The 70,431-nt window shown below is 41.8% G+C and overlaps 3 protein-coding genes across 6 annotated transcripts; 2 read left to right on the top strand and 1 right to left on the bottom strand.

The window, feature by feature from the left end:
• Window positions 1-15,133: 15,133 nt before the first annotated feature.
• On the top strand, window positions 15,134-19,613 carry SPP1 (secreted phosphoprotein 1). The gene is made up of 7 exons (XM_071431431.1): window positions 15,134-15,233; window positions 16,472-16,538; window positions 16,638-16,682; window positions 17,580-17,684; window positions 17,836-17,880; window positions 18,147-18,404; window positions 18,869-19,613. Exons 2-7 carry the CDS (start codon window positions 16,485-16,487, stop codon window positions 19,376-19,378), a joined length of 1,017 nt encoding a protein of 338 aa, XP_071287532.1. The 5' UTR covers window positions 15,134-15,233; window positions 16,472-16,484; the 3' UTR covers window positions 19,379-19,613.
• Window positions 19,614-19,883: 270 nt separating this feature from the next.
• On the top strand, window positions 19,884-41,825 carry PKD2 (polycystin 2, transient receptor potential cation channel). 4 transcript variants are annotated; one of them, XM_071431426.1, is made up of 16 exons: window positions 19,892-20,391; window positions 25,455-25,568; window positions 28,109-28,242; window positions 28,602-28,852; window positions 29,117-29,341; window positions 30,266-30,494; window positions 31,975-32,145; window positions 32,556-32,737; window positions 33,693-33,813; window positions 35,640-35,738; window positions 36,058-36,179; window positions 36,866-36,983; window positions 37,235-37,398; window positions 38,184-38,331; window positions 39,091-39,356; window positions 39,477-41,825. In XM_071431426.1, exons 1-15 carry the CDS (start codon window positions 19,998-20,000, stop codon window positions 39,322-39,324), a joined length of 2,706 nt encoding a protein of 901 aa, XP_071287527.1. In that variant the 5' UTR covers window positions 19,892-19,997; the 3' UTR covers window positions 39,325-39,356; window positions 39,477-41,825. The 4 variants fall into 4 exon arrangements, with proteins under 4 accessions (XP_071287528.1, XP_071287527.1, XP_071287526.1 ...); XM_071431427.1 differs by having other exon boundaries at window positions 19,884-20,391; window positions 37,238-37,398; window positions 39,091-41,825; XM_071431425.1 differs by having other exon boundaries at window positions 19,893-20,391; window positions 39,091-41,825.
• Window positions 41,826-48,922: 7,097 nt separating this feature from the next.
• On the bottom strand, window positions 48,923-67,848 carry ABCG2 (ATP binding cassette subfamily G member 2 (JR blood group)). Its single transcript, XM_071431430.1, has 16 exons — window positions 67,670-67,848; window positions 62,119-62,331; window positions 60,741-60,800; window positions 60,141-60,255; window positions 59,251-59,403; window positions 58,657-58,814; window positions 58,132-58,283; window positions 57,649-57,753; window positions 56,402-56,652; window positions 54,676-54,758; window positions 53,732-53,821; window positions 53,001-53,125; window positions 51,928-52,082; window positions 50,961-51,050; window positions 50,157-50,254; window positions 48,923-49,670 (listed from the first exon to the last, which is right to left on the bottom strand). The coding sequence occupies exons 2-16, from the start codon at window positions 62,322-62,324 to the stop codon at window positions 49,520-49,522; spliced, it is 1,992 nt and encodes a 663-aa protein (XP_071287531.1). The 5' UTR covers window positions 62,325-62,331; window positions 67,670-67,848; the 3' UTR covers window positions 48,923-49,519.
• Window positions 67,849-70,431: the final 2,583 nt, after the last annotated feature.

A 70,431-nucleotide genomic window follows, 5' to 3' on the forward strand; every position in this document is an offset into this window, starting at 1 on the left:
TGTGGACTCGTGTTTCTCCACACAGGCATGTGGAGGGAAAGTGCAGGGCGTCTGTGTCATCCGGAGGAGTTTTGTGGCGGGGGAGAAAATTTAACACTTTCTGCATTGGCTGTGGCATCTGCTTCTGAAGGGGAAAATCAAAGGGCTGATGCCCCAGGGACTGAGGTCTGTGGCCAGGCACTATCCTAGGTCATGCTGTCTGGGCAGGCTGCTCTGGCACACCTGATAGGAAGGGAAGGTGCTAGTGGGTTTGGCATAGCAAGTTCTGCACTACACTTAATCCCTGAAAGTCCTGCTTGTTTAAAGGCATGAATAGTCTGATAGTTCATGGCTAACTAGAAAATGAGATTTAGTTAACAAGGTATGCATTCGGACACCAGTGAGATTGAATCACTTGACTTTTAATGACAGCAATAAAATACTTTGGCCCCATGGTACAAAAGCCTCAGTAGCAGCTGGTGTCAGCCTTGGTTTCTCTCCATGGTTTCAAAGACCATGATGTCAGGGACAAACTGACCAGTTCACAGCTTCATGTCAGAGCCTTATCCAGGGCACTGTAGAGGGGAAGGGGAAAGGAAGTGGACCCCTTCCTAGGGCTGCTGGGCTCAGGAGGCAGAGCTGTGCAGGGCTTTGGCATGGACTTGCTGTGACTGTTTTCAAAACAGCTATTCTGCTTCTCAGGGTTTGCAGAAGAATTCCAATAGCCATGAGGACCATAGAAAGGTTTTTAAGGGCTCAGAGATATAAGAAATATGAGGGCACAGGTCAAAAGCTAACATTTTCAAGAGCAGATAAAGCCCCAAGGTTGTAAACAACTCAGTGTGGGACAGCTGACTGTGTATGGGTGATAGTCTAGAACTAGTGTGAACATCTACTGTGATGTGCTCTCCAGAAGATGAGAATCAGCTGGCAAAAAACATGTATTTATCTTGTTTGCTTTCTCTTTAATCCTCCACTTCCACTAACCAATCCCTTGGTGTGACTTGTATCAGAAGGGCAATGGTGGTGATGTTTCTTACTCTTTCTGCACTTAGGATTTGTATTTCCAGAGCCTGCTGCAAGGGCCACTGATGTGTCAGCATGCCAGGCACAAAGGAGAGGTTTTGTCAAGATATGTGGCATGGCTTGCTCTGTTTGCCTCCCCTTCTTGCAGAAACCATACAGGAATTAGTTTCCAGTATAGTTTCTAGCAAAATGCTGATATAATTCAATTCAGTTCATATAAAAGCACTTACTGATAGCTACTTGTGTTCTTCTGACACTGTTGGATATTCCATGTGTGTGTGCCTGAGAAATACTTTTACTTGGGGCTGTTCTGTCTTGCAATGTAAAGCTGTCACTAAAGGCCCCCAGAAAGGCAAAGCTTGAACTGGAGAGATGTCGTCTGGTGACTGGTGTAAGTTTCACCCCCTCTTTTTTACAAGTAGAGCACTGCTCAGGCTGGACCCTGCTCTCATTTCAGTGAGCAACAAAGAGCTCAGTCCCTTGCTGCAGGGATCACACCTTGCTGATGTGACAGGCAGAATGTGATTCATAAATCATTAGTCTGGCACTGGAGTGCTGCTGGAAAATTCCAGTTTAAAAGTTTTACATGGTACTGAAACAAAGCAGTCTGTCACACCTCTCAAGTTGCTCAGAATTCGTGTGCATTTCCTTCTGTTTGAAACAAGAGGAAATTCGAACCTCAGCTCCTTCTGAGAGTCAGGCTGATTCTCCAAAGCCTGCAGGTGTTTGGTCTGAGAGATGGGCATCTGCAAGAAGCTATAAGCCAACAGAGCCTGTGGATGGGGGTGCATGAGGAAGAACCATTGCACACAATGCACAGAATGCTTTGCTTAAACCACCTCCCCTCAGTGATTGGCCTGACAAATTTTCTGTGTCTTTTCCTGCTTGTTTTTCCTTAAGAAGCCTTTCTGTACCCCATGACAGGCTATGAGGAGAACTTTGTATGACTGTGAGCCTGTGGCAGTCCCAGTGACCACTGTCAGTATCAGATGAATGCTAAATCCAAGCTGTGCCTGGCATCGTCACCCTCCTTTGCACCTGCTTGCCTGCATTATCCACCCGCCCAGACAAGGACCACCCAGGCCACCATGGTCCTGGGTTTTAATAGATGAATCCTCTCATAGGTTTGACAGACAGAGCCAGAAGAGTAATTGGGCTCTAAAAGCTTGCTGGAAGGGTCAGAAGTCTGGGAAATCCTTGATGAGCTGTAGCTGTGAATGTTATGTTCATTATGTTCTCTGTATGTGACAGAGCAAGTCATCAGACTGAATAGGCCAAAATACTGTGAAACACTGGCGACAGTTTTTGGATTCCTGGTTTTTAGCAGGAATTTGATTCAAGAAGATCTTCAGGATTTGTGAAGTGGCCTTTGTGCAATTACCTGGGAATCAAAATATTTAGTCATCTTTCCAACTCCCCTTCTGAACCTTCTGGTAGATAACCAACTATCTTCTGATATCTAGAAAATTAATTTTAAAAGTATATGCTGTGTGTATATACCACTTGTGCTTAGTCATGTGTGCTCCTAAAGCCTTCTAACTCAGAATCACAGAATGGTTTGGGTGGAAAGGGACATGAAAGACCATCTTGTTCCAACCCTCTGCCAGGGGCAGGGACATTTCACTAGACCAGGTTGCTCAGAGCCTCATACAGCCTGGTCTTGTACAATTAGATGGGGATTCCAAAGTTTCTCTGATCAACCTGCTCCAGTGTCTCATTACCTTTACTGTAGACAATTTTTAACTAATATCTAATCTAAACCTGTCCTCTGTCAGTTTAAAGCCATTTCCCTCTTGTTCTTTATGTCCTCTAGTAAAATGTCTTTCTCCAGCTCTCCTGCAGCCCCCTTTAGATACTGGAAGGTGCTATAAGGTTTCTCTGGAGTCAAGTCTTCTCCATCCTAAACAACACCATCTCTCCCAGCCTGTCTTCACAGGAGAGGTGCTCCAGTACTCTGATCATCTTTGTGACCTCCTCTGGACTCCCTCCTAAAATTCCATGTCCATCTCATGTTGGGCATCCCAGGGCTGGATGGAACACTCCAGGTGGGATCTCAGCAGAGTGAAGTGGAGGGACAGAATCCCCTTTCCTGACCTGGCCACACTGCTATGGATGCAGACTTTGCACTTGGCCTTGTAGAGCTTAATAAGATTCCACATTTCAAGTCTGTCCAGGTCCCTCTGAATGGCATCCTTTCCCTCCAGTGTGCCTATTGCACCACACAGCTTTGTGGTGTCATCAATCTTGCTGACTCTGTACTCAATCCTATTGTCCATGTGTGCCACAAAAGTGTTAAACAATGCCTGTCCAAACTGACCCCTGAGGGACACCACTCATCACTGGTATCCAGGTGGACAATGAGCTGTTGATTGTAACTTTGCATGCTGCCATCCAGTCACTTCTTTATCCACTGGGTGATCTAGCCATCAAAACCACACCTCTCCAGTTTAGAAACAAGGACATTGTGCAGGACAGTGTCAAATGCTTTGAACAAGTCCAGATAGATGATTTCAGTCGCTCTTCCTTTATCCATCAACACTGTAATCCTGTTGTGGAAGGCCACCAAATCTGTCAGGCATGATTTGCCCTTAGTGAAGCCACATTTGCTGTCACTAATCACCTCCTTGTTTTCCATGTTCTTTAGCACAGTTTCTAGGAGGAGGTGCTCCAGGATCTTTCCAGGCACCGTGGCAGACTGACTGGTCTGCAGTTCCTCAGGGTGCAAATTTGTTGCCTGTTTTTCCCCAGTGATTTATTCAGCCAGGCCACTTGTGCTGCAGTATCTTGTCCTATGGATGGAGGACACTTGTATATTCCTGTAGTGACTAAAGAAGATAAGAGAGAAAGTGGCTGATGTTTTTTTAAGGTACACTGGCTCAAAAAAGATATATAGTAATGACTGTAGAGCCCACATCCAAACAAATTCACTACGCAAATGCCTACTTCTACTAGTGAGGGTTTGTGTTGATGGAATGTAATTTCTCACTTATGTTTAATGATTGACCTGGTGTGGAGAGCAGGGGAAAGTAAACCATTTGTTATTTCAGTCCCCTGTTTCCGTCTTGGATTACATGTTTTGCATGTGGGGACACGTTGCAGGGAATTGCCCATCTGGATAAAGTGACCTCCAGGCAGGAGGTGACTCACCACCGCTTCCCTAGGCTGCAGCCATCCAGTCCCACTGTGCCACACTCCATTGCTCTCAACAGCTCTTGGGGCTCAGCTGTGTACAAGTTTAAGTGCTTTGCCACCTGAAGAGCAAGTGCAAACACACAGTGAAATGTGAAGATGATCCCATGTTTGGTCAGGTTCTTAGGAAATGCTTTTTCAGTGGAAAGTCTGGCTCATTTCTTTGACTTTGAAAGGATATTCCACACCCTTGTGTGAGTTATGTGTGAGAAAGTATACAGAATCATAGAATAGTTTGGGTTGGAAGGCTCCTTGAAGGCAATCTAATTTCAATCCTCCTGCCATGTGCAGGGACACATTCCACTAAACCAGGTTTCTCAGAGCCCCCTTCAACCTGGCCTTAAACACTTGCAGGAATGGGGCTTCCGCAGTTTCTCTGGTCAATCTATGCCAGTGCCTCACCACCCTTACAGTAAAGAATTTCTTCCTAACAGCCTATTTAAATCTGCCCTCTGTCAGTTTAAAGCCATTCCCCCTTGCCCTATACCCTTGTAGAGTTGGTCTCCAGATTTCTTGTAGGCTCCCCTCAGGTATTGAAAGGCAGCAGGTTTGTCAGAACTAGGCATTTTTATGTAAGGTTTAACACAACTTGAAATCAGACCAGGGTTTGCCGTGTCACCACAGAATCACAAAGCATGTGCATATTCTGGCATATGTTCAGCCTTCAGAAAACTGCATTTATAGACTGAGGGAAGCAAGTTTCTTTGCATGAGCTGACCATCATTATAGGTTATGGCAGCCCTTCCCAGACCACTGGCTTAAACAGGAAAGGAAAGAGACATCTGCCCTGTCTTCTGTTTGACAAACCAAACTCGTCACAGTATTTTGCTGCACAAAACCATCACCCAAAATAACCTCATTCTTGTGTGTCAGTTTATATTTGCAATTATATTTTGCAACAGGAAGAAAACTATGTTAATTACATTTCGCAGAAGAAACATTCCTCTTGTGCTTTCCTAGAGCGCCTGCAGAGAGATTACTATGTCGAAATAAAAACCCAAACAAATAAACCAATAGCTGTTTTCATTGGAGAGCCCAATTTCCACCTTGCTGATTATTACAGTAGGGCCTGTGCCATCAACAAGATTTTCTGGAGAGTAAGAGCAGGAAAACCTGCACAAGAATTGCTCCTGCTGGGCACAGGCCCTGCATGAAGACAAGGCGCTCTTAGGAAGTCGAGAAAAGCTTTTGCAGAAGAAAGAGCAATGAGAGTACATTGTATTGCATTAAGAAAGATGTGGAGAAATATTGTAATTTCTAAATATTTTTAATACCCATGTGCTTCCAATTCATTTTGCATCAGTGCTTCAGGTAATTTGACATCCTGCTGTTTTTCAGAGTTGATCACTGGGAGAAGAAATATTATTTCCAAAAAGCCAGGAGATCTCAGGAGGTGTGCATGCAGCCTAAGGGAGCTGGGGAAGCTCCTGTTTCCCTATAAGTCACTGATAGGTTTGCCGTACAGTGAAACAGACTTCTTGGGCAGTAAAATCTGAAACTGGAGCAAGGTGAGAAGCCAGTGCTCTGGGGAGGCTTTCCCAGCTGTGAGAATAAGGATGCTGGCAAAACCTCACCAGCATTGCCATCAGGCTTATCTCCGTTAAAATCAGAATATAACTTGTGAATACCAGGGGCTGGAATAGAACTGATAATTGTGAGCCAATCTGCTGTGTTTATATGTGGCTGAATTGTGTAAATGGCCTGAATAATCTAATCTCTTCTCTGGCCACAAAAAACAAGGGGAAATCCGAAGGCCTGTGCATAATTTAATTCTTAGAGTTACAGCTGGGTGGTATAGCTAGTGCTCATCAGCATGAGTGTATGGAGAGTAGCTTTAACAACAGAACATCTCCAGTGCAGGAGGAATAACTACATTTGGGCAAATGCAAGCTGATAAGCTCAGTAGTATGCGAAGTTTGTCCTTCAGTCTGATGTGTGCAGGGGGGTCAGACTAAAAGATCACCTATTTAAGCTTTTAAAATCCACAGAGTCTCATCCTCTGGTTTGTATCACCTGTACACTGTGGTAGTTGATAGTTTTCTACTCTGTCTCTATTACCAGTTCAGGCCTGGGAGAGTTGTTGGCTTTCCAGGAAAGATCTCCTGGGTACTGACCTGGACACCTGGACAGTTCCTGCAGCTGTTTGAATATGGAACAAGGGAGACCATAGGCTTGCCTATGCCCCCTTTAATTGCTAAGCAGGGAAGGAGCTGACAGGCTAATTTGTCAGTAGGCCTTATCTTTGTGAAAGGGGAGCAGCCCTGCTGTCTAAAGGTTCAATTTGCAGCATCTGTGTAGCCCATGTAATTAAAAGAGCCTCTGTCTTTCTCTGCCTCCAACGTGTAGTCTGTGTATGTGCAAACAGAGCTGCTCTTCACTGGAGTCTATGGAGAAGACTTCCTGCTGGAGAAAGATATTTAAAACCTACAGCCAATGAATGCAATTACTTGGCTGGGTTTATTTTTTGTTTGCTTGTTTTCTATTTTGTCTCTGTATTTTTCCTTGATATCCATGGTTATAAAGATGGGAAATCAATGTGTTAAGAGAAATGCTAGTACAACTGGAGTTCAGAGTGGGCTTTTAGTATCTCTTAGGCATCTATGCCTCATCTCATTTGTTAACAGTAGCCAGCTAGGAGATGATAAAAAATGAGCAAATTATTTTTACATCAAGGTTTAGAGTGGCCTGGCTTTAAAAACAGTATATTTAATAGTCTACTCAATAACAGGACCTGATAACTATTTGATCTCTAACAGAGAGCTTGATCTCTAACAGAAAGCTTTGATCTCTAACAGAAAGCTTGTGTCCATACAGCAGCTTTGCAAGACCAGAGCCACACTTAATGTTATTTTTGCTGAAAATTATCAAAGTCGCATGCTATAACATCAGTGTGGGAAGGTCAGATATGGTAGACATGAAGATGAATGAAAGGCTACTTGCAAAAAACCAAATCTTGCTGTGGTAGTTTGCATTCCTAATTATTTAGATGCTACTGTTTTTTACTTATTATTGGAAAATCTACATTATTCCTACCATCTTAAGACCCCAAACAAGCCACTGAGGGTGCCTTGTAACTTGCCTGTGAAGCAGCAGTGTTACACCCCAGCAATGACACTGCTGGCACTGCCCAAAAGAGAGTAATGGATAATATTCCCTGGACAATCCATCTTCTATTGCTCTTGCTATGAGACTTGGTCCTGCCTTTCCTCTTGTAAAAATCTATGTCCAATGGGACTGTCACACTGCTCTCTCTCTCAGGAGAGCAGCTACGTAAAAAATAGGTAGAAAGAATGAATCTGCTGACCTGAAAGACTGGAAGGTATATCTACAAATTCCAGTAGGTATTGGGAGGTATATATACAAATTCAGTGTCTCAGCCTGGCTTCTTTGCCTGGAGGAGAGGAAAAGAGACCTCTATGACCATGAACATTTGTTGAAATTAAGCCTTCCTCTTCCTGTCTTTACTTAAGCCCGAATCAGAAGACTAGGAATAATCTCACTGGGAGTTTCTGTGATCCAGCACTCTCCTTTGCTGTTGATTTTTCAGTGGCAGGGTTTAGGGAGCCTGGATAATGTAGCTGTGTGATATGCCCTTGCCTGCACTTTTAGGGTAGAGCAGAGGTAGAATGTGTCAGGGATGTGGCAGACTCCTGTGGGATGTGATGCCAATGAAGGTACAGAGACCAGAGTTCCTATAGTGCTCCCTTCAGGAGCTGGGTGCATAAAAAATGCTTTTCAGCTCTGCAGAGGGCACAGAGTTGTCTACTGACAACCTGCACCCTGAGATCTGTGTTCTCCAGCCTGGCACAGCCCACGTGTCACTACCCTGTTGCTGCCCTGCTGTCTGAGGTGAGACCAACTCAGCTGCAACCAGCAGTTGAGCTTTCTCCTTTTGCCTAATCAATTGCTGAGATGAGATCTAGTCTGTGTTTCAACAGCAGTTATTCTGGGTGCAGCAGATCAAGTTTCTCCAGACAGAATGGATGTTGCTTCCCAAAATTGCCTGTCATCCACTGTGTTCACATTTTCCATGGGTGAGGAGAAGTCATTTGACTTCTTTGTGACAAACAACTCAGTGAAGAAAATAGCAGTGTTATTTATTGACTGGTAATGTTCTTCCTAATGCAAAGAGCTCTGATGCTGCATATCCTCCTGAAAAGTAACTTTCCCTGTCAGCTGCCCCTTCTTATTGTTTGATTCAGATCCTGCTGCTTAACTCAGTTTCTTAGACTTCTCTTTCCTCTAGTTAATGTATAGCTGTAGTTTGCATCCTGCTTTGCCTCCATACGCCAACCACAGTTTGCCATTTATTCTGCCAAATTTATAGCTACACACTCAACCAACAATCTGTCTAGGTAGCCAGTATGAATTATGTGCAAAATGTTATTTCCTAAATCTGGATGTGATTATCTCTCAACTGTGTATTTCCAAAATAGCAGCTCCCTTCCAAAGAGAGCTGGTAAGCAAGGAGGGAGAGCAGGGATTTGCCAAATGTATTTGTGCTTCTGTGCTTAATGAAAAGAAACCTCTTTCCCAGACATCTGAACTATTCAGTCTCAGACACTTGTATCTATTTAGTCTATCAATTTGTCCTATTTTCTTGAAAAATTACAGATTTAAGAAAGCATCTCCTTTGATTTGCTGATGGTAACACCTGTCAGGTATGAGTTATTACTTCAAATTTTATTAAAAACTCTTTCAAGTTTAAAAAAATGTAGTATGTAGAACATGAGGAGAAATTGCTGCGTCTGAGTGATTTCTCTATTGGCACTTCTATTGCTTATTGTACAAGAGGTGGTGGCCTCACCAATACTAATTCAAAGAAGAGTACTGACATGCAGAACATGTTCTGGCTTTCCAAGCCAGAGCCAAAATGATTCATTGCTGCAGTGGAGAAGATAGCTCCTGCAGAGCTCCTGCCTGCATAGGCTTTGTGGGAAAATAGCCTTATCACCTCCAGGCTCGAGCAAGCTGCGGGAATGTCTCCATGATTCAGTCGAGACGGGAGAGGCCTTGACCCCGGCCTGCTGATTTTTGGTTCCCCCACAAAAACAAATCAGCTTCTTGGCCAAACAACTTCCTCCCTAAGCCCAGTCCCCAACTCTTTAATTTCCCTTCACCAGGCCCACAGATGGGTTTTTCCTCCCACTCCACCACAGGGCCCCCACACCCTGGGGCGCAGTGCCTGGGACATGTTTGCTTTCACACTGACTCAGTTCTGCACCCGTCCCACCTCAGACCACAGTGGCCCTGGGCTGAGAGTTAAGAAAACTGCTCGCAGCAGAAGCTGAAGCCGTGTGAAATCTGACAGGTTTCTGATATGTAGCCAAGCCAGTATCTGAGGTCAGGTTTATTGACAGGGTCACAACATGCAAGCAGCACATGCTCCAGACCTTCTGCAGAAAAGATGCCTTGTGTACAGATAACCACAGATATGCAGGGTGGAATCCTGGGTTGTGCAACACCCGGCACCTCTCCAAATTATCTGTTTTGCACTGGCCTCTTCCAGGAGCCACTCAGAAAGTGTGTCTTGCGAAAGGTTGGTCTCTGGGATTGGTAGCAAGCTTTTTTGGACTCAGCTGCTTGTGCTGTGATCCTTGTGTGGCTGTGTATGGAAACATGATATGAGCTCAACATGGTAAATGTGGAATGCAAAATCAAGGCTGCCATGTGATAAGGATTCCCGGGATGCAGTCAGGACTCTGTCACGCTCATCTCAGTTATGCACAGAGCAGCATATGGAAGAGTTGGCCCATCATCTCCCTGTCTACCTCTTCTCTGTCCAGCTGTGCTGTGATCCACTCTGTTTCTTGCAGCAAAGGGTTCTCTCTGTTTTGCCAGCAGAGCTTCATGGAGCTACAACTGGAGGGGTGCGGTGTGCAGAATCTTTCCTGTTGTGACCTGCCAAAACTCCCAGCACTTGGGAGAACAGGCATCTTGTGACTTTCCAAGTTTCACAATGCAGAGTGAGAGGATGCTGTTCTTTCCATATCCACTCTGCATATTCAGCTTTTTCCATTAGGGTCCTTTCTCAGTAGGAGGAGAAAATTTTGCAGTAGGATCAGAAATAGGGAACTGAGCAAGGCAGAGAGAGGGAAACAACTTGTCACAAAGTTTTTCCAATATTTCTCTGAGAAGCAATCTTCTTTTTCCTACTGTTTCCTACTATCAAATTCCTCTCGGCACTCAAACTGTGAGCCCTGAGCTGGCAATCCGATGGTTGCTGTTTTATGAGCTTATATGGGATTTAAGCACACACACCTCACCTCACATGCTTTTCTTCATCCTGGAGCATTATCTCTGCAGCAGTGCTCAGGCTTCAGAGCTCAGCTCCTTCTCATCCTGAGATGAGAAGGTCTCATCCTCCTGTTCTCAAAAAATTGTTTTTTGAGGGTTACATACATTAAGAAATGTACAGTTATGAAAACATGGTGTACACATAAATTCTTTCATTGGTCATTCTTGATTCTATGAGTACTTCAGACTATTATTGTGTTTGTTATTTTCCAGTTGAAACAAATGCATTTCTTCTCCTGTCAATTCAGAGCTGAAGCACAGCCACAAACCCAGCACTGAAAAGCTGGTGTTTAGCTCTTCACACTGGTAACTCTGATGATCTGAAAATAACAAAATGTTTCTGTGCTGGTTTAATTTCTGCTGCTACAATGACTTGAGTATTAAAGTACATGAATTTCAATGGGGAAAAAAATCTGGAATTTTTTCCTAATTGGCTGTAAAAGTCAAGGGAGGGGCCATCAGTGGGGCTTCATTTTAGCAAGTTCTAGACAGCTTGACTGTATTTATGCTGTTTCAGGAGCATCCACTTGCCTCTCTGAAAGGTGGGATCTGACTGAGGTTGACTAACCTCCAGATTTGTGAGATACAGCTGCATGGCAGTTTCTCAAATATTAATTTTTTTCTTCACTTTCCAAAGCTGTTTCTAAAAAGCCATTTGAAAATAGGAATAGATAGTGACTAGCCCCAGAAGCCAGAGACAAATGAGTGGCCTCTCTTTGAGTAGAGGGAGATAAGGACAGACCAAAAAACTGCAATCTGTCAGACACTTGCACTTTCTAGTATGCTGTCAGCCTATTGTGGGGTTGTTTCCCAGAAAGTCTGTCCCAATTTATCACCTACTCTAGCTCTGGTTCGGTGTTGTGCCTAGTTCTGCAACTCCTCAAGGAACCGGTAGGGCTGACTCTGGGAAAGTGACTTCTTTAATTGCTCCAAGTGGTACAAAGGAAAAGAGATACAGCTGTGCTGCAAAGCATGTGTTATCGGGGTGCCCTGCTCACACATGTAAGGAGAAAATCTCTGTTGCAATTTCTTTATCAAATAGATCTGATATCCATATCTCTTCTGCATACCAAATATTCTCCTGGGCCCAGACACAAACACTGTGATGGTCTATGTAGTCTATTTAAGAGGCAGAAGGCTTTGTTTTAAGTCTACCCACTGCTATATGTAAGCTTTTCCTCATTTTTGAAGGTTTTAATAAGAAAATGTAATGGCTTTGGGAGGTATATTGGTTAATACACTGAGTTTCCAAAGAGCATTTTATGGTAGCAATATTGCTTTTCATCTGTCTTTCACAGAAACCTATCTTTACTAAGTCTGCTTTTCTTGGAGATATTCTAATTGCAAAACAGTACTTGATAGCATTCTTAATGTTACCAAAGAAAATAGCCTCTCTCTTCCAGCCTTAGTCTTTGCCATCTAGTCTTTGTTCATGTTCACCTCCAGACTTGTTTTTTGATGAACAAAATTCAACAAAAGCCAGTTGTCTTGAAAGCTGACTGATCACTACAGGTCACTGCAGGGAGGCTGGGATTTTCCAAGCCAGCCAGAGGTGATGCTGGGCATCACACTGATGTCCTAGTTCAGGATCTTAAGTAGGTGTTGGAGGTTGCACAAGGAGGCACTGATACAGCTTCTTGACAACACAAAATGACAGCCTAACCACATGTTACCAATATAGCCCAGGATGGAAGGAATTGTGGTCAAAAACTTTGTTCGACAGGACAGACAAGTAGAAAATGTCATGCACAAATTACAGCCAGAGTCATGCTCAGGTTCCGCAGACCCTGACAGATCTTGAAAGCCAGAATCACATACCCTCCCACCTGTACAAATTCAAGCAAGCTGCTTCTGCTGTGCCACCAGCAGACAAGAGTTCTCTCCAGAACTAAGGATTTTAATGTGGGAAGTGAAAATGGTGAAAGCTCCCTGCTTCCTTCCCTGCTTGTTCCTTATCTTTGAGACAAAAAGAAGCACAAATACTACCAAGGCAAAGGATTTCTCAGCTAGATGATTTACAGGAGGAATAACCACATAATGATAGGCATGAGACAAGTGCTAAATTTACTATAGCTCTGTACAGGCTAATCTTGCATAAAATGAAGACATTTAGTAATAGCCATGGCTTCTTATCCTGCTTCTGGATTACTGCAAAACATTCCTGCTGCTCCTTAGCTCTTACAAAATCTACCATGTAGTGGATTGTATAGTATGTTTGGCAACATACCCAAAAACGCTGTCATCTCCCAGCACACTGGAAATACCAGTTGTTTGCCAGAAACAGCTCCCTGGGGGTCACACAGAGACTCTGCTGGGAGACAAGGGTTCCAGGTTCTTGCAAAACATTTGCCTTGAGGTGCCACAGTAATAAATGACCTGTACAGGAATGTCTGTAACAAACTGCAGGAAGGCTCTGTTTCTAATGGCTCCATCAGCACAACTGATGAGTGCTGCTGAACTTGGTGAAACAGGTTGTTTACATAATATGTATTTTCCTGATGGTCTGATACACAGTAATACGCCATTACGCAGATTGCAAGTGTTGGTTTTGGCCAGACAGCAGCTCTAGAGGATCTTTGAGCATAATGTTGTTTTTCAGTTCTGTGTCTCTTGATGAAAGGCTTGTAGGGAAAGTGGGTTTTTCAGGCTTAAAATTTAATTCAGGGTGTGGACAGGAGAGCAGGACACAGTACATCCAGTCCCACATGCAGTGGTGTGAGCCACTGGCTTCACTCTGTCTCCATTTTTGCTCTGTCAGATCAAAGTAGGTTTTTGCTGATGGTCAGGACTGGTGTTTGGGATGAAATGTACTTGGCTACCTAAGGCCCTGGCTTGGGGTTCCCTGGAGTCAACAGCAGTGGCCTTTTGAAACTGTCTTAGTAACTAAGTATTGGTTACCACCTGATGCTTAAATCAACATTTCCAAAGAGCACCCGCTTCCAGCTGGAGTCCTGTATCTGCATTCAAGGCCTTCAGCAAACTAGTTTTCAGCAGCACTGAGCTGCAGATATAATGGGAGATGGTAGATCTGTCTAAATTTGCATAAGATCTTGATGCTGAAATCCTAGTTGCTGAAGGCTTTATTGGTTGAAAAGACTTTTCTGAGTTATGATATGACAATGGTCATATAGCTTCAAAAATAAAAGCTAGGATGGTCCTCGCTCAGGTGGATCCTTACAGTCAGAACAACTAATGATATACTATTACTATGTTTTTATCCAGTTCTCCCACTGGGATATTAGAACACTCTCTTAAGTATGCTAAGTTGAATTTCCAGCTGTTGCTGATCTCAACTCAAAAATATAATCAGCTAAGCCTGTGTGATGATGTAACTGGGAGGTGCTGAGCTAAGCATGGGTATGTCACTCCTGATGTCTTTAAGCATACCCCAGAAGTGTCAGCAAGCACAGGATAACTGGTAACAGGAGCTGCTACAAACAGGTCTTTCTTGCCTGCTTGGCTAAAGATGCAGCAAACATCAGTGGGGTGTCACAAATGAGAAGCAAAATAACCACCTTGAAACAGTTACAAATATTCTGCCTTCTAAGAGGGCTGTTTGGAACGTTTTTCTGTGTTTGAATGACTCCTCATTGTTCTTTTAAAGAAACACCACACGGAAGAGGGTCTGAGAGTCCTCCAGCACATCCCAGCTGATGCAGAATCAGTCCAAAGTTATGGACATCCAAGGGAGGCCACAAATTGATTTGTCACCCATCATCAGGGCTGATGCACTGCTCCATAGCAGGCATGGAATTTCATCCCATGATGTCCTTTGCTTCCCAATGCCAATCATGGTACTCCTCATGCTGGAGCTATATCTGTGCTTTTTTATCTTCCTTTTTTTTTTTAATTGAAAAATATCTGGTAAATGGTCCCTGAAAAGGGTTCTGAAATGGATTTGGTGCATGAGACAGCTGTAGCAGATGACTTGACCAAACCACCTGAGAAAGGAGCCAGAAGGAATACAAATGAACAGAAAAGGAGTAAGAATTCCTCATAATTCCTCATAAGGATGCACCAATCTTTAATAAGAGCTCTTGTACATCTTTACAAACTTTACAAAGTTGCTGGATGCAGAATGCCTACTGAGACAACTAGTAGTATTAATTTTTGAATTTTTTTTTTTTTATCCAGATAGACCAAAAAATGCAACAGGCCATATTCTGCAACATCTTTGCAATTCCTGTAGCACCATGCATGTCCTGGACAGAAAGTCTACAATTCTGTGGAAACATTAACACATCTTTGGTGAATTTTATGTTCAGATTTATTTCTTCCAGCACACATTAGATATTCCTACCCCCTACAGAACAGGGTAGAAAAGATTTCTGGAAAGCTGGGCTTTCTACAGAAGTAGAACAGGCATGCCCTGAAGCCCTCCTACACGATACCAAACAAACACTGTGCATTCAACAGACCTGCTGGTTAATGATCTCGCTCATAAGTAATGTTTCAACCTTAGAATGGTTTTTGTTTGCTTCAAAAGCCACAAAGCCAAGGAGGAAGTGTAGGAGAACGTGGGCAGGACAGTGGCCACAAGCCTCATGACCTCATCTTTTTCCGCCACACGGGGATTGGTGGCTGTGCTTGGGACAGAGTTTAAATTCCCAGAGCTCAGAGATGTCAGGCAGCAGGGGACGAGGGGAGAAAGGCAGAGCTGCTGGGAGCCAACTGTCTGGAGCTGCTGCTGGGATCCCTTGTGAGTGCTCTTGTTGTGGCTGACTCCTTCAGCACCAAAAAAGGTAATTTTTTATTTCTTTTTTACCTGACATGTCCCAGTCCATCTGCAGCTTTAGCCTAGGAAACACCGAGCAGATCTTTGAAAACTGCTTCACTGGGCAGGGATGTTTGATATTTCTCTGTGGAAAAAGGTGTGCTTTTATAGGAGCAAGGTTGTTTAGCAATGCCAGGTATTGCACATAATCACGATTTTAAATTTGTGTACTGATAGATGTTGGGAGAAGGTTACTGAAAACCCTGCCACTGAATCATGCACCAGAAACTCAGGGCTAGTGCTTGAACACAGAAAGCTTTCTCCCTCCTGTAATCACTGCCTGCCAGTGTCCTTGTCTCTCCTGACAGGCTCATGGTTTGTGCTGCACAATCCTGATTGATGGGACAGTGAATGGGATACACTTCTCTGTGAAACCTGAAATTGCAATACCTCTATTAGAGTGTCCTGTCTCAGGGCCAGCCTTACTAATGCATTTAAATGTCCCAAGCAGCTTTCTTTTCTGCTGTGATTTACCAAAATTCTGAATGACTCTTGTTCATCAGTAAATTGGTTTGAATTCTCAGCAATTTTCCTTATTCTTGGAACTGGTCAGTAAGCACTGAAGTTTACTGCAGCTCTCCTAATTTCAGCAGGAATCAGTTATTTATTAAATTGCTGTGGGAGCAGCTATTTCACCTAATCTCTTGTTTGGAAACACAGGTAATTTTGTTCTAACTTCTGGACGGGGAAATGTAGATCTATCCAAAAAGCAGTTTATGTTCATGTAAACTGACTTTACTCAGCAACTCAAGTTAATAACCCTAAAACCTAATTTCAAAATAGCTGACAAGACAATACAAATTGCTTGTCTTAACCTGCCTCTTTTTCAAAACAATTGTGTTAAATGAATGAAGATAAACCAAAGCTGGTATTTATAACAGTTTTTCACAGATCTTTTCCTTTGTCTATGCAAGTCAGTAGACAACAGGAGTCAGTTCACCTTTTCAGTGTGGTTTTTCTCACCACTGCTCAGCTCTTTTTAGCATTCAGTTTCAAAATTCTTGTGGCTTTTTGAGTTGCTAAATCATTACAAGGTGGGTGGGAGGTGGTGATGGAGGATAGAAGAAATAAAATTAGCATGGGCAAGTGGAATCCATAGCAGGGACCTGGTCTTAGCATAGTTAAGTATACAAAGATAAAGGAAAAGCCTATAGTGTTTTTGTGGTATTTTACTTTATTGACTTACTGTTCCAAAATATTTTCTAGGTAAAATATCACAATGAAGGTGGTAGTTCTGTGTTTATGCCTTATCAGCATCACAGCTGCATGGCCAGTGAGTAAATCACAAACACTATCCCCAGCACTTGCATTATTTCCTTTGCACATCAGCGAGAAACACTGATAAATGTTTTTTCTCTTTTCTCCCTTCAAGGTGATTCAATCCAAGCAGCATGCCATTTCTGCCAAGGAAAAATATGTAAGGTCATTTTATCTTTCTGTTAATTTTCTTTGATAAGTACTTTTTGATTTTTGTTTCTTTGTTTGTTTTCCTCCAAAACACATTTTCTGGTACTTGTTCTATGATTGTAGATGCTTGCAGAACATGTCCTTACCTGGCTGTTATGAGCTAGTTTTAAAGCAGAGAGCCACTGATGTCCACAGACTTTTTCCTGTATCATGTGTCTGTTGTGGACTTTCATTATTCTATCTCCAGACCAGCACTGGAAGTCTTTTTTCTTAATGAAAAATGTGTTAGCTGTTAATTAAAAAGAGAAAGGGACTGCAGTATGGCAAAATTACTATAACCCATATTCATTACTGTGGATCAGATGTCAATATTTGGTGTTGGAGGAGTACCTTAATCCAATATCCTATTTATTTTTTTGAGTGATGTAAGTGAACTGCATTTAGTCTTGTTATACAGCTCTTTGATCCATTCCCCATTGCTAGCTGTTACCCTTGTAAAATCAATTCTTGGCTCTGAGAGCCAACTACTGCATTTAGTTTAGAGTCTTCATGAGGTGGGAGATAAATCACCCTCCAGAGAGGGCCTAAGAATTAGAAGAAGCAATGATTGTTAGATATAACTCCAAATTCAACTCAATAAAAACAAGCTGGAGAAACTGATCTGAATTTACCCAGGCTCTGCCAGTGAGAGAGGCACGTCTCTCTATCTTATCTATCTATCAATGTTCATCTGGGATGATGGCTTGTTCTGAGTCCTCTTCCTACTGCAATGAACAGCTGAGGACACATCCCATACAGAAGGATTAGGTACTGCAGATGCCACATCTGCCTGAAAGAGCAGGTTGGGATGCAGCAGTTTTGCCTGCTCCTTTGAGGATTAACCCCTCCTTTTTATTTTTTCTTTAAGGACTCCAGGGGCCATCACTTGCATAAGTATCACAATGACTATGTGAATTCTCAGTCTCAGGAGAGTCAGCAGCACCCACAGAGTGACCTGGCATCATCTCAGCAGGTACAGACACCTAACTGGAAGAGAAAGCAGAGCATCATTCCATGCCAATATTTGCAAGTTATGATTAAGTGCTTAAAGAATAGTCAACATGCTGATCAGCTCTACTGTATCTGCCTTTGTGTACTAACATTTAGCTTTGTGTTGCTTTCAGACCCTTTACTCTTCAGAAGAAAGTGTGGATGTCCCAGAACAATTGGTAAGTGTTTTGAAGGACAGCATGTCTGTTGAATGCTGTAGGGCAGCCAGTGTTGAGCAGCTCTCATTTTCCTCACTCAAGTGTGGTTCTTGCAGTAACATCTCTCCTGAAATAAAACAAAGCTCCAGGCAGGGGGAGGTGAACTCAGTGCAGTGCCTGCACATAGCTCCTCAACAGTGCCTATGCCCTGGGCCAATAGGACAGGTACCAGTCTGCGCCTCTCACATCCATGTTCATTTGCCTGATGTGTAATAAATGTTTTCCAGCACTTTCCTGATGTGTCAAGCAAGAGCCATGAAGATGTGGATGATGATGATGATGATGATGACAATGATTCCAATGACACGGATGAATCTGAAGAGGTTGTCACGATTTTTCCCACAGACATCCCAGTAACCGAACCGTTCCCCACTTTTCCTTTCACCCGGGGAGACAATGCTGGCAGAGGTGACAGTGTGGCCTACAGGATGAGGGCAAAAGCTGCACTGTTGAAGTCTATCAAACTCCACAAAGCTACCAAAAAGGTGAATAGCATTGACCAGTGGTGCTCATGTTCTTGTAAATGGGGAGTGAACTTGGAAATGGACATGGCATTTTGTTTCATAGGGGTTGGTTTAGAAAACTGATATGGGGAAAGTAGGCATAAGTGAAGGAATGCATTTCCTTTCTCTGGATACCACAGATCAGGGGTCTTGATGACTGCCAATGCACTGGGGCAGGAGTGCAGCTTGCTGATGCAAGCTGTGCAAAACTGCAGTTTGCACTGTCATGATTTACTTGCACACATGAAATCTGAGGCCAGGAGCAAATGAGAGTTTCTCATGTGAAAGGTTCATGTAACTCCATAAAACACCAGAGTATCCCCAGGCAGAGGTTCATCATGCAGGCTTTGAGCATTCCTGCAGTCCAAGCAGACTGCATTAGTGCAGCACTTGATGAACCTCCTCCTCAGGAGTGACAACGGCTCTTATTCTGCTCTCTAACACAGCTCATCTATGATGCGACTGAGGAAGATGAGAGCGACATGGATGCAGACAGCCAGCGCTCTGTCTCCCGGGAGGATTCTGCTTCCCGCAGGTCCCTGAGGAAGCACGCCAGAGTCGTGGTATGGTCTGACCAGAGCCACGGGCGGGACAGCAGCGAGCACGACAGCGACCCGCATGACCGGAGCTTGGAAAACGACAGCAGACCCAAATCCGACAGCCACGAGGCAGAAAGAGACAGTAGCAAGTCTGGTACGAGAGGGGACAACCTCTCGAGTGTGGAAAGCAGGGAGAGAGGGGACAGCCACCCGAGTGTGGAAAGCAGGGAGAGAGGGGACAGCCACCCGAGTGTGGAGAGCAGGGAGAGAGGGGACAGCCACCCGAGTGTGGAAAGCAGGGAGAGCTGGGACCGCGTGTCAGCTGAGCTCTCTGACCATATCAGCCGCCAAACGCTGGAAAGTGCCGAGGATTCTCAAGATCGTCACAGCATCGAAAGTAACGAAGTCACCCTTTAAAAGGAGATAAAAATAGTATTTCCCTTCTTTTCCAATCTCTACCTAAGGGAAGCAGGGAGTAGCTTTATTTCGGGGAACTGTTTGTTAATGTAGTTCGCGTGGTGACTTTTGGGGTTCGGGGCGGTGCATGGCCCCTGGGCTGTGCCGGCGGAGGCGGTGGGACACGGCGGGCGAGCGTCGCCTCTCGGGCACGCTGCTCTCTGAGCTGCCGAGCGGTGTTTTGCTGTAAATGGAATTAAATAAAACCTCAAAACCCTGTACCTGCATTATTATTCACTGGGGCTTGGACCGAGCCGGGGGAGCTTTAATACTTCTTCTTAAAATGATGTGAAATGGCTGTTCCTCACAAATTTAACCAGTACAATCTCTTCGCGAGGCCTCCTCGTACTTTCGCCGAGGATGAGCGGGACTCCAAACACCCAGCGCCGGCCCCTGCACCGTTACCGCACGGGCGGTCCGGGCCTGCCCTGGAGAGTGGCGGGAGGCGTGGGAGGAGGCGAAGGACGGCGGGAAGGAGGTCCCGGCCGCCGCTCCCGCCGCGAGCCAGGGGGACTACATCTCCCTCTGTACCGCGGGCTTTCCGCCAGAGGGCGGGGAAGGGGCGGCAGCGGCGGGGCCGATGGCGGGCGGCGGCGGCTGCCGGCGCGGCCGGGAGCAGCTGGAGCTGGAGCGGCTGGGGCAGGCGGCGCGGGCCGGCTCCTGCCCGCCATCGCCGCCGCTCTCCGTCTGCTCGAGGCAGGCCTGGAGCCGGGACAACCCGGGCTTCGAGCCTGAGGAGGACGCGGCGGCGGCGGCGGCGGGGCCGGTGCTGGAGATGGACGTGGAGTGGGGCAGCGGAGCCGCGTCGTCGCTGGGCAGCGGCACGGGGGGCCCGGCGGGCGGCGGGCGGCGGGCGCGGCGGGGCCCCGCGGGGCGCGGCGGGGCCGAGGGGCCGGGCCGCCTCTCGGGGCCGCCCGACGGGGCCGCGCCCCGCAGAGCGGCCTGGGCCAAGCGCCTGGCGCGGAGACTGCGAGGTGAGAGGGCCCCGGCCGCGCACCCCGCACACTGACCCGGCTCCTCAGGCGCGGATGCCGCTTCCTGCGCGCTGTAGATTTGTTTGTAGTCTCTCCTCTGTAGTTGCTTGTAGTCCTCCTTTCCCTCTGCCCGTGTCCTTTTCCATCCTCTGTCTCTATGTCCCCATCTCTTCGTGCACATCTGTCTTCCGATCCCCGTCCCGGTTATGGCCCCCAGCACACGCAGATGCACCCCCATCTCGCTCCTTCCTTTCCCCACCTCTCTGCCTCCCAGGTGTTATTCCTGGCTGCTTTCCGTGCAAGACACTCCTGCACAGGGGAAGTTTAGGTTGGACATTAGGATGAATTTCTTCACAGAAAAGGTGGCATTGGAATGGAGGGCCCAGGGAGGTGGTGGAGTCATTGTCTCTGGAGGTGTTTAAGGAAAGACTAGATGTGGTACTCGATGCCACGGTCAAATTGACATGGTGATGTTGGGTCATAGGTTGGACGTGATGATCTCCAGAGGTCTTTTCCAACCTTGGCTTTCTGCCCCACCACCAGGTCTTTGGAAGGTTGGGGCAGAATGCTTGTGCTTCTTTTTCAGCAATACCCCATTCTACAGAAGTGGTTAGGATGGGGTGGGATACTTAGAGTGGGCTGCTGGGAGGGTGTTTGATTCACTTTTCTTTTTCTGCAGTATTGTGCAGTGCCTTGGTGCTGCCCTTTACAGTCAAGTGCTGTCTGCTGTCACACAGCTGGTGACCAGGGACAGAGTTGGAAGCAAAACTGAGCACATATCATTTGAACATTTGAAGTGTCATTAAAAGCTTACTGCAGTAACTTCCTGCTGATCTCACCTTGTACAAGGTTGATTTGACAGCAGCAGAGAGAATGCTGGATGGGGAGTCCTTTGGATTTAAGGTTGTGAGAACACATTGAAAACCCTCCTTTCTTTTCAGAGAAGCTTAAAATGTCAGCTTCAAACTACAAGGATTTTAAACAGAGCGTTGGTTTAAGTGTCAGGTAAAATCTTTACCGCACGGGCAGTCCGGGTGCCACCAAGGCACTGCACAAAGCTGCAGAAAAAGCAAACCATATTTAGAAAATAAAGATTCTTCTTCTGAAATGTGGATTTTCTGAAGATAGTAGATAGTACTACTGTTACTGGCTGCCACAGCATCAATGGAACTATGAAAACAAGCTTGACTTTAAGGAAGGATTTGTACCTTCTCTGATTTTCATGTGCATTCAAAGATTGTTTGCTGTAATGATTTCTCTAGCTTTGGCTGTATTGCACCAAAAGAAATCCCTCTTGTACATTGCAATATCTTAGTGGTATGCAAGTCAGACTTGCAGAGATTATGGAATAGAGCATGTTTTCTTTTTAGCAGATTTTATTGGGAACTTGTTCAATGACCCAAGTCACTTCATAACAAAAAACCAGAATAACCAGGAAAAACTACCAATAATAATTGTGTTGTGCATGAATTGGCACTGTGCTGTTTGGAGTCTCCAGTAGAGTGTTTGTTTTAGTCCATTGCTGAGATGTACAATTGCCTAGGAAAAGAGCTGCTTCACATGGAGAAAGTTAAGTCCTTTTATAAAAAGTTTTACAAAGTTTTTATACTTCAGATGCTCCCTTCATCTTAGTTGTTGCCAAGAAGGAGCCTCCTGTGCATATTTTCAACTGTGGTGAAAACCAGCAATGTTTGTACATGGGGCGAATGTGAGTGACCTGGTGATGACCTGGCAGGTGTTGCTCCTGTTCCATCTCTGTGGTGATTTGTGCAGTAGTACTGAAAACAGTTTCTGTTGATTCCTGACCTCCTTCTATAGGCAGTGTAGCTAAAGTTACTGTAGTTGACAGATCCTTTTCTGGCTCTTTGATGAGAATGTTGCCATAAATTCCTGGGCACAGTAAATGTCTGGGTGAGACTTCGGTACTGTGGAGGTGCTGCAGGGTGCTGTACTTCTGTGGAATAGGTAACCCCTTATCTGAAGATAGTGATCCCTGTGCTGCACAGTTTAAAGGGCTGATTGCAAGCCTGACATATTATTGGGCACTCCAAGGATAACTGCAGGTTTACTATGGTGAAGAATACTCCACGGTTCTTTAGATATTCCATGGATATCCATGAGTATCTTTTGAAGACTGGAAATGGTGCATTCAATTTTATTTCAAGGACTACAGGGAAGTTGGCATAGATTTATTTAATAGAATTGCATCTCACTAGACGGAATTCAACAAGAGCGAACAATCCTTTGGATATCACAAGTGATAGAGTCACCATGGCAAAAAAGATTCCACTTAGTATTGAAGGATGTTCAATGACAGATTGCACTTTACTTGCCATGAGTTATGAAAGAAAAATGCAGAGAGGATTTAAAGTATTGGGATTTTACTAATTGCTGTAACAGGAGTTACTAAGTGAATAGAACCAGCTATCAGTAGCTGAGGTTCTTTATGTGGATTCTGTTCAGATTCTAACATGAATGTTTGTGAAGTGCCTTTAGTTCCTCTAGTTTTACAAATCTCTTCAGCAAATATCCCAGATGCTGAGACAAGAGGGACTGATTATTCTACTCTGTTAAGGAGGAAGTTACCAGAAGTTTTGATGGGTAAAAACAAGGTGTATTTCCAGAGCCAGCCTGGAAAGGTAGTCTTGCCTTGTAGAGCTGTACTTGGTCACCCAGTGCTGCCATGTCCTCATGTCTGTCATCACTGATGTGTGTTGGGCATTTCTTGAAAGGTTTTCTTAGTTATTGTTATATAAAGGTACAAAATACCCGTCCCAGTCATTCATTAATTGATACTTTCATGAAGACTGCTACATACAGAATGAGTATGAGCAACTGCTAGTTGCAGATTTATTTGATAAAAATACACAGATTATGTCAAAAAGTTGATGAATATCAAATGTATATAAGAAAACAAAACAGTTTTGTTGTTTGCAGCAGATGTAAAATCCAGCACTGCTTACCTCTACTATGTTTGATGCATCTAAATCAATATTCTAACAAGGGAAAAAGGGGAATAATATATTTATATTGCAAAAATGTTACAGCTAATGAAAGCTCCAAGCTAGCTCATTAAGCACAAAAATCATTGTGTGATCCCTGGTGCTGTTTAGTTGGATTTTTTCTTTGCTGTAACTTTCTGTTCTTTGCTGACTTGATTCCTAATGCTAGTCTAATATGACAGAGTTTGAGTTTGGAAACTTTCTGCTTCTGCTCACCACATATCTTATTGGTGAGTAATTGCTGACAGCCGGGACTTGGCTTTCTTGCCAGCTTAGCTCACTGGCTTTTCCAGCCTTTTCTTCCTCTCTTCCATAATACCTTCCTGCCTTTATTATGAAGGTTGATAGTGCAACGTAGTGCTGTGCTAGAGGCTGAATTTATTGTTATTATTATTAGTGACTCAGTAAATGTTCTTGGATTTGTGTTTTTGTCCTCAAGAATGACGTAATGGGGAGGATTTGGCATTCAGTGTAGTAAAGTTGCAGTCTTTATCTGCACATTTTCAAACTTGGCCTTAAAGAACAGCTTTGGAAAAGCTCTCCTATTTGGGGGCTGACACTAGGGAAGGCCCTAAGTTACCAATTAAACCATGTGAACAGAGATTAATGCTTAAACTGTTAGTGCTTGCTGTGCCCATGCAAGAGAGGTTTCCAGGTTTATGTCACAGCTTAAAAATGTGGTAGCTGAAAGGCTTCAAGAAACATCTAAGACATTTTTTTTCTCATTTATGCAGGTAGAGGTAAGAGCTTCCTTATTCCCATCTCTGTTAGCAAACAAAGGTGTGCAGCAGGCAGCTTAGCCCATTGTCTTAGCCTTACTGCAGTGGTTGCAGATTGACTGAGCTCATACTTCATTGTCAGGTTTATGATGCGTTTTGGCTGTCCCTTGTTACTGTTCCATTTCAAATTACTGTGGTATGTTTGATGGACCCAGGATTTTTCCTAGGGAGTTTGAGGTTACTACATTTCAATCTACTGAGAAGGTAAAGGATGTTTTGAAAGGTTAGCTGTTTAAAACACCTGAAAAGGATTGAAGTTTACTGCAGTTCTGTAGGAGTGAATTTTTAGTTTTAAATGCTTTTTCACTGATCAGAAACTGAGGTCAAATTGCCTTGCTTTAGGTTTAAATGTAGAGAAGCTCCATGAAGGGAACAGTCTGAGCAACAGCAGCTGTTCCCAGCTTTTTTTCTATTCTGTACTAGGCATAGGAAATAAGGATGGTGATTGTTAACTGCATTTTGTTTCGAGGTGGTTGTTCCTCTTAAAAGACTCTATTTAAAAGATCCTTTTGCTTTTTTGTTGCCCACTTGGAAGAGATCACCAAAGTTGAATAGCTTCTCTCCCTGTCTTTTTGGGAATGTCAAGCATTATATGAAATGAGGACCAGGCAGAAACAGTTCAGCTGATGCAGTTGCTCAAGCTGACAGCTAGACTGTACAGCAATTGCTCATTTAGGCTGCTACTGATGTTTAATTGATAACTCTTTGTTGTGCAGGGAAAGAAACCATGCAGAAATGCTCACCAACATCCCTGCTGTGTCCCCTGCCTATCTGAGAGAGGAAGGTTATCATACGATGTTTTAAAAATAAATTTGACTCAAGTATCCTCCTTTCATGTAGAAAGTTAAGACTGCTTCTAAAGGCCCATGAATCATGAATGTGCATTTTCATTCATTGAACAATGATTTGCATGTTCAAAAGATAACATACCAAAGCACTGCATTTCCATTTCTTGAAGGATGGCTGTCTGTGCATGTCTCTGTATGCTTGTGTCTGTTTTTATACCGTGTGGTTCTAAGCAACAGTATTTCTGCAAATCTTATAAAGATTCTGTTAGAGTTCTGCTGAACTGTTCCTAAATTATTATGGTATCTCACTGATAGTTAATACTGCCTCAGGCCCCAATCTGTCTGCAAACAAAGCTTGTCTTTCTTAAACTTAAAATCCATAGAAGAACTTGCAGCAATGACAAGGTTAAGCTTTCAACACCACTTACTATGTCACTTGTGTATGTGTACCAGACATCTGTGCACATCATTATATATATCTTTTTCCTTTTAAGGTCTGTGGGGGACAAGACTCATGGAAGAGAGCAACACCAGCAGAGAGCAGTACTTGAAAAGTATTTTACGGGAGCTGATCACATACATGGTTTTCCTCGTGGTCCTTTGTGTCTGTAAGTACTATTCAGCACCAGTGCATCCAGTTCTGTACTACCTGCTTGTTGTGATTCCAGAAAGGAGGTTGTTTGATGTGGGAGAATAAATAGAGAGGTAGGCAAATACTTGGAATCAAATATTTCTCTTTTTTCTGCGCATGGGCTGTTGCTTGATACTGAAAATACAACAACTTTCTGCATCTTAACAAGCTTAGAATCTTCAGGTAGGATGATAATAGACTTATTCTTTGTTTTTAGAGAGCATTTTTTTATTGCAGTACCACATTGCAGTGTAATACTTCTGCTACACTTTTTGAAATCACTGAGAAGAAATGGTAAATGAAGAGGAGGAGTTAGCCATCCAGGACAAATAATTGAATCACCACATTTGAAGTTCATTAGCAAGGTTATATACAGATCACAGCTGGAGACTTCTGTGGTTTGTGCCATTTGTTGTCTTGATACCATATGAGGTATCATAACACTAAAGAACACAGAACATAGTAATATTAAATTTACAATGCAAGAAAGAACTTCTTGTGAAGTTACAAAATATCTGTTTTATTTGTTTGCTAGGGAGAAAACCAACAAAATTGCACATTAAGTTAGTGTATCTTTAGAAAGCCAGTATGTTTCAAGTCTCTAGTTTTTAGTGTGAGCAGTTCTGCCTTAAATGGCTGAAATGCTGGTGGTGACTCTTGAGTTTCCATTTATGATCAGTTTTAATACAACAAAGTGATGTTTTAAATTTTTGTGAGAGGGAATCTCAGAGTGGAAAAGCAAAGGCAAAACTACACTGGTAGACTGTCTCTGAGAGCAAGTCTGCTCTGCTTGAACGTAACAGAATTACTAAAAAGCCCAAATTTTATACTATTGACACAACTGTTTTGATGTTGTACTGCAGGCATGTTTATATATTAAATGTCATGGTTTTTTCCTTCCTGAGTAATTTAAGAGTGCTTAGAGAAGGTTTATGAACAAAGCAGTGCAAGGGTGCTTGTGGCTGGCACACTGTAGCACCAGAAGTGTTGCAGTGAGAGGTCTGCTTTAAAGTGAGATTTGTTTCAGCAGGAGAAGTTTGACTCTTAACAAGCTGTTAACTGTTTGTTTTGCTACAGAAAAAGATTTTTGCTAACAGAATAAAGGAAAAATGTAGTGTGTTAAATATCTGGAGATATTGCTAACTTATTAGTATTTTTTAGGTATCCTTTTTATTTTTCACATAAGCAATAACTGGAGGTCAGTCTGGTCTGTGGCTTGGCATGCCCTAGGAGAGTGCTTCCCACTGCAGGCTAAATGCTGTGAGCATTTCTTGTTCTCTTGTTGTTTGGAGAGTAATGTTTAGAGAGAATCCAGGTATTGCACAGTCACGTGATATATTCCATGTGCACAGCAAAACTCTATTAAAAATAGTTTTTGCTCTCTGGTTGTTAAGGGAAGCAAAAAATTTATAAATTTTATGCAATTACCAAAACTGACAGTGATTGTTCAGTGTAGGCCTAATGTTTCAGATTCCTCTGAGTTTTAGCCATAGAGTGGTTCAAGTATTTACAGGTGGTAACAATACCTATCGGCAGTGGAGAGACAGGGGCATCTGAGCTTGGATCAGAAGCCAATTTTATTGAGAATATAAGGCATTTATATATGGTTTTACTGGTATGGCACTTCATTAAGGTTCTATTTTTGGTAACAATTTCCCATTGGTTGCACATTCTTCATGACATCACATCACCTGGTAACATTATCTCATCACAAAAGTTTCACAACATGTCTCTTGCTCACTTCTTGCCCAGGGAGAATTTATCTGTGTTTGTCTCTCCCAAGGCTTCTGCTTGATCAGGCCTAGGATATCAGGCTCCTTTATCAGTTCCATTGTACTCTGTTTTATTCCACATAAATACCCATGCCAAAGACTATTTCCTCAACCCATCTTAGTTTTGTACATCATTTTATAATTTATGCTCTGTGGCCCTCAGCCATACCTTTGGCCCTGTGTGAGGAAAAGGAGTAATACAGTCATTTATTTTCTGTGGGGAGTTTCTCTTAAAGGCACTGCACATCTGTACTGGATGTTCATTGCTTAATCCATGTCATTCCCAGTGCCCTGCAGTATCCTGGTTGACTGTCATTATCTGCTCAAGCAGAGCATAGTTGTCCTGAGGTCTTTGTGCCATCTGTGCCAGTTCTCCATGCATGCCTTGGACAGCACAAGCCACCTAAAAAGGCCCCGCCTGCCTCTCTTCAGGCTGCTGAATTGTGCCTTTTTTTTCCTTGAGGTTTACTTTGGTAGAAGCATTAATAATAGAATGAGATGTGGAAAGGAGAAGAGAGTATTATAAATTGATTGATCAGTCTACCTTCACTGCTTTTTGTATTTTAATCACAGTTGACAGATAAATGCTGCTTGGTCTGGATTTTGTTTTGGAGCTTAATAGTTCCACTACAAAATCTGTACAAATTCAACCTGATGCATTCAAAACAAATAAAGGCTTTTGTTGTTTTTTTTTTCCTCTGTCTTTCATTCCTTTATCTCTCACTCCTTACCAAACCTTCTGCAGTGACTTATGGGACAGTGAGTTCCAGTATGTACTATTATACAAGGGTTATGTCACAGCTCTTCCTGGAAACACCTGTGTCAAAAACAGAGAAAACTGATTTCAAAACTTTGTCCACAATGGATGACTTCTGGAAGGTAATCTAAACCCAAGTTTTTATATCTCTGTTGCTGTGGTTCACTGGTATTGTCATGAACCTTAAATTTAACCTTTAGAATCTTTTTTCCTAACGTGGTCATGCTTGTGCATGAAAATCTATGTGCACAATGTCAAAGCTATGGAACAAAGTAGGCCTTTAATATGTGAAAAATTTAGAGCTCAAATAATGTTGGTGGGGCAGGGTAGGGCAAGTTTGTGGGATGTCTTTGGAGGGCAGGTAATAGTAAAGTCTTATGTCAGAGAAATTATTAACTGCAATTCTAACACTTCTGTGGAATGAAGATGTACAAAAACAGTGCTGGCAGCATGCAAACTGAAGTTCTGTCATCCTCCTCAGTTCACAGAAGGCCCTTTGTTGGATGGTCTTTATTGGGAAATGTGGTACAACAACAAAACCATGGCAGAAAACAAAAGCTTCATTTATTATGAGAACCTGCTCCTAGGAGTGCCTCGCATTCGGCAGCTGAAAGTCAGAAATGGTTCGTGCTCCATACCTGAAGATTTAAAGGAGGAAATCAAAGACTGCTATGATGTCTATTCTGTAGCTAATGAAGATACTGCTCCTTTTGGACTCCGGAATGGAACTGCGTACGTAGCATTCCTGTAGATACATACTCATTTTTTATATACTTGTCACCCATTTTTCTATCTTAATTTTACAGTGTTAGTCAAAGGAACTTTGTAACTTCTTTCTCAGAGGTTACATCAAAACTTTGTAGCAAGGACCCCCCCGAATTAAAGTATATTTAATAGCTAATGCATGTTTTTTGGTCAGGTTTTGTTGGTGTCTGTTTTATTAATTGTAAGTTGAAAGTGGAAAGACCAACGTGCTCTCTTTCACTTCTGAACTAGCTGGACATACACCAATGAGAAGGATTTGAATGGCAGCAGCCACTGGGGCTTGATTGCCACATACAGCGGGGCTGGTTATTACCAAGACCTCTCGAGGACCAGAGAAGTGACAGCTCTGCAGATTGCAAGCCTGAAGGAGAACCTGTGGCTGGACAGAGGGACCAGAGCAGCCTTCATTGATTTCTCTGTGTACAATGCAAACATCAACCTGTTCTGCGTGATCAGGTATGAACAGAACCACAACAGTGTTCAGTTGCACAGTGTGGGTTGTAGACCTGGGGTTTTCTTGTGATGGCTTTGTTTTGGGGACATAGGTGTATCGGTGACATTTTTGCCTGACGTCCCAGAGAAATGACGAGGATCCTCCATGGATATTAGAAGACTAATTAATTAATTTATTATACTATATTATTCTATATTATATTACACTATATTACATCGAAACTGAATCCGCACAAGCACCCAACTGCACAGAATTTTGTGACTGTCTGCTGACTGACAGTCTGCATGTTTGCTTGGCCCTGATAGGCCAAGGGAACAAAACACCATCACTTTGGGTAAACAATTTCCATATTGCATTCTACTTTGGCACAACACAGGAGCAGCGAATGAGATAAGAATTGTTTTGATCATTCTTTTCTCTGCTTCTCTCACTGCTTCTCTCAGGTTCAGAGAATGTGAATCCCACATAGGTGAGTGTATGTTTTGTGTAAAAGAGACAGACAACTGAAGTGCCATACCTCCCTGTCAAAGAAGTGACACTCCTCATGGAGTCTGTCCTGGGTTTCCTGGTGCCACAATTCCTTGGGTGCAGTTTGCAGGAGACCTTTCTAGAGAGTTGGCATATTCAAGTAAATACATGGGTATAGAGCATCAGGCTTTGGTTTAGACAGAATGAAACAGGCAGAGATGAAAACAAATCTTTCAGTCTCTGTTTCCTCACCGTTCCTGAAAGGCTTTGAGTTTTAGTCAAAAGTGAGTGTGGTTACGTTTACAACTTTTGTGTGGTGTGAAAAATCAGAATCATATGTGGGTTTGTTTCTATTATTTAGATAATTATACAAATAAACCCAAGTGTCCTTTAGTAGTGCTTTTCATCAGTTCTTGTTAAATTAAATTATTTTTTTCTTTGCCTTTTTTTAAATGCAGGTTGCTAATAGAGTTTCCAGCCACTGGAGGCCTGGTTACATCTTGGCACTTTCAGCCTGTGAGGCTGATTCATTACATCTCCACTTTTGATTTTTTCCTGGCAGCCTGTGAAATGTCCTTCTGTCTTTTTGTTCTGTATTATATGGTGGAAGAGGTCTTAGAAATTCGCATTCATAGACTGCGCTACTTCAGAAGTGTTTGGAATTGCCTTGATATCCTTATCATTGTGGTAAGCAACCTTTGTAATCAGGCTAAAATTGCTTTCTAAAGTGCACTTTGTGGGAGACATGAATTACTCAGTGTTCCTGTTGTGGTTTTAAAGTACAGGACCATCATTAGGAAGGATACTTCCAGACTATTAGGCTATTCAGTCTGAATATGACAATTTTAGTCTGTGTTGCAATGTTGGTATGTTTCACAAAGTTGGTTGTTCTGTCTTCAGTGCTTTCAGCCTGGTGCAAAGGTAGAGTATTTGTCCAGCATGCATTTTCAGTTTTTGTTTATACAGACTTTTACTGAAGGTGACAAACTTTCCCTCCCTTCTACATATCTGGTACAGACTATTGCACAGGCTTTCAAATAAGAAGATCATCTGCTTTAAAGAAGTGATTTACATTTCAAGGAATGGGACTTGGATTTGAATATGTTTGCAAAGAACCACAAGGAGATTTATCTTGGTATTAAATACTCACCAGCTAATACCAAGTTTGAAGAAGTGCCTCAGAATTGTAGAGTGCTAGCAGCTGTCTAGGTTAAGTGGACAGTGTTGCACATTAGTAATCCTAGTGTGCCAGAAAATATGAGCTTTGGATATAAAGCTGCATAATATAATTCTCTCTGGACTCAGATCAAGCTGTGCTTACCAAAAGCATACAAAGCCAGAAATGCTGAAACAGTTCCAGCCCCATACTTGTTTTGTATCTTCAGGCTTGGATTAATCAGAGGTTTCAAGTCTTGAAGCCAGTATTTGTAATCCAGGGAAATATTACTTGCATCACAGTGCTTTGTAAATGAAGGGCTGCTTAGGAGGATGTTTACATGAACTGTGTGCTGTTTTTTACACTTAAAGGTTGGGCAGAGAAAAAATGCTTTGCTGTTACAGTCAGTGAAGAGTATTCAAGTGTGAGTGTAAAATTCAGTTCACATAAGAGGTCAGAATTCTATGTTTATGCGTTGCCTGAGGGGCATTGTTTAAATGTAGGATTATGTACTTATGACTCTCTATACGTGGTGAAGTGTTCACATACAGTAATGAAGAGCACATTTGCAGAAGTGAAAGCAAGAAAACTGTGGTAAAACTGCAGCTTCTCTGCTGTTGCTTGTTCTGGGCAATACTGCTCAGTCTGTGCTCTAGAGAAACTGTAGTACCTTTTTGGCTACTGCTGTCTCTCTGTTCTGTGTTCTTTTTCACCTTTGTCTGTTTGAGTTGTCATATTCTCTTCCTTACATTTTCTTCTCTGCGACAACATCACTTCTGTAATCCTGCTAGGTGCCACTGTCATCTTGTTCTTCACAAACAGTGGCAAGGAAATGACTTTTAAATCTTCTTACTCCCAGACTTTTTGTCTGTTGTCCAGGACTATAATGGTTTTATTGTGAAATGCATGAAGTTCTGCATATCTTAACTTTATCTGACATAAATGTCTCAAACAATTTGTTTTAAAACCCTAATCACTTTTTGTAAATTTGTGTGTTTCTTTTGTCCTCAGCTGTCTGTGGTAGCTATAGGAATTAACATCTATAGGACATCAGCTGTCGATATGCTCCTGAAGAAGCTGCTGGAAGATCAGAACTCATTCCCCAATTTCGAACCCTTAGCATATTGGCAAATGCAGTTTAACAACATTGCTGCAGTCACTGTGTTTTTTGTCTGGATTAAGGTAATTCAAGACACACATCTTTATTCTACCATTAGAATGTAAGCAGTATTCTGAGTTTCATGAGACACATTATTTTAGGTTTACTCATGTTTCTCTCAAAGTCAATCATGTGAGAAAGTCAGAACAGTGATAACTTCTTGCAGATGAAAACCTAAGTTGTAATTTGCTACAGGTGTAGTCAGCTCTTGATTCGGTCTAGAAAAAGTAGTCAGTCCTTGTGTTTTGTCAACAGACATGTTAAGAAATGTTTTTATTATTCCTCAATTGATAAGTCAGTAATTCTTACTGGGTACTGCTTTGTCTCTAGCCATGTTCAAGACATCTCATGTAAAAGAGTGGAGAGCAATTATGTTAAGAAATTGTCTTCCTTCACTTTTCAGCTTTTTTCTTTGTTTTTTTTCTTTTAACAGCTTTTCAAATTTGTTAACTTCAACAGAACGATGAGTCAGTTATCCACCACAATGTCTCGCTGTGTCAAGGATGTAATTGGCTTTGCCATTATGTTTTTTATTATTTTCTTAGCATATGCTCAGTTGGCCTATCTTGTCTTTGGCACTCAAATTGATGACTTCAGCACTTTCCAAGATTGCATGTAAGTACAGGTATAAAACATGGAAAGAAGATTTTGGTGCATTGGTGAAGCAGTTACTTTATCAGAGGCAAATCCTGTGATGTCCATCTAAGCAGATAAGCTGCAGGCACACTGCTGTTGATATAACCTGATAGAAAACACATTTTTATAACATTTTTATCTCTGTGTTATTGCTGTCAGAGCAGTAAGCTAAAAATGGCAGGGCTGGGTTGGTGTGATATGATTTTTATAGGGGTTGGTTACATTCCTAGATAAAGCAATGACTCCATGTTCAGTGGTTAAATGCTTATTGAAATATTGGATGCATAATAAGGTTGTGTTCCTGATAGTGTTCATAGTTGCTTGACTCAGAGTCCATCTTAGACAACCACAAAATTTATAAGTATCAGGAATCCAGGAGAGAGAGAGAGGACTTAATATAAGATTGCTAATCAATTTTTCCTTGATTGATTTGGTGCAACACAACCTGATTGTAACTGAGGAAATTAATAGGTTGTTCAGTCACTGATTTCCCCTGCTCCCTTACACTGGGGCAGTGTTGCAAGGAGTTTCTTGCAGAGAAGTGAAGGAACTGGAAATATGCTGGTGGTACCATAAATTACCAAGCTTCTTCCAGCTTAGAGAGAGAGGGTTGGGGTTGTATGTGTGTGGGGAAGATGGGAGTGGGTCTAAGAGCTTCACAGTAGTAATTGTTAGTTTGCTCTGCTTCCTGTTGTGACCAAAAAGGAGAAATAACCCCCATGGTTTTGTTCTGTGTGTGGCACCTGACTGTGAGTTGGGTTATGCCTATAAGATGTGCTTGATGAATTGTTTTTGAAGACCCTGAGAAAGTGTTACAAGAGTGCAGATCTCTCTGCAGCCTATCAGTCACACTGCTAGAATAAAATAGTTTGAAAATCATCACACAGCTCCAGTAATATTTTCTTCAACTCCTGGATGTGTTTTGTTTTTTAAGATTTACTCAATTCCGCATAATTTTGGGAGACTTCAACTTCACAGAGGTTGAAGAAGCTAATCGAATTTTGGGACCTGTTTATTTCACTACATTTGTGTTCTTTATGTTCTTCATTCTTTTGGTATGTACACTTTGTTTATATGGAGTGTGTCAGTGGCTGTTTTTGCATTACTTGTCCTTTGATTCCTCCTGCTACTTTTGGGGCTTTTTCTGATAATGATGAGTGTACGGTCCATGAAGGGGCCTGATTGCTGCATGGCTGGTCACTACGCTCTTTCCTGTTTTTCCTCATTTAAAATTGATTTGCATAGTATATTTTTTGTCATTCTCATGTAGTGATACACATTTTTTATTTATTATTATTATTAATTTTATTTCTAAAATCTGAATAGTGCCTGGTTGTCAGATACAGCAAGGCTGTCTCTTTTGGTGAAAAGTAGCTGTACTGTTCCATGCAGTCTCTTGATTCATAAAGTGCTCTAATGTGTGGCTGGCTGGGTTTACAACAGCTTTGTTCTTGCATGCCACACACAGCTTTGCCTGCTGCAAGAGCATGGTTCTTCAGCAGTTCTGTATCATCATAATTTTTAGTGTTATTTAGTGACCCTCATACTTAGTGCAGCTTTTTGTTACTGTTTGAGATGAGGAGGAATGGCATTCAGATTTTATTTGTGGGAAAATACTTCGTCTTGGATGAAGTTCACTGATAAGGATGCAGAGAATTTTAAATCTTTTGTGAGGAATTTAAGTGCTTGGTGAGATGGACCAGGATTCAATGGGAAAATAACAAATGTGTCACTATGTGCCAAAGGTTCATATAAAGCAGGTTTCCTATTTGCTTTGTAGCACCTAAAGTGTTCCAGAGGAACAGTCTAGTGTCCAGCAAGGGAAAGAAATCTCTTTTTTCTAAGGGGCAACAGAAAAGCACTGAAAGATGAAGTCAGAGCAGGTTATCCAAAATACTCACTATAATTTGTGTGTTTTTTAATACCATTTTGTCTGAATGAAATGTTGATGCAAGTCCCTTGAGACCAGTCTGAGACCTGGAAATTCAGTTAGGGAAGATGGGCAGAAAGCACCCACTCTTAAAGCTGGGCAAAATAGCAGCAGAAAATAGCACAACAGTGAATTGTCAAGTTACCTCTTACTTCTCTGGTGTTGGGCATGAATGCATAAAGATACGGCACTGAAATATTGTTCCAAAGCATGTTTTTTTAAGTCAATGAGGAAACAGAGGATAACATTGCCTTTCTACATTGAGCATGCCAGTAAATTGAGTAACTCTTCTTGAATATGCAATTTGTAATTCAGTCATTCAAATTCAGTTTACTCCATGTCTAGCAGGAGCCTTTCAGCAATGACAGCATGGTTTGATTAAGTTACATGCTTGGCACAGAGTTAGCGAGACCAATATTTTCTCCTTTCTCTGTACAAGAAAGAGCTCTTTCCAGAGCTGGTGCCATAAATGCCAAGGGCCTGATTTTAAGCTTTTTGATTTTATCTTTAGTTTGAAATGCAAGCAGAGCTGTAACTAGATAAGAACGTTTGTTTTGTGCTGATTATTACAGGATGAGTAGTTAACTTGATTCTTCAGGCCTTTTTTTTGCCAGCCGTTTTGCCTGGATTAATTCACAGCTGTTACCTGTGTAAGTTTTGCTTTGCGGGGTTTACTGCCACTGCTGTGTGTAGCTGTGAACTGTCTCTGGAAAGGAATTCTTCAGTTATGTTAATAACCAGTGATGTTGATTAAAATTTGTTATATTGCAGCGCATCATATTTCAATATCAAGCTCTGGATGTTAGTTTCATTTTAAACAGATCACCATTTTCTTCTGGCCTTTTGAAACAAAATCCATGTTAAGGTCTGCAGCACAAGGTCATAGGAGTAGTAGGGCTCAGTCCTGTTGAAATTTGAAATTTCAACATTTTTGTTTTCTCTTATGAACAGAACATGTTTTTGGCCATTATCAATGATACCTACTCTGAAGTCAAATCAGATATGGCACAGCAGAAGGCAGAAATGGAATTGTCTGACCTTATCAGGAAGGTAAAGGCTTTGTTTGTTTGACATCTTATTTGTCACATCTGAACTTATTTCATAAAATACTATATAAACTGTACAAAGTAAAGCTGGCAGCAGCTGGTGAGAGTACACATCTCAGTTAAAATAAATTAATCTGAGCTGAGTGTAGATTAAATGAGTGAAAACTTCCCATCACAATGTATTTCAGTCATCTGAGCCTTTGCCTTGAATGATCACACTGAACACACTGAATGAGATTATACAGTAGCTGATTTCTGTAGTCAATAAACTTACTAGAAATCTCGTTTCATGAGAAACAACAGAATTTTACTTTCTCTTTTAGGGCTACAACAAAGCCATGATCAAACTTAAATTGAAGAAAACTACTGTTGATGACATTTCAGAAAGTCTGAGACAAGGTGGAGGAAAACTCAATTTTGATGAACTCCGGCAGGATCTCAAAGGGTAAGGAAGTTGTTACTTCTTATCTTGAATAGTATACCCAGGGACTTGTGATGTTAACTTTTTGGTGTGATTTTGCTCTAGCAGAAGCACACTAATGTGGATAAAGACACACACCGGAGTGTTTTTCTCGCATTATGGCTGGTGTTGGCATCGCATACCAGAGAAAGGTTTTTGGGGCTCTGGGGCCCAACCTCCTTGAATTTCTGTGTTTTGGGGAGAAAAACACAGAAATCTCTGAAGAAGAGATTTCTCCTCAGAAATCTCCTCAGAAATGACAGAAACATTACCATTTCCTCAGAAACATTACCATTTCTCCTCAGAAATGACAGAAACATTACCATTTCCTCAAAGGTCTCCTCAGAGACCTTTGAGGAAATGGTAATGTTTCTGTCAGACTACTGCAGGAGTTTGTGGACAGTCGGGAGTCCAAGGCAAGGGTACAAATCAAGGACATATAGAAGGGAGTTGTGAAGGAGAAGTGTTCAATGTCGGGAAGACTGATGCTTTAACTAATGAAGAATAAGGACTGAGGGGTTTTTATCAGTGTTGTGAATCTGTAGGCAACACTGGGATGTCTTTGTCTTGAGGATGAAAGTCTATTTGAAGTGAAATGTTTTCTAATACACAGAGTTATTTCAGCATCTGAAAAATGGAAAGTGAAGGAACTGCTTTTACTGCCTTTTCAGGAAGGGGCACACGGATGCAGAGATTGAAGCAATATTTACCAAATATGATCAGGATGGGGACCAGGAATTGACAGAGCATGAACATCAGCAGATGAGAGATGACCTGGAGAAAGAGAGGGTGAGCTCAGCATTGGGAGTGGGATGCTGCCAGCATTGTCTGCCAGTCTGCTCCCTATGCTGGTTTCCTGCCTCAGAAAAATCCTCTTGTCTCCCTTCACTTTTGCTGTCATTCCTGGCTGGCTGAGCAGAACTGTAAAAAGGCACAGGGGAACTGATAGAGCTCTTTGACCTTGACACCACCATCCCCCATGTACAGGTGAAGGTTTTTTACGTCTTCTCTCTCTCTCTCTGGCTTGTGTTTTCACAAAGGAGGATCTGGACCTGGATAGGAGCTCTCTACCACGTCCTCTGAGCAGCCGCAGCTTCCCCCGGAGCTTGGATGACTCTGAGGAGGATGAGGATGAAGACAGTGGACACAGCTCCAGGAGGAGGGGCAGCAGCTCTAGTGGGGTTTCCTATGAAGAGTTCCAAGTGTAAGTTTATCCTTCTGAGGGGGACAAATCTGCATGTTGAGTTTTGGTTTGTTGTTTTTTTTTTTTATTGTGGGTTTTCTTCTTTGTGTTATATAGTACTCTCTCCTTGATATTAATCAAATTATTTTTAAAAGCAAGTGTTAGGATTTTGTTGTGCATAAGTCACTCCTTTTAGTAGCTTTCAAATAATATCTGAACTGGAAGTGCCTTAGAGAGCCTCATGGGAGTTGGTTAGAGTATAGAAAATCAGAATAAACAAAAAAAAACAGCAACAAAACCCCTGCCCTTAAAACCATGTCACTGAAAAGTCAGAGAAAAGGGTCATGTTACAATAATGCCAGAAAATACTTTTGTGGTTTTTTAAGTAGTAAACCCTTGAGTTTATTTTAAGTTCAGTGAGAGCTTTAATGGTTGTTTCTGATAAGATTTAAGTTACTCATGAGTGTGTATTTTGTCTGAAGTGATAAAACTCCATATTAATTAATTACAGCAACACTGGCTGAATAAGGAATTACATAACTGGAACCAACAAATTTCCATGATGATGGCCTAAGAGCAGTGAAAGCAGAGTGCAAGATGTACTTTTTTCCCCCATGTGCTTTGCCCCTATTTTACTTGCTTGCTCTGGTATACCTTATCCCTCCTGGATGGTAGGTTTGTGGGAAGTCAGAGGCGTGCTTGGATAACAGTGATGTCTCATCCTTGTCTGCTCTGGTGCTGACATGCTAGAACGGTGCTGACTGGGCAATGTCCGAGTCACTGAAGCTCCCACTTGTTGCCCCCAGACTCATGAGGAGGGTGGATCGCATGGAGCATTCCATTGGCAGTATCGTCTCCAAGATCGATGCTGTTATTGTGAAGCTGGAAGCCATGGAGAGGGCCAAGCTAAAAAGGAGAGATGTGTTGGGAAGGCTGTTAGATGGAGTGACAGAGGTAAGAAACTCTCTGTGATCTGGTCACAACCTGAATGTCTTCCTTTCTGTTGGCAGTTCTTCCTACTGCCTGGCTTGGCAGGATTGAAGGAGTGGTGGTAAAGAGGAGGTGGTTGCTTTGGCAGTAGGTGAATGATTTCAGTTAGGTGTTAGGAAAACATGAAATTTAAAACATGAAATTTTGGGAACATGATTCAAGATTCAGATATGACAACATATCTTACAGCAGCCCTGTGTCACCATTTAAACCTGTGATCTGGAGAGCAGTGGTGTTCAGTAGTTGCTGAAGCAGCCCCTCCATCCTTTGGTGTCTGTTGGAATTAATACAGTATTTTTTGTGGACTAGTCTGTTAGAGTCTATGGGATCCAGCCCAGTCTGCTCTTACTCTCCTTTGTTGCTTCTGGGACTGTGTGTGGCAGGTGGGGGAGGTCATTTCTGTCACGAAGGTTACCTGACTTCTGCTGCTTCCCCTTTCACTCTCTCTTTCCTTGAGGGCCCTTTGAAAATGGCCAGTAGGAGAAATGTATTATTTCTGTAGATGCTAATATCTGCCAAGTGGAATATAAGTTGTGCAACTAGGTGGCAACCTGGGCATTTAATTTCATCCCTGGAAATAAAACAGTTTGCTGTGGGAGCCGTATCCCCGTTAGCCTATGGAAGTACTCAAGTGGTATAAGAATTTCTTGTGGTTGTATAGGGTTTTGCCTAGACTTCAGTTTGGAAGCTGCACTTCCAGCTTGTGTCTTTTAATGTGTTTAGGATGAAAGGCTGGGCCGGAACAGTGAAATCCACAGGGAACAAATGGAGCAGCTGGTGCGAGAGGAGCTGGAGCGCTGGGAGTCGGACGACACGGCCTCTCAAATGAGCCATCGGCTGGGAACGCCGCTGGGACTGAACGGCCAGCCGCGCTCCAGGAACTCGCGGCCGTCTTCTTCCCAGTCAGATGGTGTTGATGCAGGAGCAGGAAACGGGGGGAACAACATCCATGTGTAGCTTGAGCTTTGTAGGTGATTCCCAGGTTTCAGGTCAGTATTCAGTCAGCAAATTCCCCAGCATGAGGGGATCGTTCTGATCAGACCCCTGAGGCCATCTTTCACTTTCCCCTGAGGGAAAAAGTAAATATTCACTCCATAAATCATTTTCAGGCCTGCGTAAGCCATGTGTAATGCCAGCAGTGAGAGCGTGTCACCCTTGGAAACAAAAATGCTGGAAACTGAATGGATAGCAAGTGGGAAAACATCTACCAGGACAGAAATCTGATTCCATAAAAATATTATTGGGAACACTTGCACAAGGGCAGCAAGCTTCAGACGAAATAATGTGCAGTGGCTGACATACTAAGAGGCTATTAATTTTCTGCTTCCTCTTGGAAACTACAATTTTTAAAGGCTTTCAAAAGCAAATTTTAAAATAATATGGCATCAGTTTGTCTTATTCATTATAACAGCTGACAGATGAAACAGCACTTTTTAAAAAACATATGAGTTTCTACTTGTCTTTCTGAGTTATTCTTGGTACACTTAGTATTTTACTTAATTTAAAATATTTTTTCCTGTTTTGAGAGGTACATTTCTTTAAGCAGAAGAAAGTGCACTTAGTTTGTACAATTGTAAATTGCATCATTCTGTGGTAGAAACTGAATGCATTATAAGTAGCATTTAGCAAGAAATATTTGAGAACTTCCTCTTCACACCCAACTAACATAATAATTTTCAGCTAAGTTGCAAAGTGCCCGTTTTTTAAAGCTATCTTTTAATGATTTAAGTGTTTCTAGGATAAACATTCCAGAGGTTCTTAGATAAGTACAGCTACTTTGCAGAAAATACATTATTTAAAAGCACACAAAATTGAAAACCACTGAGTTTTCCTAGGGTGTGACAGGGAAAGGGGCAGAGAAGTTTCTGACAGTTGGGAAAATCTGATCTTGTGCCATGTGAAGTTCTAATCACATCTCAACTATGTGGTCTGTATTTACATTTAACTAAACTGCTTGTGAAATGGTTAGCTACATTTCTACATAGACTTTTCTGCCGAGGTGCAACACAGGATTCCTTTGGGAAGGTGTTTATATTACAATCACTGATTTTTAGTATTTTTAGTATTCCCTCTGCTCTGTGTCATGGAAGCTTTATTTTTGAAAGGACATGCAACGCTGAAATTCTGTTGGTTTCCTATAGAGAGCGCTGAGGCAGCGTTTGCAGTTTTGCCTAGGAATGTATCTCCTTATGTGGCATGCTGGTTTAGGAGGAAGGCTGTCAGTTGTGCTTTTTTCCTGAAGATGGCAGTGTTCTGGTGTTTAAAGACTGAGAGCTGGTGAAAAAGAGAATGGAAAGCTACATAATCAACCACATCTTAGCTATTAGTAGCGTATGCAGAGGAGAAAAGGCCAGTTTAACAAAGTATAAGTGGCACGTGTTATGTTGGTGCCTTCTGTTTCAACAAGCAGTTAGTACCTCTTCATTCTTGTGGGAGTGCTGCTTAGGCAAAGCTTCCATGTTCCATACCTTCTTGCAATGGCATTGCCTGGATGTGTGGAGTGCCTTTCCTCTAACCAGGGAACTTGCTAAAACTAAATAGAATTCACACCTTTCCATTTTTGATTTTATGAGAAACCATATGCACAGAAACCTAATTAATGTAAGCTGGTAGAGGACAAAATTCAGTACTGGAATTTCTTAGTAGCTGTGTCTTGGGAACAGAATTATGTAGGAGAACAGGTTGTGGTCCTTGTATTAGTTATTTGGTCCTGTATTGGGAAGAAATTCATACCCTTTCACAAGAGTCCTCATGAACTTGCGAAAACAGTGCAGAGCATAGTGGGGGTAGGGCATTTGTGTAGGGTGAGGGCATTCAGATTAAACTCTCACTTGCCTTGATTGAAGGGTTTTACACCTCAGAAGCCTTTCTGAGGGAAGCTTTTCAGTGTTGAACTGCATTTCTGACTGTAAACAGACCAAAGAGAAACACCAGCTGTACTCATGGCCATCAGGTGTGCAAGGAAAATAGAAAATACTATACCAAAGCAATTTAAATATAAAGAGCCTTGTCTTTATATTAATATCCAAAACGTGTCTTTCAAAATGTAAATTCAGTCACTCAGTTCACCTTTCATTTGTACTATATGTTTATTATGAAAATGTTTGCATTAATATCTGTATTTGTTGGGGTATATTTCTGTAACATGTCGTTACTTGATAACAAACTTCATCTTGAAGTGCAGTAAGTTTCCATGGGGTACCCATGTGCGTGGACAGTGGGCCTTGCAGTAAGTGCATTGCCACTTGATAAATGTTACAAACATTTTATATATTGATGCATTTTTCAGTTTTAGATTATAATATCATTTGTCACTTACTAAAAAGGTACAGTTTTTTGCATAGTAATGTACAGTGTTTGGTCTTATTAGGAAGCTGTTAATTATGCAAGTCTTCTACAATGATCAAGAATGAGCACTTTATTTCCTAATAAACATTTTATATAACCTACAAAGCAAATATTGTGCCTACACTTGGTTTGTTTATAATGGAACATGAAGAATCCTGCATTTTATTTGTGTTACTTTTAGCTCCTATCCTATTCTCAGATTACGTAATAAAGGGAGTAGAGGGTGTAAATGAACGCAGTGGACTGGGCTGATCCTACTGATTCATTGCCAAGCAGTCCTTTTTTAACACTTTATTTCAGATCTGTGTTTCTGCAAATGCACAGGTCTGCTCTCTGCTACTTCAGGCAGCAGCTCCCACTGCTAGTAACTGTCTCTTCATTAATTGATGGGTAATTTAAGTGGTTTTTTTTCTCTATTCCCCCTTCCCTCCCCCCCTTCTTTCAGGAGAGAATACTACAGCATCTGGAGGGTTTGAACAGAGCCTGGAAAACCCAGGCTGTCATGTAAAACCCATGGTTCTCCCTGGACAGCTTTATTAATGAAACTGTATTAATGAAAATTGAATTATTAATGTAAATACATCTCAATCTTTAGTGAAATACGTACATACTGAATTTATTAAGTATATTAAGCCTTTAGTAAGTGCACTATAAAAGTCACAGTGTGTGGGGAGTGGGAACTTTATTTATTTATCTATTTATTTATTTAATATTGTGTGAATGCTGTAATATTGCTGATTTTGGAAGATTTCTTCAGGAAGTGCAGTTTGAGGTGCATATTTGGAATAAGAGCTTTTTGGAGTAATTCTTCCATGTCCACAGGCATTACTTGGATGTCTTGTATAGTCCAAGTAAATCCAAACAAGAAGAAAAATTTGGTCAAAAAACTGAGGAAAAGGGGACCTTTATGAGTAAAGGTCTGCAAGAAATTGTCACTTGTATAACAAGGACTTCCAGGTTTTAAGCACTGATCATGCAAAATAGGTACAGAAACGTGGAGTGACAGCTTAATGGTTCAGGTGACAGACTGGCATTCAAAGAGTTGTGTTTTATTTGTGCCACCTCACACTGATGCCTTAACACACACTCAGCTGCTTCCAGCTTGGATTAAAGGGCTGCTACAAACATGCTGCCTAATCACCAGTAATGCTAAAACCCTAGATTTTCCTTGGATTGGGGATTCTGGCAGCTCTTCTGATTTGTTTCTACTCCAAGGAATAGTCAGGGAGACTGAAACTGCAACCCAGGATGCAAAGAGCAGCAAACTTGTGCCTTCTGTAACAGGCCTGAATTTGGATGAAATGTGAGAGCAGATCCTACAGCCAGATATTCAGGTATTTTGGAGCAGGCCTACCAGCAGTGGGGTACCAGGAAGGGAGCAAGAAGGGTTTTGAGATGTGGAGAGTGTACTGGGTTTGTGTGGTTTTCAAAAAGTCATCAGTAGTCAATGCAGTAAGATTGCCAAAGGACCAATCATGACAGTTTGCATCAGCCACAGTTTTGCTGGTGACATTTTGATAAAAAGTTGAGACCAGTAATTTCATTCATTTGCAAAGTCATGGAAAGAGTTAAAGATTAGCAGAGACTCACAGGGGACAAAGTGCTCATTAAGGAATTATTCATTAAAAACAAATCAACAATATTCATCTCTTTCAGAGTTAGAATTTGTTTTAAGTCCTCTTCAGGTTTTAAGGCTTCTAGTTTTGAAAAAAAAAAAAAATTCCAGTGAGAAGAGTTAGGCTTTGTTTTCTGGGAAGTCACAGTAGAGGTGTTTTCTAAATAAAAACACTGTTAAAAATGCCTGTGTGTGCTGCTCAGGCTGCTGCTTTTCACTGTTGCATGGAGAATGGTGGGATGTAGACTCTGAGAAACACTCAAAGGAAAAGAATGCTCCTTTCAGGCTAAATCTGAAATTACCAATTCATTCCAAAGTCTGAGGTAACAACACTTCTGTACTGCCACTAGCTTTTCCTGGAGCTGAGGTGGATGCTGTCAGACTGAGTTCCCCAACTCCTCAGTTTCAGATGTCTGTGTGCAGAAGATGCAACCACAAGAAACCTTGTGCTGCAGAAAGGCAGAGCTGGCAAGCACTGGAAAGAAATTTCCATCTCTCTCAGTATTCCTGTGATGCCACAGCTGTGTAATAAAGGCCAGCTGTGTTTCCTGGCTTAGTTATTTGAAACAGGTTTGACAAGGGCTTTAACTGTCTTAACTGGTTGTAATTTCATGCCCAGCAAGAAGAAGAGGGAGATGTTGACTGGGAGAGGAAAAGCATTTATGTTCAGGATACTTCTCCCTTTTTTATGGCACAGGAAGATGAAAATAAGATCTATCTGACAGGAGAACTAATTTTTTTTAAAAGAAGAAGGGAAATATTTGGGTTGAAAGAAGTTGTTCATGTCTGTAAGAACCATAATTACAGATTATTTAGCAAATAGTAGTGTGTCACATGGAAGATCCAGGGGAGCAGCTCCAGGAGTCTTGGCTGGCATTGCTGCTATTTACACTATCAGATTATACTCTCTCCTCCTGCTATGTAGCTTTTGTGTAAAAAAACACAGCTGAACACGAAGTGAGCACTTGCACTTCCCTGAATGTTCAAGAGACAGCAAGTTGATGCTTATAAAAATGGCATTTACCAGTTAGTATGAGAAAGCTATTCATCTTTTTTAAAATTTTCTAAATTATGGTGTTCTCTTTTAGAGGAACATTTGTATAAAGTGTTCAGAAAACCTGGCATTGTAGCAAGGAATACTGAAAATTTTCATCCAGGAAATGAAAGTTTGAATACTTGTAGTGTATATCAGCATCCCAGAGAAAATTTGCAAACTGAACTACAAATCCATAGCAAGGATCATTTGAGTACATTTTACTTACCTTGTACTGATGCTGGTGTGTGTCCAGAAACAGTGTCCATCATGTTCCCTGCAGTGCCTGTCTGCAGCCCTACAGAGCAGGGTGTTTCATCCTCAGAACTTGACTCTGAGCCCACTGGAACAGTGGAAAAGTAATCAGAAGGCAGCTGGCTATTTCATAATACTGGGGAGTGAGGGAGTAATTGCAGTGTTGTATTCTTAAAGAAACAGGGTGACTAAGATTTTGGCAAGGCAGCTTTCTTGAGAATGAACCAGATATGACCCAAAACCTTATGGAGGCAAAGATTATTTCTCTTGAAATAGGAAGGAAATATATGAAACTGGAGAAGCTGAGTTTACTTATTTTAGTAGGCTGGGCTGCCCTTGAGTTTCCACATGTAAAAAAATTGCTGTTTTGAGCTCTTAATCTATAACTATTTCGTCTCTGAAGACAAGAGATGGACAAACATAATTTAAATTTTTTTCTGATGTTGCTATCCTAATTGTTTTCTTTCTTCCTTTTCAGTGGATATATTCATTATCATTATTGTTTGACAGCTTCCAGTGTCCACCTGACATAAATTCTTTCTGTCCTTTATGGTGTTTTTTTCCAATTCTTGCTCTCTACTGGAAAAACACAGAACTGCGAACCTTTTTATTGATTGATTCTCTGTTTTAGTGGAGTGCTAACCTACAAGTACGTTTCTCAATGCCTCTGGAAAACCCAAATGAAACAAATGTTTTTTCTCACAGGTGGTTAGTATGCAGCCTACAAGGCTCTTATTTTATCCACCAGCACAGAAGTCAAGATGATGACATTTTTTTATGCAGCCCAAAGCATCCAGACAGTGGTAGTGTCTTCATCAGTAAAACATGTAGGCCCATGCTGAGAGCTAGAGGGTCAGCAAGCACTCAGACACTTGTTAAATCTTTGCTTTTGAACAAATACAATTTATAAACCCTTGGTACACTGTGAAAAATAAGTAACAATCCCCAAGTGAGTGTCATGGGCCTTTTACATGTGTCATTGAAAAGTCAGCAGCCTATATCATGCAGTTGTCCAAGTATGTGTATTTTCCATACTGTCTAACCTTCTGCCTCCTCATCAAAAGCCATTCCTACTGCTCTGCCACCAAGCTTACTAACCTGCTTCACAATTCACTGAAATAATTCTTTATTCCAGAAGAATTGTTCCAACAATTGTAACTATTGATAATTAAATATTTTTAGCACAAAGAAGAAGCTAAAAGAGTAGAATTGAATACCAGTGATATCAGTTTTGCCAGTGCCCTTCTGCATATTAAAAGCTCTCAATTAATACGGGTTTACTCCTTAGGCTGCTCTTAGCATCAGGCTGCAGTTTACTTTTTTCTTCTTCTTAATAAATAAATATAGAGCTCTGAACTATTGCATTCCAAACCTGTGTAAGTTTTAAATGTTCTTCCTAGGACATGACCATTTCAACTGGGTGATATAGTAGCTGTATCTAGCCTGTTTGCTGTCTATTCTTGCCTTCATGAACATGCACTACAAGAAAAAGCAATTACTTTCAGTTACTGGCACAGAAAATATCAAAACCTTAGTTTCTGTACTGAAAGCAATAAAATTTAAAAGTGTTATCTTTTAAGATTATTATCATAAAGTTTCATTTAAAGGAATTGAATTAAATGAGTTTAATAGCTCTTTAGAAAGTATCAACCTTCAGCTTGTGATTTATTTTAAGTTGTTCAGACAGAGGATGTAAAGAAAAGTCTTCAACTAGATTGAGTACTCTAAAACCTAAATAAAAGTAAGTCTTTTACTTTCCAAGAGTACAGATTAAATCACTTGCTGTCAAAATGCAAGCAAGCTAAAGAGGAATTTTCATACATGAAAACACATTTTCAGTTGAGTTAGTGATATAATCAGAATCATTAAGTTCTGTACATCACACTTTTTAAATGCTAAATGCAAATGACAAAAAATCTCAGGAAAACAATGGTATCAGGCAGTTCTGTCACTTTTAAGCCTGAGCAATGCATGAGTCTTAACACCATAAACTACTCGATCCTTGGTACCTTCTCTTGCTAAGATCCTGCCAAAAGGAGCAAATGTCAGGGATAATTCAGCTCCTGAGCCAGTTGCAGTGGAAAGCAGGGATCATTTCAAGACCAATTTGGAGCAGATTAATGAAAAAAAGGCTTAATGAGCCATGGACCCCTCAAAGAATGCTGGACAAATCCACCCCTGATGAGGGTGGGGAGATAAAAAAGATTGTGAGAAACAAGTCAGGACCATTAACCTTGGGCTATGAAGGAGGTTCTTGAGAGTCTAATTCTTGTCACAAGGTCAAGCTTTTACAAAGCAATTAAGGATCTCCATAGTATCAAGCTACAGGCACACACACATACTCAAAGCCTTCTAACCTCGGGGACTCTGGACTCATTTCCGTTCTCTTAATTGTCCTTCCCCCCCTGCTTGCACTGCTTGCAAAATACACGTTCGAGTAATTGTAGGAATGATGTGTCTCCTGGCTTGTGCAAGAAATCGTAGTTGTAGTTGTACTAATCTGTAATTGTACTTGCACTAATCTGCCCCAAACTAAAGGGGAGAACCAGATATATTATAGAATAATAGAATTTTGGGATTAGGAGGGACTTCAAAGATTGCCTATTGCCAACCCCCTGTCATGGGCAGGGGCACCTTTCACTAAAACATGTCATGTGTGGTGCTGGACAAAAAGAGAAAAATAAAATCTTAATTTAAAGCCTAGAGTGTGACAGAGAAGTCTGATATTACTACTACTGTAATTTCTGCCCATGCAACTGAGGTATAGAATTTTACAAGTTTACAGAATAAAGTATTGGAAAGTACTGGAAGAAACATTTCTGTTATGTAAATATGTTCTTATAGATGACCAGCTGCTGAAATAAGTAGTAGAAAGAAAGAAAAGTATATGACTTTTGTGGTAAATATTATCTGTGCAATAAGGTGTCAAAGCCTGTTCAAAATGTGAGTAATTCAACTTAGTTTGATTATTTCCTTTCTCAGAAACCACTGCTATATACAGAAATTATTTTCTTTTATGACTGGAACACAGTCTGTGTGATCATGTTTATAACTTGTTGAAACTACAAGGACCAGCTGCAATTCAATCAACTGTAGATTTCTACATTTTAAAATCTGGGATGATTTTCTTTTTTCCAAAGGCAAAAATTCCACTTTCATTTCTTTGTAGTACCAAGACCTGGTACTCCAGGACAGGAGTTCCTGTATTTTTTTTTTAATAACAACATAACTCTTATCTCCTCACTGCTTCCTTTGGCTTAGAAAGGGCTAAACTAAAGGTACAGAACACACTCTGCCAATTTTTTGTGCTCTGAAGCTTTTACTTTCCCCAGCAGCATGACATCTTACCAACAAAGCAATACAATAATTAGTGAATCCTAATGTCCTATGTATGAAGATGTTAAATTTACAACATATATAAGCTGCCCATTCTCAAGGAGTGGTGTAATTGAAGGTAGAGAGGCCTTGAGAGTGTGGAGGATCTGGAGGGGAAGCATGTGAGGAGTAGCTGAGGTCATTCGGTCTGCTCAGCCTGGAAAAGAAGAGACTTGAGGGGATGTCCCAACTCAGTCCACAACATCTGCATGAGAGGAAGAGGAGGGGCAGGCCCTGATCTCTTCTCTGGGGCGACAATGACAGAACCCAGAGGGAATGGCCTGAAGCTGTGTCAGGGAGGTTTTAGACTGAATAGTAGGAAAAGGTTCTTCACCCACAGGGTGTTTGGGCACTGGAACAGGCTCCCCAGGGAAGTGGTCACAGCACCAAGCCCAGCAGAGTCCAAGAAGCCTTTGGACAATGCTCTCAGGCACAGGGCGTGACTCTTGGGGATGTCCTGTGCAGGACCAGGAGTTGGACTCAATGATCCTTGTGGTCCCTTCTCGTTTGGAGTATTCTATGTTTCTAAGTCTCTTACAGAAATAAGGTCCTGTAAGATTTTTTTTGTGGCCTACGCAAGCTGGGGCAAACACTGCAGGAGCAACAAGATGAACAGTAACAACCCAAGAAAGAGCTGTAAAGTTGTCTTCTATGCATTTTTATGCATTTACTATGCATGACTCTGCAGATAAAAAAGAGATGATCTAGCATTGCTGCACATGGCCAGGGAAAAGCTGACCTGCCAGGAAGAGATTGCTCCAATCTATGGACTTTTACAAAGGTGCTACCATCCTGTTTAGTCATGCACTTGAAATTGGTCCCCATAAAAATTTCTAAGAACTACTCTTGGTAGCAGCACTAATGAGACAGTGAAGATAACTTGCAGTTATGCAGAGGAAATACAAATCTCAGGAAAGTACTATGGGAACTGGCCCTGTAAGAACAACACCTTTATTTAAAAACACAGTGCTTCTACCACTTGACTGAGGTAAGAAAGGCTTGATGGCATCAATAAGTACATTCTAGAGCAGTAATGATTCCCAAATAGAAAAAGGCACTGGGATTAAAGGAATTTTGTCCCTGTCTCACATATCCTGTGACCACATAAGCAGCTGAGATTGTGTTGGTGTCCTGATAAGCATCATTTTAGACTTAATTTCTTCCTGGTGAAGGTAGGTGCTAATTAAAGTATGGAACTATTTATTTCAGGTTAAGCCACTAAATATTAGATATAGTGTTTGACAAGATCATAGCTAGAACATACAGAAAGAGTGATTCAGTCTCTTGAAGAAATGAACAGCTGTACACTTTTTCTTTTCCTCTGTGGCACAGAGGAGTGAGCCATGCCAGACATTTTGGCAGAGTAAATTAACAGCAAATATTTAATATACAAGAATGGCATTCATGTTATTGACTTGGGTAATAATAAAAGTACAAAGAAATTTCTCCTTAAAAATAAGCAAGTCAGTTGCACGATCAGTTCAGCAAACTGCTGAACAGTGGGAATTGCACCTTTCCCTCTGGTTTTAAGAGAACTTCTTCATGAAGTGCAGTTTGAGGTAGGCGATGGTAAGGAAGATCAGTGTCATGCAGGCCAGAGCCAGGTGGTTCTGCCACAGGCCCCAGGTGCTCGCATCGATGCCTTGACTCTCCAGATACTCCTCTCCAGTACATGCCCTACAGATAAATGCACACACATTGGTAAGCTTAGTCACTCAATAAACCACTCAGCAGCATCTAGGAAGATCTCTAGAAGTTCTAATGTGGTTGTGTGTGTGTAGTAGGCCAGGCAAACACCAGCTATATGTCAGTGGTTAATTTTCCATTGTAAATTTGCTTTTCTTGTAGCTCCAGTTTCACATAGGAAGCTGAAATGGATTTTGTGAGGCTGTACAATTGTGTGTGTGTGCATAGCTCTCACTAAATACAGTCTGAAGAAAGGTAAGAAGCATAATGCTTCATTATAAAGCATAATTTATTTCTAGTGTTATAAATACTAAATATACCAACAAGCAGAATCTTCCATGCAGTAGAATGCAAAAACCCAGTCAAAGGTTCCTTTTCCATGTAAAAACTCACAGATTCTCTGATACTCAGACTGATGTTCTAGGACTTCTAAAGCTGCTGATAGTGGGATTCATTTCAGTGTACCAAAATACTTACATCTGACCTGTCTGTCGATAGCTACTGTCACTGTTTAAAACTGTGTTGTTACTGCTGCCACAGAAGTTCAGACCAGTCAACTCATTGATCTGTAAAGCCTTTTAAAATAAAAGAAACAATGACAACAGAAATTAGTAGGTAAAGGAGTGATACCATTAACAAGATGAGATATAATGCAATTAAAGTAATTCTAAAAATGTGCTGGTATCACTATTATATTTGCCAAATCCCCATTTTTTAGCAAAGTAGCAGAGTTCTTTTTTTCTTTTAAGAGAGGAATGTATATAGCCTGTACACACCTGGTAAAGCATGCACCACAACAGGCTTTACCACTTCTCCCAGGCCAGACTATTTCTGCACAGGCACAGTAAAGCCCAAATTTTTCTGCGAAACATCACTCTCACTTAACTTTTGCTAATTAGGAGAAAAGCTTTAGCCTGACAAGTTTTTGTTTGATTGATGGAAAAGACAAATAGGAGATTTTTACTTTTTTGGGTGAGGATAATATTGTTCTTTACTTTGAAACATTTCTGTCCAGCTGAAGTCCAGTGAATGTAGTAGTTGTGTCTCTCATAGGAGGTATTTCCAAATTACGGAAATGAGCTCTTCTAAACAGCAGTTGGTGCTAGCTGATGAGAAGCCCTTCTTGTTTCAAGATACCGCACAATACTCCACGGTTGTTGTACCTAATTAGCTTTCCTTTTGCTCCTTAGGCCAAGTGTGAAGATTTCATTATCATGATTCAAGACATTCCTTTCCAGCAAACCATTTCCAGGTTTGTACGCAGGAAATCAGAGCACTTACTGTCATTCCATATCGAGGGATGCTAAAGTATTTGAGCCAAGAGAGCCAGGACATGACGCTTGTGAGATTGACCAGCAACCCAGAGAAAATCTAGAGGCAAAAAACAAACAAACAAACAAACAAAACAAACAAAAAAAACAACAAAAAACCAACAACAGATTATAAATTACATGCTTTTATCATGTGTCCTTCTCTAGCTCTTGACTTTTCTTCTTCAGAGAAAAAGGAATGGGAAAGTATTCCTAGAGGAAGAAACTCTTCCAGCAGAAGAACAAAAGGGAAGGATTTATATGTTATCAAGCTTTGGGCCATAACCTCAGGTCCTTCCCCCAAAACAACTAACAAGGAATGCTTTCCCCTGTGCAGTAAACCCACAGGCTTCCTGTCTAGGGGTCCCACATAGGTTCATTTAAACTCTCTGCTGCTCCTCAGTGTGGAACTGCTCTGGGTTTTGCCTGTGTGCCCTGAGTCTGAGGCAATGTAGATTTTGGCTGTAGGTTCAGCTCTGCCTCATCTTCAGTGCCGGTCTCCTGACTGTGGCTGTGTGTTGCCTGGTTTAACATGCCCAAGGTGGGCCCTGCAGCTGAGGAGGACAGCTGGGCTAGTGGTCTCAGAGAACAGGGGGCTGCAGGTCATGCTCTCAGCCAGACACATTTGCCTTTCACAAAGTTAAGGGAGAGAGAAGGAAATGTAGCCCAAAGTGGCTTTCCTACTTTCCAGGCAGTTTTCTGTCTGCTAGAGCCACAGAGAAGAAGTCAGAGGAACCACTCTCCTCCTCACACCCAACCCTCCAGCCCCTCACTTGTGCTTTCAAAGGACAAATATTCCACCCCACAGTGTCAGGATACTCAAACCAGAACAAATCAGGATATGTTAACCCCAACAGACTTTTTGCAGAAGGATTTCTGGATTTCAGCATTTCTGGGATTTCATGATCCAGACGAGAGAACTGAAAAGTGCTACTCACAATCATAAAAACAAATGCAACAGTCGTGAGTAGGTTTGCTATAGCGACCACGCTCTGTCCTGCTGCAATGGCAAGTGCCATGGAAGTGGCTGTGTAGGACACCATCATAAGAGTGAACATCATTATAAAGAAGGCTTCTACTGTTGGTTTCAAACCTTAAAGATCAGAACAAGAAGGGTTTCAGAATGATCCTGCTGAAAGCTCTGCCATAACCTGAACACTATCGTGATTTTCCTAGTGTGTCCTGCTTACAAATTACATCTTGTCTGCCAGCACAGGCTGTGTCACTGAGACCCAAGACTGCTGTGGTGCTTGTGACAGCCCGTATGTGTCTGTCTTGACCGTGGAAGAGAGGATGAATAAGTAGTATGCCCAAAACTGCAGTAAGACTGAAGGTAGTAGAATGTGTAGAAGTACTGTACTTCACACATCCAAAGTGGCTGCAAATTGTCCATCAAAGGAGAAACTTCTAGTGCACTTGCATGAGAAGCAGCTGTACATCATTTCACTAGATTCCAGCAGAGAGCTCTCCTAAAAAACCTAGCAGCTTTGAGGTGGTTATGGATTCAGTAGCAAGGTCTGTTTCTCTCCAGTTTCACAGTTTGAGAGCCTCTTGCTGATGTGGCCTTGTTTCCTGTTCCTTAGGGTAAAAACTCAGACCAAAGCCAACAAACTGGTATTAATTCACACAGTATTAAGATCTTAAAACAAAACCTTTTCTTTTAGGTGTTCTTGCAAGGATCAGGAAAGTATCTTGTAAGAGTCATCAGAAGCCAAGAAGGCCATAGATGAAAAGGAATAAATCAAAAAAAACAATGTTGTAAAGGTTATGGCTTCCTTCTAAGGACAGTGAAGATGAGACATGTCACAGATTCTCTGATGAATGTTTTAATTTTTGTGTCTTTTCTGTAGAAAACAACATGGTGTGCTAAAAGTAAGCTCAGTAGCTAAACCCCCACGCCAGTGTAGGGATTTAGCTTATATAAATATCCATGTATGCATACACATCTATAAGATGCACATGCCATGATTTATTGCAGGGTTGGAATGAGGCTGTTGGAGACCATACTTGCCTAGCATGAAGTAAACTATGCAGGTGAAGATGATGCTGGGCATAGTCCTTATGGGTATTAAATCAGCCATTAGCTTTGCTATGAAGTATACAGATATTCTGTAGTACCCACTGATATATTCATGCCTGGAACACAGAGATAGGTACAGTACATTACAAATTTAACCACTAAAAACCAGTTTGATTTTCACCCCTTGACAAATGTATTCTAGCTCAAACTGGAAGAAAATCTTTTATACTTGGGCTATAATGCAGCTGTCCAGTAAGCCTATACAGTATAGAACTGATGACATTTTCATATGCAAGCGAACATGGGTATTTGTGCACATAATTTTTAGTAAATTTATGTGTCATGCCATTGAGACAGAGAGTGTAATGTTTGAATAATTTTCATATTTTATACAGGATAGCTTTAAAGAATCCAGTTACATGACATTTATTGCCCTCACTAGCAAGTCACACATTATCAGTCAATGCCAACGCTGAGTATTCAAGGGGTTTTTACCAACTGCATCAATAATATTACACTGTGAGCCAGCTGTAATCATAGGTACCTTTTGAGGGGTTTGCAGACAACTCACTAATAGACTAAGAGAGTATATTTGCAATGAGCACTATCATTGAAATAATTTGAAAATTCTGCACTAACTGTACTTAAATGTCATTTACAGCATGACAGAGAAACTCATAGTCTAACAGCAGTCTGGTATCTTTTTTGCATGTTTTACTTACATAAATATCTTCTTTTCTACAACAAAGAGTTCAAGAGCTGAGACACTGCTGAAACACTGGTTTGTGGTCAGAAAGAACATTGCACCCACTCTGCAAAATAGCAAAACAGTGAGCTGTTATTTAAAATGGGATGTAAATGTAGTGTTTCCACAACAGAGTACATAAATCCACTTGCAGTTCCTGAAGTTTAGCAGTGTTTGACCTTCCATCCCAAAATCCATGGAAAACATCTTGGCTATGAGTCTGAATCTGTAACAAGCCTGACATAGGTGTGGTACAGTCATTATTTGGTTTTGGCTTGCAATGATAGCACATTCTCTGATGCAGTCAAAATATAGAAAATCAACTGAGGTTTTTTTTTTAAGGGGCTGTGGTTTGGTTTTTTCCTTGATGTAATTTCCTGACATATTAAAGATTCTCAGATGGTGAAGCATTTGTCTGCTGCAAACAGAGAAGAACCAAATAAACAGTGTGAGAAGTAGTTTTCACCTTTTCCACAAAAATTTAAGGCACTTCCTACTCAATTTAAAACTGGGCTGTTTTTAAACAAATGCTATGAAGTCTTACAGGATTAAGAACCCAGAGGTTTCATAGTGGCAGACTCATGTGTCAGGTCAGGTCAGGTCATAGAGCTGTCAAAATGATACATAGAGCAGCATAATTTGAAAATCTCTTACTGCTGGTAAATTCGAGTGTGTGAGTAGAAACAGTTGCAAGATTACAACTTTAGTTACCTAGGTTTATGTAGCCGCAAGTCTTGTATAATTTAACACTCTCAGTTCTGCAGGGACCTTGCTAGAGGAACAAGATCACATCCTCACTTCCAAGTCACACAGGCTTGGCCTTACTGATGTGAAGGGAAACATTTGCTTTAAAGAGGTATTAAGCTCCTTTAAAGGGAGCTTTACCAAATTTTCGAATATCCATTACCTAGACTGACTGACCTGTTCTGTAGTCCAGCAGAGTTCTCCTCAAGCCCAAAGAAGATGGCACCTACAACCAGTCCCAGTAAAGCTGTAATACAAAGCTAAATGGGAAAAAGAGAAAAGAGGAGGGAAAGTATCATTCTCATTGCTTCAAAGGTTTTCCTGATTGCCAGGATGAGGATGACAGTTTATTCTCATGCTCCACAGTGTGGGCTCTATCATACATCTTACTCATGGGATTGTTTTTAATGAGATGCTACAACAGGGCTACAGATATGCTGATATTTGCAGTCTGTAACTATTTAAATAGCAGAGATAACAGGATGTCACTTAAAAGACTGAAGTGTGTGCATCACAGTTTTTAAATGCTAAATACAAATGACAAAAAATCTCAGGAAAAGAATGGTATCAGGCAGTTCTGTCACTTTTAAGCCTGAGCAATGCATGAGTCTTAACACCATAAACTACTCGATCCTTGGTACCTTCTCTTGCTAAGATCCTGCCAAAAGGAGCAAATGTCAGGGATAATTCAGCTCCTGAGCCAGTTGCAGTGGAAAGCAGGGATCATTTCAAGACCAATTTGGAGCAGATTAATGAAAAAAAGGCTTAATGAGCCATGGACCCCTCAAAGAATGCTGGACAAATCCACCCCTGATGAGGGTGGGGAGATAAAAAAGATTGTGAGAAACAAGTCAGGACCATTAACCTTGGGCTATGAAGGAGGTTCTTGAGAGTCTAATTCTTGTCACAAGGTCAAGCTTTTACAAAGCAATTAAGGATCTCCATAGTATCAAGCTACAGGCACACACACATACTCAAAGCCTTCTAACCTCAGGGATTCTGGACTTGTTTTACCTCCACACCAGCCATTTATTCACTCATTATATAAAACATGATGAAGATAATTTATACCCCTGGCTACAGGCCAACTTTTCTATTGGCCTCTCCCGAATTGCTGAGAATTGCAGTGGGAGTTTTGATGGTGCTGCGGCTGCACAGTTTGGCCCATGAATTAGGGGATTCCTGAGGATCAGTCACTCTGCAGAGGCCAGCTGGACATTTTTCATTTTTGAAATCAATGTGCAGCTCTGAAGGAGTCAACACTTTTGGTTCTGATCGTTCAGAAAAAGCAGCACTAACAGAGCCAGCAATTATCTTTCATGGTGTGTGCTGAACTCCATTGTGGACTTCATGACACCTTATCCAGAAGACATCATCACCAGTGTGAGCAGTCAAATAACCAAACAGCACACACATTACGAGACTGCAAAAATATTTTTGCACTTGAGCCAACTGCCAGGACTTAATTTTGTGCTGAAGTTTAATGAAGTATACAAATACAGTCTGTTAACTTTTCCTGGTGGGGGAGAGGATTTGGGGCCAAACCCCACAGTGCCAAGCCTGGGCAATTAGAGTCAAATTTGAAGAATGCTCTCGAGCAAACGTGTGAAACTTCTCGGGACATAATGTGCTCCTGGCTGGGAGCAGCAGAATACCCTGCTGGGACAGGTCTTACCTCCTAAAGTCTTTCAGTATTCCAGAATTAATTACTGAACAGTCCCACATTTGGGAGCATTCAGAACACCTTTTATCCCCAGATTCCTAGACCTTGAGCACTGCTTCCTCAGATGCTTACTGCAGTCAAGATATCAAGAGGCAAAACCATCCCAGTGACTCATCTAATAATCCAGGAGCCAAATAAATTCAATGTATATCCCAAAACTATAGATACAAATAGCTTTACCTGAGCTATGGAAGCCTGAGGGTTTCCTATCAGGTTTTTAAATGTGCGCCTGGACACCCATTTCAGCTGGTGGAGGAAGGAATTGGCATATGTGATTTGCCGGAAAAGTTGTTTGGTTTTCTTTTTGTTTCCTGAAGAAATGCTCTCTAAATGTGCTCGTGTTTCTCGGTAGTAGGCAGAGTTGGAATATTTTTCTGCTAATTGCTCAGCCAAGGTCTTATCATATTCAGAGCGTTCTTCAGTTCTCTCTGCTGGAAAGATTAAAAAACCAGAAGAATTAAGATGCACACGTAGTTTCAGTGATTCACTGCACTCTGTCCAATAGCAGACAGCTCAAAAGAGTTGGTATAAATAAGATAAAAAATCTGTTTTTGCCTGTGGAACCTGTCCCACAAGCAGCAGCAGCCTCTCAGCTCTCTGACAAGGAAAACCCTTGTTTGCCCATGGAGTTGCAACATGACTTTTACTCAAAAAGTGATTTTTACATCCCCTTTGTCCCCAAAGGTTTCTGTAAGTGATCTGTTTCATAGATAATGACGTAATCCTGGACTTTCCAGACTTTTAGATCCAGGTAATCCTGCATGTATCTACTTTGGTCATATATAAATTTCAGCTGGACCTCCTTTTTTTCTTAACCGTGGTATAGTGTGTGCTGTTGCAATGACAGATGTAATGTGTCATATCTGCCAGCTATAATATTTGCTAGACCCTGATCAGAGCACTTTTGTAAAATGATGTCTGCTCCTTTGGTAAAGGTATAGTGAAAATGTGTTTGGGCACTCAGCATATTCATTACTTCATTTGCCTTTTCACTCCTTTGAAAAGAGAGTAAGCTATTCCTGAGTGGCAGCAGAAAAGTATGAGAAAGCATGCTCCAAAAAGTAGGTGAGAGCTGATTAGCTAATTTGGGGATAATTTCTGCCTTAGCACAATTTCAGATAAACATCAGATGAGCAGTGGTACCCTATGTCTACCCCTTCCCTCCCTGCTCAGAGGAAGGAAAACAGTAATTTCCTAACAGAAAAGTTGTTACATTAGGTAAAATAGTCAAGTCATAACTGCATCAAATTATGTCCTTAACAGGAACAATTATCCTGGTTTATCATCTCTGCTTCTGCAGGATTTCAGCTGGTTTGCCTTGAAGATGAAAGAAGTTCTTTCTGTGTGCTGAGAGTTACCGAAACAGTTTTTTAAATTCCCATTACCGCACGTGTTAGGATAACTTGACTCAGCTCTGGGTTTCATACCTGTGTTACTTTCATCAGTCTTGTTCATTGCCACAGCGGTGGAGTCTCCATTGATGACGTCCAGGAAAAAATCGGCGGGGTTGTTGTAGGGCTCGCACTGGTAGCCTGTGGTGACATTGACACGGTGGTGACAGTGTTTTCAACCCTGCGTGGGGTTGTGTGACTGGCCAAGGACTGTGCTTGGCTGTCAAGAGCACAGCCACACACCCTGCCATGGAGCAGCCTGCACCAAAGGCGTGGCAGCCTTTGGAAAGTCCACACTTTCTTGAGGGATGAGCGGCACTGCCAGGCAGCACCGTCAGCAAAAGTGAGGTGACAGCTAGCAGCGTGCTCTTCCCAGCCCTAGCCCAGGTTTTCTCTAATTAAAATGTACCAGGAACAGCTCACCCAAATCCACATGTGGGCCAAGAGGAGAAATACCCAGAGAAGTGCTCAGCCTGTTAAAATACTGGAAGTATTTAAAATGCTGGAAGTAGTGCTCACCAATGGACTGAAAGTACTCGATGGCATGCTGGGCTGGCCCATGGTACAGCACTCTCCCTGCAGCCAGCAGTGTCAAGCTGTCAAACAGTCGGAATATGGAGTACCGAGGCTGGTGGATGGAGAAGATGATTGTCCTTCCTTGTTTTGACATCCTGAATGTGAAGAATGACAGAGATGTCAGCTTTGCAAGTTGATTCAGTGTTTAGATAAGAGCATTTGAAAGTTCAGTTAAGTCTTTATGAAGTCTGATTAACTTGGTATGCCAGAGAAGGAAGAAGAAAGGAAAAAAAAGAAAGAAACATTTAGGTTGTATTTACAGTGTCTGTATGAGAAAAGAATTCTCACTTTGGAGAGAGAGAATTCATTCAGTTTTTTTCCTGCTCCATTCACATCCTTAGCTCACTGGTAAATAATTACATGTCTGAATTCCCTGTTTGCTCATTTGATCTGTAATTCAAGTCAAATACAACTGAAGTCTAGCAGGGTGGAGTGCTGAAAACAGGAAGCTGTTTCTAAGGCCACCACCTTTTCAGTAGCAGTAGGACAGCATTAGCAGTGCTGGAATCAAGTCCCGTGGTTGGCTCATCCAAAAACAAGATGGAAGGATCTGTGATGAGCTCCATCCCAATATTGGTCCTTTTTCGCTCTCCTCCAGACACCCCACGAGAGAACTGGGTACCAACCTAATAAAAAAAAACCAAGAAACTTGTCTTGTTTGGCCCAAGGAGAAATCCTTGAACAAACAGTATTGTACCAACATGACAGTATCTGGGAGAGTTGTAAGAAATTCTGGCCCTACACTCAGAAGCAGATGTGAATGTTATCTTACACACATCCTTGATCTTAATGTTAGTATTAATTAAGGTCTTGTCTTTTTCTCCAACCACTAACTTTCCCTTTCACCTTTGCCTTTCCCTTTCTTTTTACCTGCAATGTAGTACCATATGCCAGCATCAGCACAGTCTGTACAGGTCTCCATACAGAAATGTCACTAATTATTGTATTACTGAAACATCCTGTTGAAATTTACTTTTTTTTTTTTAAATCTGCCATGATGACTCATTTGGTTAATTAATAAACCACTTACTACATTTTAAGTAACATGTTTACAGGCCTTACCTTGGAATCTGCAACTTTGCTCAAACCCAGTTCCTTGATGATCTGATTCACTCGTTCATTTTTTTCCTGTTCCTTCACTGACTTTGGCAAGCGGAGCGCTGCTGAGAACTTCAGATTTTCTCTTACAGTCAGGGTTCCCATGACCACATCATCCTTCATTTAAAAAAAAGGGTAGATACTTGGTGGTTGCTCAGCAGTTTCTATTTATTCCTCTGAGAACTGTATCTACCTGTGTTTCATGCTGTCCTTGCATGCAGAGGGACAGTAGCAGCAGCCAGAACATGCAGTAGGGTGCATCTTCAATGCCCATGTCATAGAAGAGTTTGGATTTCATGCACGTAGTTATATTTGCCTTAATTCATAAAGCAATGCCACATAGGAACAGTGTCCATCATGCATGATATCAAAATATATAAACAGCCAAGTATTGAAAACAGTCCCTTATGTATTCTTACCTTATTCAGTTTTTTGGAGGTGTTGAGGGAGAGACTCGGGGGCTGAAGGGACTTAAGGAGCAGCTACAGCTCAGATCATTCTCACAGTGTGTTTGCCCATGTAGCCTCAGCCCACCGCAGGTGAGAAGAGGGAGAAAAGAGGAAAGGTAAAGAGAGGTTGGGTCCATGTGGGTTAGGGTGATTGTGTTCAACATCCAAACTTGTTTTGTCAAAGGAGGACGAAGGGGAGGTTTTAAGATACTATTTGCTTGTCTCTTGCAAAGGGAATCTGTCAATTGTGGGAAGTTGAGATTTACATGTGGTTTGAGAGACCACCTTTCTGTAACATGTTGATAGTAACTTTAAGGAGTTTTCCTTGATTCTTGGATGAAGGCAAGGTATTTGCAACATAGCAGCAACTTCTTACAATAGAATCCACAGATAAATATTACTTACCTGTACTACATACCCAGAGGTACATTTAAAGTTGGCAGGCTGAGGAGCTCCATTGATCAAAATGTCACCAGAGAGTCCACGGGGATCCTTCCTTGCAGCCAAAATGTCCAGTAGCCTAAAGGAAAAGTTGGTTACTTTGTCAGATGAATGTAGAGGAGGCAAAGCTCTCTGAACTTCAAACCCAGCTCATGGAAAGAACAGTTACATAAAAGCAGATCAAATTCAATTTCTGCTATCTAGAAAACCCCCAGCAACTTTCAAGGACTGAGTTTCTTTTGTCCTGGTTTCCTAAGGAAATGAGATCCATGCAGGTCCATGTCCATTTTTTCAATAATTTGAGTTTATCCTCAAACTGGTTACACATTAGCAGAATGGTGTGTAAGGAGTGACTATCAGTAAACTGTGGACTAAAACTGAATTTCACCTTTCTCATATAATCTGTCTTTTGGAATTCAAGTATTTCTCAGAAAACAGTGAGACTTACACAGCTCTAAATAAAAACTCAATCTTTCTCTGAAAGAGAAGTCCACTACTACTAAATGTGTACAATTTCATTTTCCCCTTGGTGTAATTTCTGTGGAGGGTGAAGGGGGCACTTACGAAGATTTACCACTGCCAGTGGGTCCCAAAATTGCATTCAGTCCTGGTTTCATGATGCCACTGTAAGACAAAATGGATAAGTTTTACCAAATAGTTAGAGTGGGGTTATTTCTTTGCCTGTTTCAACTGGTAGGCCAGTGTAATTTATCCGTACAACTACTTTCTGCATGCCATTAATTTTGGAATTAATGAAGCTGCCTAATCACAAGCAATATTTAAGATCAGACTTCACCTTAACTTTTTATTCCTAATTCAAGAAAAACTAAAAATCATATAATAAGACAGAACAGAAACATGACTAAAATGTAGCAAAATCTGTACATGTATTTTTACCACACAGGTCTCTACAAGAGAAGCACACACTTGCTTTAACCATACTCAGTTCTAAAGGTATTATTCTCTCAACAGAGACAATAATAGTCCCTGTAGGCAGCATAAACTAGGGATTGGTCTGCACTTAAAATGTAATTGATAGTTTCTCTTTATCTGACATTAAAGCCCCATGAAACTCAAAAGTCAGATGGAAAATGTCACAAATGACCCATGTTAGTCAACTGAGGTACCACAACACATGGCTTTTGAGGAAAGTAATAAAGCCTTTAAGAGCTCATGTTAAGTGGAAACTCCCTGGGCAAAGAGTAGGATAGACAGAGCTACACAAAAGGGTAAATATTTATGATAGAAATTGGAGTTAGGGAGCTGAAAGTCATGGGTGATTTGGAATGGCATATTGTATGCCAATGCCTTGCCACTGAGTTTAACTACTGAACTGTGAATGGGCAAGTTTTATTCACTGATTATTGAACAAAGACCACAGTGACATGACTGCTTTACTGCAGTAGTGTTCACTGTTGGGGAAAAAAACACAAAACAACTCAACAAAAAATCCCAAAACTCCAGAAACCTTTACATCTCTTCAAAGTTAACCTAACCCTCACTAATATTAATGTGTTGAATGTTTTAAATTTAACCCCCCAAAAAATCAACTTTTCCCGAGGTCACCTAAGGGAAGGAGACAACCACGAAGGACAGGCTGCTGGTATCTCAGCTAAACGCCCTGGCACAGTGGGAGGAGTGCCAGGGAGTGTAGAGCAAGCAGAGCTGGCTGTTGTGCCCAGGGCTGAGAGAAGCCAGGAGGACTGTATTCCCAGGGCCAAAGGAAGTGTGCCCTCTGATGTACAGTCCTCAGGGACTGAGGACCTGGGCTTAAGCACAGCTGACAGCAAACACGAAGCAACCACACATATAAATAATATTTTTAAATCTTGGTCTGCATGTTGTGCTGTGACACTCATGTCACTCAGTGACATGAGTGAAGTCAACTCTCTGGACAGAAATAAAACTTACACGTACTCTAATGAGGTGTTTAAATACGTACTTGACATCTTTCAAAACTTCTTTTTTGGTGGTTTTTCGGAAACACGGGAAGCCAGTCTTTGTCTTCACATGGTAGCAGATGTTGTGGAAGGTAAGCACGCTTCCTACCCTGCCAGCCAAATCTGGCAAGGACTGCATTCTATTGGGAATGCCATTTGTACTGGATTCTGACATCTGAATACACAGGTGTGGCTGGTCTTCTGCCATCTTTCCTCTGGACATGAAACACAGGAAAGAGAAGATTTGATTCGGTATGAAGAAGAAGGGTGTGTGTTTTGGGCTCAGTGTTTGGCACAGGGCCCATGGTGGGCCTGCAAGAGGCCCATCTAGGAGTATCTCTTTTGGATAGGAAGGTTTGGTCCCGCGGGCTCAGACCTGGAGATGACACAAAGTTGATGAGGGTCCGCCAGAGGCAGGGAGATAGAAGAGTTTCCCTCCACCCTGATGGTCTGTGGGGGTGGGCTGACCTTGGGAGACCACAGCTGCCCACCCAGCTGCCCTCTGAGGTGAATATCTACTCTGGCACCTGGACTTCCTTCTCTAGGGGCTGTTTCTCCCACATTTTCTCACTCGTCTCTCACAGTTGCTGAACAACCTCTTTTGCCCTTACATGTTTCCAGAGAAGCTTTATCAGCATCCCTGACACCCTCAACTTTGCCTCAGCAGCTGGAAGTGGCTGTGTCTGCCCACAGCACAACCCCAGAATCCTTTCCCACAGAATCCTCCCCCTCCAACTACCCCTCAGCAGCAGCACCTGGCCACAGGCAGCAATTGTTCGATTAATCTAAATAATTTTGCAAAGGATATAGCAACATGGAAACTGACACTGCTGCCAAGTGATTCTCTTCCTTGGGTTTGCTTTCCATGTGAAAACTAGAAGGTAGTTGTGGAATAATTAAAGTTATCTCACACCTCTCATTAGCCAGGCTTCTGCCTGTGAGCCATCCACCTGCACAGTGGAGCATCCCTGGCTGTCCCTGTGCATGCAGACCTTTGTCCCCTTTGCCCTTCCTTAAGGGTCATCTGGGGGAGAGGTAGAGTCTGGCCTCTCTATATAACATGTTGACTCATCAGAGTCTAGTTACTCTAAATATCACTATGGGAAATGTTAACAATGCAATAGTTCATGGGAATCAAGAGGGTAGATGATCAGCTGGGAGCTCTGGGGTGACCAGTCCCCTACCTCAGCACAGTTACACTGCTTACAGCAAGAAAGGAGGCAAATTATGACACAATTTCAGACATGCTGAATGAATTTGAGAGCCGTTAGTAAAAAGAGCACTGGGGAAAAAAAAGCGCCATTTAATCTAGCAAGCTCATATGGTCATATAAAAACCCAAATGCAAGCCCTTATCTTGTCAGTTTGCTCAGGGTGCTTGACAGACAGCTGAGCTCTCCTTGGTGGCTATCAGCACAGTGAAACCTCTGGAAGCTCAACATTCAGCAACCAGCCTATATCCACATAAAGGCTGGTTCATCTGTCTCCCAGTGATACTATCTCAAATCTAGCCCAAATCTGCCTCTTCTGGAAAAGCTGCAGTCTTCTGTGCTGACAAAAATATAAGGTCTTAATGTTTTAGTAGCCAGTAATCTTGGCCCAGGGCAAAGAAACCATGTTTGAAATGTAATTACAATAGATCTAGCTTTAATTTTAGCTAAAATGCATTTTGAATAAGTTGAACATCAATCAAATATGCAAGATTTAAAATATAGAGACCTTTTACTGAAAAACTGCATACCCTCTCACTGGTGCCAGAGAAGATTTACCTGCCTGGAGGAGGACAGGTAATTTTATATGGCTATTTTTCCTGCACTTTCTAGGTTAATCTGTCTGGACATCAGTCACTGCCTTTTGAAAGGATGCTTTGGTAAATTAGAGATGTGCATTCAGAACTGCAGAGGGAACTTGTCAGTTAAAGTCTCACCAAGTGCTGAGCAGATATTTGCTGAGCTAGGTACCAATTACACAACCACAGCAGCAACACCACATGTAGGCATTGGAAAATCCCCTGAGCTGTTGGATAACCAAGCAGCACCGAGTGCAGAAACCAGGAGACAGTGTGACTATGACCTGGATATATCACTACATATATAAAGTATTTGGATCAGTATTTTGCTTGATCACATTTTTTGCTCACCTTAATATTTCAGTATTACAGATGCAACATTATGACCAAATGAGGAAAAAAATGAGGTAGAGTTTGACCTCAGACATAATCAACAGAATGGTTACATTTTTCTTTGTTTAATTTGATTTTGTTGGTTTTTGGTCTTTTTTTCCAAGGACCAGCATAAAAACCTAGCTCACTACTTGCACTGAAATTTCTGAAATGCTCTTTGGGAATCAAATTTTTTTTAGGAATTAAAGAAATTCATTTTCCAGAGTGAACTAGACAGGTAGACAATAAGCAGAGAATCAGAAACTGCTTTCACAAGTGAAGGATCATACTGCTTTTACAGTGTTGTTCCTAAGAACAGACAGTCTGTTGTAGTCAAATTTAGTCTATCAATCAAGATAGGATGAGATTGTACACTTCCTTGCAAAAATGTGTGTAGAAGCTATATAATTAAATCAGGTATGGGAAGAATTACATATATCCATAGCAAACAGTCTTTAAATTAACAGTCTAACATTAAAGTGGCTATTTAATACAGCTATCAGCAGGAAACTTCCAGTTCAGGAAGGCTTGATAACCCAAATTTCCAGAGAAAAACAACATTCTTTGCTATTGTCCCTTGGGAAAACATTAACTACTGGGAGCTGTGAGCAGAGGTTGGATTCAGGTCTCACTGGATCTCTGGTTTAAGTTGTCACAGCCCTTCCTGGCTGCAGGGTGCTTGTGCCACTTGCAGGGAGAGGGTAGGGTGCAGCAGGTAGAACACCTGGTACATGGATTTATCTGTGTTCTGCTCCTCCCTTCAGGAAAAAAAAGTGTATTGTTGGGGATATGCCATTTATCAAAGTAAAAAACTCTATCTGTTTCAAATGCCACATTAATACTGAAAATAGCATTTCACACTTTCAGAGCTATTAAAATTTATTGCAGAAAAAATGCAGAATGCTCATTCACTTAGAGCTGGTGTGGTTATTTCTGCTGTACGAAATCTGTGTTGGCTGCTCTCTTCTGAAAGGGGCATAACCACTGCAAGATTTCCACTACAGCAGCTCCTTGATCCAGCAGAATGACAGGGCTCTGGACATTCTCCTTCCCTCTGGTGGGAAGGGGCTTGGGGAAGTCCCAAACTCCTGCTTCTCCCTCAGAGCAGGTCTGGCATCAACACAAGATTGGGTCAGCTGTGGCTTTGCCTGAGGGATCCGTGGAAGCCTCTAGAGCGGCCATTTGGATCTCAGCTAACAGTGTGCTCGGAGAAGATGAAGTGCAAACAGGAGAAAATATGCACTCATGCTAAAATTAGGCATTTGATTCGCTTTGCTTTTTTGGGTGCCTCTTTTTTGCTGCGGTGTAAAAAGTTGCAGTGAGGTAATCAGTTTGGTATTTCACAAAACAACCTTCCCATTTCTGATCTAGCAATAAACTTCACCAGAGGAACAGAGGGTCCTACTCCTTCACAGCTAATGTAATTGTCAGCTGTTTGCAATCACTCCTCAGAAATGGAATCCTTAAAATATTGCAGATTCTATCTGTTAAAGAATAATTCTTTAAGTTTAATGTGGCATACAGCCATGAAACATTTTAAGTCAGAACTTTTACAGGACAAAGAAACAATCAAGACGAATGTTAATCAAATCAATTTCTATGCAAATTTTAAATTAAGTTTCTCCAATTTCATTGCCATTGGCTTACAAATATTTACTTTAGATCAGATATGAGCAGGAGATTCTATAACAACGTATACTTCCTGCTGTATTCAGAAGTATTTGTTAATCTCAATAAAGTGTTTCATATTCTCATCATATCAGCCGTGAGTATAGTACACTTTGCATCAGCAGAATAAAAAATTTATAAACTCTCTGGAAATTTTGCAAATTTTGCTTGTTTTGCCAAACAGCTTTGAAATATTTCTATTGCCACTGATTTCAGCATAATTTCAGCTCAGCTCAAATAGAAAATAATTTTCTTCAGAGATATGTAGTCTCAAAAAATTTTGCCAGGAGACAAAGTACTGGATGTAGAGATTTAACCTTTTATTAGTGGAAAACTGAAACTACTTTCTTTAAAACAACCAAGAAATCTCTTTGCCCACTGTTTCAATACAGATGAAATTAAGGTCTCAGTACAGTAATTTTCCTGAGTATATTTCTGATTCTTGTAAAGTACAAAGTTTCATTTTTTCCTACACACACAAAAGGGAGCTAAACAAAACCATCAAACAACAACAAAATGTGCTACAAAGTTCAGTTGATTCAAACATGCTTGACTCCACAACAAAGTGGAGTCTTTCAAACAGTTTCAGTAAATGTTTGAATTTATGTAGACAATGTATCTTGAAGGACAAGATACATTGTCTATATAAAACACTAAGGAACATTTATTCTTGTCAGTCTTCCTTCAAAGCTTTTGGCACCAGGGGGATTTTCAGTTCAAATAGAAAAAAAAAACCCACAATAAAGAACAATACTATCGGAGGGGTAGTAAAATTATGAATAGCAAAATTCAGATTTGCATTTTATAAAATCCAGGTAGATGCTCAATAGATTTTCTCTCTATAGAGAATAAGTATTGAAGTTACTTAAGGAGGAAGAGTTTTAGAGACAGAAGCAGCTTTCAGCATAATTTTCTAAAGGAAGATGCCCTAAACCCTTTTTAAAAACAGTATTTTTCTTTTTTCTGGATACTTGAACATGCCAGAGAAACCACAGTTAAGTGTGCTATTATTTCTCTTATTTTTAGTGGTTACAAAGTTAAGTCTTGCAGCCTCCAAGCTGAAACTGTATGTACTGTATGTGCATTTTGGACTTTTGAGACATATATATAAATTCAGAGAAGCTGTAACCTTTCAATATATATAAATTCACAGAACCTTTTCTCCCTTCCTTCTTTAGCCATTTCCAGGGATGTGGACTGACCAGAGAATGGCTATGGGGATGCAAAGGGGGCAGGACCATACATTCCTCTTTCTCAGGAACATGTGCAGGAAATCAAAACTGTTTGAGTAAATGAGGATAATGCAATTGAGGCAATCTGTAAATTAATTGCCAGCCTATTTACCATGGATTTGTAATCTACCTTCAATGAAAAGAGCACAAATGTTAACGTGCATGAGGGAGCACTGAGAATGGCAGCTCCCACAAAATTTTCTCATTTTTCACCTTTTTACTGGTTTTAATTTATGCCTTGAAGCTTCCACACCCCCACCTTTTATAAAGCATATTTTCATTGATTTTTTGCCTTCCCAGTAAAATCCCTTGAAAAGCTGGGAGAAGGCAGGTGAGCGTTTTGCTGTGGTTTCCTTAGGTATTGGAGAGAAACAGCTGCTGAATATTATTCCACAGCAATGGCAGTGCAAGCAATTCATGGACGAGGGGGCAAGCCACTACACCGAGCTAAATCTGAGTAAAAGGGCTGAACTGCTGCCTCTGATTCACTCACCAGCAGCAGGTCCGGGTCGGCGCTGCAGGGCTGCTGAGGAGGTGGCAGCGGCGCTGGGGGGGATGCAGGATCCAGGGAAGGGAGGAGCGTGGCACAGCTCCGGGGGCTCGCTCGGCTTGCAGGGTTGGACAGTGCCACGCAGATCTCACATCTGCTGCGGGACGAGCTGGCAGCTGGGTACCCTGTGCTCCATCACCCCGGCGAGTCTCCACCCTCTCCCTTTGTGGGGAGGGCAGGGCCAGGGTGAGCCACTGCTTTCACCTTTTCTCCTTTTAGCTGAACAACTCGTAAGCTGCCACAACCCGCCCACGCCGGTCGTAGTGACACTGTCAGTGAAGGAGAGCATCTGCACCTGCCCAAGGCTTGCAGCCATGAGCAGGGCTGGCAAAGCTGGCAGGGTGGGATGAATCCCAGCGCGGCGTGTCAGACAAGGCTCAGTTGGCTGTGATATCTTCTCGCCCAGTATCCTGGAGACAGATATGTTTTCCTTTGGTTCCAAATACCTGCAAAAATGCAAAGGCTTTTTTGAGCCCATCAGAGTGGGGTTTTCACAGGACAGTATGTGGGTATGACATTGATGCTGTGGAAAGAACCAAAGGTAAGGCAGCCCTTGTTAAAGTAGGAGCACTGGTCCCCAGCTGAGGTTACTGGACAGCATCAGCCACAGATTTCCAGGAGCTGTGCTAACTGGGAGCAGGATCACTGGCAGGTATGCCACTTCTCCTGTGTGCTCCCTGATGCAGTTTTGCTTTCCAGGACAATTGTAGCTTCCAATAACCCCAAAGATGAGGTTGGGCAAACTCTGGGGGATACTGAAGGAAGTCCTTCAGTTCTGTTGGTGCTATACCACATGAGGGCTCTGCCAGAGCATTGACAAATGCATGGCCCCATGGAGTCACAATCTTTCTCCTTGGGAGATGATGCAGAAGAGTACACGTTATGGATGGTTTCCATTTAAAATCATGATTTTTTAAATCATCTCTTTTTCCTAGCAAGACTCATCACTAATTATTAAATATCAAGGCTGCCCATAAGAGCTCTCCTGGACCAAACATCACGGGGCAAGAGGTTTTTGTGTGGCTGTAACCTGGGGTAAGTATATAATTGTTCATGAACCATGCTTCTGAGACTTTGTTCTTTCCTTTATCAATGACTTTATAATAATTAACTCTCTACTGTATTTATATAAGACTTAGAAGCATGCCACCAGCTAGTGAAAATCATTGCATAGTCCCAGTGGTATTTGAGAAGGTGCACGTGTCTCCAAAGAGGTGCAGAAATACTGTTATCTTGTTCAGGGAGAGTGTATCTGCAGCCTGGGCTGGAAACCTCAACAGACAATTTGTAGTATCAGATCTTGCCTTTCCCCAGGCAGCTTGGATGCAGGACTCAAAGGTGTAATAAGTTGCTACATTAGGATGAGCTGTTGACTCCCTAGAAGGCCCTGCAGACAGACCTTGACAGGTTGGAGGGCTGGGAAATCACCAACTACATGAATTTTAAACAAAGACAAGTGCTGTATTTTTCACCTGGGACAGGGCAACCCTGGATGTATGGACAGACTGGGGACTGAGGGGCTGGAGAGCAGCACTGTGCAAAGGGACCAGCAGGTGCTGGTCAATTGAACGTTAGTCAGTGCCCTGGCAGCCAGGAGGGCCAACCCTGTCCTGGGGGGCATCAGGCACAGCATTGCCAGCTGGGCAAGGGAGGGGATTGTCCTGCTCTGCTCTGGCCTCACCTCGAGTGCTGGGGCAGTTTGGGGTGCCAATATATAAGAAAGTATGAACTATAGAGAGCATCCAAAGGGGGGCAACAAAGATGGTGAAGGGCCTTGAGGGGCAGCCATATCAGAGTGGCTGAGGTCACTTGTTCTGTTCAGCCTGGAGAAGAGGAAGCTGAGGAGAGACCCCATTGCAGATACAGCTTCATTGTGAGAGGAAGAGGAGGGGCAGACACTGACCTCTTCTCTGTGGTGACAGTGACAGGACCCCAGGGAATAGCATGAAGTTGTGTCAGGGGAGGTTTAGACTGGATATTAGAAAAAAGTTTCTTCACCCAGAGAGTGGTTGGGAGCTGGAAAGGCTCCCCAGGGAAGTGGTCACAACTCCAAGCCTGACAGGGTTCAAGAAGATTTTGGGCAATACCCTTAGGTACATGGTGTGGTTCTTGTGACTGGCCTATGATGGGCCAAGAGTTGGACTTTATGATCCTTTTTGGGTCCCTTCCAACTCAGGATATTCTTCCATGAGCTAGGAAAAACCAGAGCACTTGCACAGGATGCAGAGAGAGGTGACTGTTGCTCTCAGGATGACTGGTGCTCCAGCTCAAACCAACCAACCAACAACAACAAAAGGAGATGAAAAACGGTGGTTATTTTGTTTGCACAGATATTTGCTCTACTTTTAAGAGCCAATATGACTTGGGGTTTTTTTTAATTGTGGGTACAGGTATCCTTGAGATTGTTTCTGAATGTGTCAATTCACAGGTGTTCCTGTCTTCAGGAGTGGAGCAGACTCCAGAAAAGGAAAGCCCCAACTGATGCATGCATTCGAGTCTGAAACATTGAATGAAAGCAGTTCAGCCTTTCTGCAGTTTCAGCAGCTGGCCAGGAGCAATTTAACTTCACAGGGAAGTTTTTTCTCTTAGACACATGTATAGGACACATGTATAGACAATCTGAAGGGACTGTCTTATCAACTCTGGTAGCTGCTAGGATGTTTAGTGGTCCTGTATAAAGATAGTACAGAGCCATTCACATTCAA

Source organism: Agelaius tricolor, unplaced genomic scaffold (genome assembly GCF_023055355.1).
Source record: "Agelaius tricolor isolate 1412-34295 unplaced genomic scaffold, bAgeTri1.0.p SCAF_8, whole genome shotgun sequence".
Lineage (NCBI taxonomy): Eukaryota > Metazoa > Chordata > Aves > Passeriformes > Icteridae > Agelaius > Agelaius tricolor.

What these genes read in the sequence shown, in the direction of transcription:
- SPP1 (XM_071431431.1), top strand. Translation starts at nt 16,485, where the DNA reads ATGAAGGTGGTAGTTCTGTGTTTATGCCTTATCAGCATCACAGCTGCA. An exon ending in ACCTGGCATCATCTCAGCAG is followed by an intron (nt 17,685 to 17,835) that starts GTACAGACACCT and finishes TGTTGCTTTCAG; the next exon opens with ACCCTTTACTCTTCAGAAGA. An exon ending in TGGATGTCCCAGAACAATTG is followed by an intron (nt 17,881 to 18,146) that starts GTAAGTGTTTTG and finishes AATGTTTTCCAG; the next exon opens with CACTTTCCTGATGTGTCAAG.
- PKD2 (XM_071431426.1), top strand. Translation starts at nt 19,998, where the DNA reads ATGGCGGGCGGCGGCGGCTGCCGGCGCGGCCGGGAGCAGCTGGAGCTG. An exon ending in TTGATATCCTTATCATTGTG is followed by an intron (nt 30,495 to 31,974) that starts GTAAGCAACCTT and finishes TTTTGTCCTCAG; the next exon opens with CTGTCTGTGGTAGCTATAGG. An exon ending in CTCCGGCAGGATCTCAAAGG is followed by an intron (nt 36,180 to 36,865) that starts GTAAGGAAGTTG and finishes CTGCCTTTTCAG; the next exon opens with GAAGGGGCACACGGATGCAG.
- ABCG2 (XM_071431430.1), bottom strand. Translation starts at nt 62,324, where the DNA reads ATGGCAGAAGACCAGCCACACCTGTGTATTCAGATGTCAGAATCCAGT. An exon ending in CCTCTGGGTATGTAGTACAG is followed by an intron (nt 59,404 to 60,140) that starts GTAAGTAATATT and finishes TTTTAAATGAAG; the next exon opens with GATGATGTGGTCATGGGAAC. An exon ending in CATAGTTTACTTCATGCTAG is followed by an intron (nt 52,083 to 53,000) that starts GCAAGTATGGTC and finishes CTGATCTTTAAG; the next exon opens with GTTTGAAACCAACAGTAGAA.